This window comes from Saccopteryx leptura, chromosome 4 (assembly GCF_036850995.1).
Source record: "Saccopteryx leptura isolate mSacLep1 chromosome 4, mSacLep1_pri_phased_curated, whole genome shotgun sequence".
NCBI lineage: Eukaryota > Metazoa > Chordata > Mammalia > Chiroptera > Emballonuridae > Saccopteryx > Saccopteryx leptura.
In genome coordinates, this window is record NC_089506.1 from 147,593,531 (window position 1) to 147,665,619 (window position 72,089).

The 72,089-nt window shown below is 37.8% G+C and overlaps 1 protein-coding gene, 2 long non-coding RNA genes and 1 pseudogene across 3 annotated transcripts; 2 read left to right on the forward strand and 2 right to left on the reverse strand.

Annotated features, from left to right (window-relative positions):
- Positions 1 to 5,553: 5,553 nt before the first annotated feature.
- On the reverse strand, positions 5,554 to 19,348 carry ARRDC3 (arrestin domain containing 3). The gene is made up of 8 exons (XM_066381832.1): positions 18,857 to 19,348; positions 14,985 to 15,066; positions 11,803 to 11,950; positions 10,676 to 10,778; positions 10,082 to 10,338; positions 9,593 to 9,755; positions 9,170 to 9,324; positions 5,554 to 7,489 (listed from the first exon to the last, which is right to left on the reverse strand). The coding sequence occupies exons 1-8, from the start codon at positions 19,134 to 19,136 to the stop codon at positions 7,436 to 7,438; spliced, it is 1,242 nt and encodes a 413-aa protein (XP_066237929.1). The 5' UTR covers positions 19,137 to 19,348; the 3' UTR covers positions 5,554 to 7,435.
- A 136-nt stretch (positions 19,349 to 19,484) lies between these two features.
- On the forward strand, positions 19,485 to 37,136 carry LOC136403231 (uncharacterized). Its single transcript, XR_010751130.1, has 3 exons — positions 19,485 to 19,592; positions 25,533 to 25,639; positions 37,016 to 37,136. It is a non-coding gene; the product is annotated as an uncharacterized lncRNA (long non-coding RNA).
- A 919-nt stretch (positions 37,137 to 38,055) lies between these two features.
- On the forward strand, positions 38,056 to 40,821 carry LOC136403233 (uncharacterized). The gene is made up of 2 exons (XR_010751132.1): positions 38,056 to 38,105; positions 40,779 to 40,821. It is a non-coding gene; the product is annotated as an uncharacterized lncRNA (long non-coding RNA).
- An 11,183-nt stretch (positions 40,822 to 52,004) lies between these two features.
- LOC136404259 (SNW domain-containing protein 1 pseudogene) lies at positions 52,005 to 53,580 on the reverse strand (annotated as a pseudogene).
- Between the last annotated feature and the right edge of the window lie 18,509 nt (positions 53,581 to 72,089).

Below are 72,089 nucleotides of genomic sequence, written 5' to 3' on the forward strand. Positions count from 1 at the left end.
TGGTCTCCTGGGTTGCCATGGCAGTTCTGAAGACGCTGCCTCAAGGAAGAGTGTGTGGTAATGGAGGCCAATTTCGCCATCTCTGTTCTGGAGAGCATGATGCCATCCACCCCTATGTCCCATAATCGTAGTAACCAGGCTTCCTAAATTGTGCCCCCAACTCCATCAGCTCTGCCTGGGTATAGGGCCGGACCACAGAGTGTTCCATTACCTGGGCAGGAGGCTGTGGCTGCCCCTGAGGGACTCGTTGCTGCTGGGTTTTTACCTTCTCGGTGACCACTGGTCGGGCTCTCAGCGTGCGTATGGCAGCTTCAGCCTGAGCCCGCTGATTCAAAGCCAATCCACTGGCACAGATGCTGCTACTCCTTTGGTGACTGTTTAGGCTCCTGTGGCTGCTGGCTTTTGGCCAGAAGCTGAGACTCGAGCTCTTGAATCCACAGCTATTTCTCCAACAACTGCTGGTGCAAACGTTCAGCTTCCAGGGCAAACTGCAACTCGCGAACCTGTAATTCCTTCTCCAGTGCTCACTCCAATTCCAGCTTTTTCTGCTGTTCAACTTGCAATTCATACTGAAGCTTCTGACCTCAGGCAGCTTCTAGCACAGGACTCCTGGTATTCTCTTGAGTGAAAAACACGTAGCCCACGGCCCCTAAAAGGACAGCCATGGGGAGCCAGGGTAGCAACCAGTCCTCTACCCTACCCGTCAAGGGTGGCGGCCCTATACTGATCTCCGAATCCTGCTGCAAACTATGCCAGTTGTAAGGCCAGGAGCCGCCATTGTGGCTATTCACATTCAGGTTCTCATTGGATTCGAGTAGACAAAAAAGAAATGGCGGAGTCGGAGGATGGTGGGCCATTCTGTTTATTGGTGTCTCACCAAGACAGGCAAGCCACAAGAGAAGACAAGGGAAAAGCAGAAAACCTGCTTTCCCCATGAAGGGCAAGGGATCAGGGAGGCTGTAAAGCCAGTGGGCACGGGCACCATCACAGCAGCCTGGCCCATGCAGGTTCACATTGGATTCGGACAGATGGTAATGAAATCACGAAGACAAGAGCTGGTGGGCCATCATCTTTAATCCTAGCTTGCACCCGGCAGGCAAGTAAAAACACACACTGGCTCCAAAACCCTCTCATTCAGTGCTCACAAAGCTACCGACTTATCCAAGTTTCCTAGAATCAAAGGTTCTAGCTCACCAGCCTTATTCACCTGTTCCCCATCTCCTTCCTTCTCCCTGCACAAACTGGCTTCTCTTCCAACACTCCACCATCTTGGCTGCTTCTCCTGGCCTCCTCCATGTGGCCTTTCTCTGCTCTCCTCTCTAATGCTAATCTCAGGAACCAAGAAAGCAAGCTCCCGGTCTGCCCCACTTTATAGTGCAGAAATCCAAACCTTTAATCCAATATATAAATAGGAAAGTCTCTAATACAAAGTCACTTATCTGAGGCATAATGGGATTCTTCATGAGAGTGCACCACCCCATATCAAAAAGGGTGGAAAAGGCTTAGTCCTAAAACCAAGCCCCAGCTACAAGGATCCTGCCTGCCCACAGCCCACCCCCAACACACGTTAGTATCACCTGGGCGATGGGCTTCCATGTGGGCAGCGCCATCTTTAACAAAGTTAGCATAACATATTTTATCTGCCCAACAGAGGCCCCTGCAATGGTGATAGCAGGAACTGAGAGAGCAAGCTCCCAGTCTGCCCCACTTTATAGTATAGAAATCAAAACCTTTAATCCAATACACATACAAGAAACTCTCTGATACAAAGTCACTTATCTGAGCCATAATGGGATTCTTCATGAGAATACACCACCCCACATCATGCAATCAGTCAAGGGTGTGGGGAAAAGCTTAGTCTTAAAACTAAGCCTTAGGCCAGGGGTCGGGAAGCTTTTTGGCTGAGAGAGCCATGAATGCCACATATTTTAAAATGTAATTCCGTGAAAGCCAAACAATGACCCATGTACGTTATGCATTATCCAATAAAAATTTGGTGTCCCGGAGAACAGCTGTGATTGGCTCAAGCCACCGCAACCATGGATTGTAATACATGAGAATATTTTATATTTTTAACATTATTTATTTTTTAAAGATTTGTATGTGAGCCAGATGCAGCCATCAAAAGGGCCATATCTGGCTAGAGTACCATGCCAACGACCTGGCCTGCTTACAGCCTGTCCCCCACACCCAATATAAACTATAAGCGAGCAAACCATATATATTTACAAACTTATTTGACCAACAGTAGTCATAAGACACTAATAGAGGGGCCAGTGGAATAAAGGCATTTATTGGGCTCTTCCTGATGAAACTGCCCGAGGCACTCACTCTTAAAGGGTCACCAGCCAGAGGCGTTTGTCCACTGCTTCTCTGCACAGCATGGACTCCTCTGGCTGTTTTCTCACAAGGGTTTCCTAAAGTTGGCTCTTTAAATGGAAGGAAGAATAGTGAAGGGGAGGAAACGTTTCTCCTCTGCTTTAGCAATTCTGGAATTAGTAATTTGGGGAAGGATACATGTGTGATTTTGTTGCTGTAGGTTCTGGGTATGCTTTAGTTTGTCAGCATACTGTTTATTTGCATGGTGCATGTGCTGCATCTTAGTCTACTGTTATTTCCTTATTATTGTAAACATCTTGAATACTGCTCTTAGAAATTCAGAGCTGTCAAGATGTCTAGATTATAATTGTGCCTTGCACTAAAAGGTAGAAATGTTTATTTCCTTAAAAAACAACAAATAAAGCAGAAACTAACTTGTTCTTTTTTTTATCTCTATTTAATTAAGCCATTAATTCATTAGATAAAAATGACCTAACAAGTACAAATTCCTATATGCAGTAAGGATGAGATAGCTTTTCATTTATGCAAACATTCCTATCATCAGAAGTAGTAACTGTAATGCTTTTTCACTAGTTATCATTACTGTTAGATCTCTAAATTGGCAAAATCACAAAGTTAACATCATTTTATAAGGTTAAAAATTAGGGAAGTATCTTTTAATCTTCCACCTTTTTCTGTTCACTGGGAAGATTGTTTTGTGTTAACAGTGAACAGACCTTTAAATTCTACAAAGTAATGTTCTCACTGTTTTAACTTTATTAATATCCCCAAGACCTACCAGGGCCAGGGGTAATAATTTTGTTTGGATTGGAAAATGATGTTAAGAGGTTATGTAAGTCTGGAATTTAGAAGTAGCAAAAATCCATTTCCAGTAGAATTAGCTATATGATGTACCATAATTTAACATAAATGTCATAAGCATTTGTTTTCTTGAATCACATTAGGTTATATATTAACATATAAATACTATAAACTATTATAAAGCAACTTTATTGCTTCTTGGTTCTAAATAACACCTTAACATCACTTGTCTAAGTTGGTCTCTGTAAAGCTGGTTTGAAAAAAATAGTCTTTTCCTTATGTTTAACTTTGTGCCAACAAAGACAGTGATACTGTTTTTATTTTCAGTTGGGCATGTTTTTGGATCTTAAGTTAGTCTGAGTTTCTCTCACTGTTACAATCAAAAGTCCTAATAAATATACCAAGCTTGGTCATAAAGGCAAGGGGAGTTTGTAAGTATAGATTTTTTAATGCAAAAGCAGAGCCAGATAATTGTCACTCTTAAACTTAATACATGTACTTACATCAGTCTAAAAGTATTCTAATGTAAATTCAGAAGCAATGTGGTTCATTTCCAATGTTATAATTAACTTAAGAGCATTATTTACCTGAAGAAGTCTTATAACTTTGTACCTTCAGGGATGAAAAGAACATTGGAGAGCTAATTTTCCACTTTGTAGCTGAAGAAATCAAATGCACTTATTCAAGGAAACGTCTAGTCACAGAAGACAGAAACTAGGTCTCTCCTTGTGATGCTATAATTCCTCCTCCCATTTCTTATATTAGGATGTTGTGTATTTTTTTACTTAATTTTATTCTTGCTCTCTCATTCCTCCCTAAATCTACTCTGTTGCTATTTTTGTTTCTTTTTAGATTTTATTCATTTTTAGAGAGAGGAGACAGAGAGAAAGGGGGGGAGGAGCAGGAAGCATTAGCTCCCATATGTGCCTTGACCAGGCAAGCCCAGGGATTCAAACTGGCGACCTCAATATTCCAGGTCCATGCTTTATCCATCGCGCCACCAGAGGTCAGGCTGTGGTGATTGTTAGCTTTTAATTAACAAGAATAAAAGTATACTTCTATGAAATTTGATTATAAACATATTTGTCTAAATGTCTTTGTAACACATTTTTATGTGTATATACATTTGAGAATATGGGGGAGGCACAACTTGATCTCATCCCCATATATGTATAAACACTAGAAGATGAATTCTCAGTGTGACTGGTACTTCTAATGCTACAAATCACTGTAAAATTCAAGACATAAAATTTAGTTTTAAAAGTTAGAAAACTCATGTTTTGAGAAGATTAGAATAATATAGCTTTTAAATTTATATGCTTTTGAAATACTAGACTTGGACATATAACAAATGATATCTAAGGGAAACTACCTGGTTAAATCCGGTTCCTATTAAGACAAGTTTTGTAAGAAAGTATCCATAACTTAATGAAATTAAATAAAACAATAATAATTAGTATTAAAAATTCCTTTAAGCCTTCAGTAATGTTTTTTTAGTAGTCTAGAAACAATTCTTACCCAGATGGCTTATGAGTTTAATTGTAGTTTTAATAGTGTTAGCATGTATGATGCTAATATGATCACGATTCAAATAAATCTCCAAACAGTTTTACAAAAAAGAAAAAAACAAAACAGTTTTATTTTCCACAAGGAAGAGCAATAGGAAATATCAAATCATTTCCCACAGTTTTCTTAAAACAGAGCCTACAAAGACATATTCAGCACCAAATAAAAAAGGGGGAAAAAGAGAGAAATTACAAACAGCCATAGAGTATAATCTATAAAGCAAACATTTAATATTGCACTTTGTTTTGCTAACATTTTGGATTTTACTTTTCCTAATTGAAAAACGAGGAATCTATCTTGAATACTGGAATACAATTGTGAACCTCACATCTTATAACAGAAATTGACCAATATTTAGGAAAGAGTTAAGTAATGCCTCTAAATTAGAAAGTAAAGAAATACTTTAATGGGGAAAATAAAACTTTACTTCATAAAGTTTTATATATTTAGATCGTTATCACATTTTCTTTTGTTACCCAGTACCAATTACCAGAATATTGGTCATTCTTGCTTTCGTGTATTATTTATGAGAACATGGTGATAAGTATTTCAAGGCTATGCTATCAACAATTGTTCCCTAGAAGTTAGACATGAGAAAAGGAAAAAGGGATTTTCTGACAACCCCCCCCCCCAAACAGAAATAAAACCACCAAATGCCCTTTATGCCAAATATCCATTAGCTTTTTTGAGGGGGACATTCACAAAATGACTTAACAACAATAAAAAAATATTTCACCCCATTTCCTTATTATTTAGTATTAGTTTGCTACGGGAGCCCAAACCCTTTAACCGAATCACTTAAAACGCGATTCATTTTTACACTGGGCTTTCTTCACCCTGTCAGCATTTTCAAACATGAATTGTCTTCCATGTTTTCTTAAAGGCCACTTATGGAAAAGCCTATTTTTTTTTTTTGTATGAAGCTTTAAGACAGTATTTAACCAGTGCAAGCACCAGACCAGAGTTACTATTATTTTCAGTCACTTTATTAGCTGTGGGGATAACAGCAGGACTGATGTAACACCCATTTCACACATATGTTGCAACATCAGAAATGCTGATTTTCATTAAAAAGAGCTGAATTCCTTCTAAAGTAAGACAATCAGTTCACTTGGTATCTTAGAAAATGCCATTTTAAATGTCATGATAAATGCTGGTATATCTGTTATGAGCTAACTGTAAATTATCTTTAATATAAACTGTAATTCACTGATGTAATCATTTTTCCTATCTTATCTACATATACTCAAAGTAAGCGATTTCTCATGGTTAGCAAAATGTTCTTTATGTAATGGAAAAAAATACTTCCATTAAAAAGAGTCCCCACAAAAATATAAGACATTCATTATTCCAGCACACATTCTAGTACTTATAATTTTGAAGTTATATACTTTTAGAATAAATTTGGGTTTCAAGCTCTGTCAAGCTTGAGCAGGACAAAAAGTATATAAATTGAGCTCTCTAACCATAATCTGAACATATAGACATACAGGTAGGTATTCCTGCTCATTAAAATACTCTACACCAGCAAAAATGATTTTCAACATATGTGTTCAGAGGTAATTAAGTAACTCTGTATAAAAATAAAAGCATTTTCTTCTCCTCTTTAGTGACTGGAAAACTTCCATACTTTTAAAATAATAAAAAATAACTAATTTTTAAGAGCAACAGCCCTTAACTCTTTGCTGGTGCCTGCCAACACTGCCTTTCTTTACTTCATTCTTAGCTCTTCTAGTTTCTTCTTATATGTAATGATAAGGGAATGTGGGTGGGTTATCACTTTTGTGTATGTCCCTTTTCCAAATTTCCCTCTCCAAAAAGCCAACCAAACAAACAAAAAAGTAACAGTGCAACAAAACACAAAATAGCATTCCAACAGTTTGGCAAGTGATGCGTTCACCTGAGATTAAGTGATTTTAGGCAGTCAGTAACAAAATGCTGCTTTGCTGCAATAGTAGAAAGGCAACAAATTCTTAAAAGAAACCAGGAAGGTATACAATCTTGAGAGTCTCTTAGCTTCCTCCTCTTATTCCTTTTCCCACATATCTGTTGCGTATCTACTACAGTAGGCTGCAAACCATACAGCAAGAAGGATTGGCTTGAAGGCATTTGATGTTTGTAAATAAATCCACAATAGGATCCAAGCTGAAGAGGTGATACATGGTCAGCCTAGTAGGACAGTTCTGAGCGTGTGCATACGCAGGTAAAGTCCAGGCTATATTAAATAAAAAAAAAATGTCAGTGCGTTTTTTTCATGTAAAAGTTTTTTTTTTTCCAAAGCTTTCTTTTGTTTCTTGTTGTGTTGACCACAAACAAGTTTTAAGAGTATCAAGAGTCTCGCATAAATGGAAAAAAAAAAAGCTGTAGTGACATTGAATCGCACAATGTAAGCATTGAGCATGTGCAAATTCTCAAATCAAAAGAAGGAACTCATCCCTCTTTATAATGTGGTGTCTTGACACGTATGACCATACGCAAAGATGACTGCTCGTGGTATGTACCAGTATTAAAGGAGAAAGCTTAGATCTTCAAGCATGTTGGAGCAGTCCCAAAATGTTGCTGCAGGCTTCCAAAGCATGATCACTGGTTGATTCACGTATTTGCCATTTTTCTGGGCAAAAGAATTCCACTTCCTCTGAAAACATGTCTCCAAGATACTTCTCTGTTCTCAGCTGGGAAGAGATAACAGTTTGGAATCCACATCAACTTGATTTAACCATGTACTCCTTCAACGAGAGGGGCAGGATGGTCTATCATCTGACTGATCAGGATTTGGATCAATCTAGAAAAAAAGAGAAAATAATTCAAGTTTATTTAATACAATCTAGTAAGAATGCAGCAAATGACTAAGATTTTGAGTATTAGTTGAGAAATCTAATTACAAAGAACATACACAGCTAGTATGCAGAAGGGAATTAATAATAGTTATAAAATATCTGATATGCCATTACTAAACTATCAATAAAATTTATAAAGGTATGCTTAACAGTTCTCTTTCATAAAAGCTAATGCTTAAATTTTATCAGTGAATAGAGTTTTACTCAGTGCTTAGTAGTACTTAAAGCTCAAATACACAATGGAAAACATCTTTACAGCAATGATATTCTTTTGTAAAGTATCCCTTTCACCCTTTAAAAAAAAGTCAACTCATCTCTTCTGTAGGCTTTGGGAAGAATGCAGTTGGTAAAAAATGTTCTTGGTGCTGTGTGAGGTAGTACCCTCATGGACATAAAACCTCAGGACGGGCCCAGGAGTAGCGTGTATCAGGAAATAGCAACGCTGAACCCACCAGAGATAGATTTCCTACCTCCTCTATCTCTGGAGTAACTTTCATATACATATAAGAAAAAAAAATTCTGAACCAAATGGTGTGTTAAAATATTTAATAAAATACCGTATTTTTCACTCCATAAGACACATGAGCATTTTCCTCTCCACTTTTGGGGAAAAAAAGAGCTTTTTATGGAGCGAAAAATACGGTACTTTTCAAGATTTAGCTTAACAACCACTTTTCTAAAATAAACCTGTCCTGATTCCCAAGGCCCAATAAGCCACTCCTCAAATGAACTTTGCATTCCTCTCTGTTATATAATATTCTGCTTTTAAGTTTGTTTTTCTCATCATACTGTGAGCTCCTCCCAAGCAAGGGCCATGTTTAGTCAGTAAGAGCTTAGCTGTCATCAATATGAGAAGAATACAAATAATCTAACAGTGTAGAAATACTGAGGTGTTATTTTCCCTCATGGCTGAGAATGATAAAATTATAAGAATTAAATTGGAAAAGGATAATGTGTAAGATAAATTCTATCTGTTAATCAATGCTTGCAAAATGCCAGTTAGTTCTGTTTGTTTTTGTGTGTGACAGAGATAGAGAGAGGGATAGACAACTGGAAGGAAGGGAGATGAGAAGCATCAATTTTCCGTTGCACACCTTAGTTTCTCATTGATTGCTTTCTCATATGTGCCTTGACCAGGGAGGGGGAGATGTGGGGGCGGGGCCTACAGCAGACGGAGTGACCCCTTGCTCAAACCAGATGAGCCTACACTCAAGCTGGTGACATTGGGGTCTTGAACCTGGGTCCTCCACGTCCCAGTCCAACACTCTATTCACTGCTCCACCGCCTGGTCAGGCTGATTCTTTAAATTATAAATTATAATATAAATTTAAAATATAAATTATAAATTTATTCATAATTTAAAATATAAATTATTCCTTTAATGGCATTTTGAAAAGCATAAGCTGAGATCATTATCTTTATTTCTTCAATAATAGAACCGAACAGTCCTACTTCTGGGTCAAACTTAATAAATATTGACAATCCTAATCTAACCTTTAATCTGTGGTTTTAAATTATGTTTTTCTATTTATTATCATGGTAATAAAAAACTGTTTTTTAAAAGTCTGCAATACTGTTTCCCCAAGACGGCCAGCCCATTTTATACTTGAGGAACTGGTGCTCACCTCTGAATAAAGAGGTGGAGGCAAGAACCGAAACTCTTGGATATAGGCAAACAGTGGTCCTTGAAGTGCTCTCTCAAAGTCGTCACAAGCACTCACTGGAGCAAGATTGTTCCGTCTTTGTTCCTCCGTTACCACTTCTGCATAGCTGGGTGGTGCTAAAGGAAAAAGATACACGCAATTCGAACAGCATGTTCTTATGCATGTCAAAATACACAGAATAGTAGGTATTAAAAAGAAATATCAAGGTCAGATAATAATTATTTGTCTTGTATTCAAAACTAGGGGGATGGATGTATGTTTTAAATCTAACCTTAGGGGCACAACTATTATTTTCAAGTATAGGCAAAAGTATATCTAATCATAAACTATCAGAAGCAAAATTATATTCTTGAAAATAATAAGATATACATTATTACAAATTACCTTCAGGTCGTTCAGGCAGAGACAAACCAAGCCAGTTCATATTCATGCTGCACTGACTGCTTACACTTGAAGTTCTGCTACCAAATGGATGTAGGGGAATGGTACCGATGACAAGAGGCAAATTAAGAAATAAATCCATAGCTCCAGGAATATCCACATATACCTAAACAGTAAAAGGAGATGCTAGGTTTAGAATGCCAAGTATTATTTCCTTTTTAAAAACTAATAACCCAATTTTAATGTTATCTGAGGTCCTCATTTACTTTCTTTACTTATATAGATATGATACAAGAAAAATTCTTCCTTATGTATATATAAGTATATATACATATAAGGTAAAACTAATAATTACAATGCAAACTGTACAAAGATTTATTTTTGTATCTAGAATAAATGGAATATAAAATTGAATCCTGGATGTAAAACAGAACAATATCCTTCTGATTAAAACTTAGGGGGGAAAAAAAAACACCTTGAATTTATACATACCATTAGTGAATATTCCACACGGATTATACTACAGTCGAGGATAGATGGAGAAACAGGTGGAATTTTCAGTAACTTGCCATTCCATGTCTCTGTCTTTCCAGAAGATAAGGACTCCCCACGCAAGTTAGCCACAAGCTGTTTTACTTCCTTCATTTTCCCTTTGGCATAGAAGGCCTGTGTTTGGTAAATGGCTGCCTTTGGCACCACCATTCGGGAAGAGCAGTTCTCAATCTCAGCAAATATCTGAATTGATTCACCTAGAGAGGAAAAAAAGTATCTACTGTTAAGAAAATGAAACAAACAAAATCCCCTAAACAAATGTAGATTCTTAGGTGAGCCTTGAAAAAGTTCAGCAGACTACCCGGATGAAAAGTGGTACTGAGTGTGGCAAGAATGAACTATGCATTTATAGCAGCTCTTTAAAAAAGAAGACTAGATTCAAATATATGAAAGAAAACTGGATAAGCACAATTTGTTATTTTATCAAAGAATGCTGTATCATCATATTTACACTTAGTAGAAATACTGTAAATTTAAACACAAAAGCTAAATGAAGAAAGGTAAATTTTTTGTGGGAACCCACTTCATACGTACCTGGGGTATAGCCCTTCCTTTCGATTTTGGCACTTAAGGATATTGGGCCTGAGGTACAGAACCAGCAACAGAGAGTCTTTTCTTTTGTGCCTGCTTGGGGTGACTGTAAGAAATAAATTTAGACAAAAGATCAATGGATGAGTTGGGACAGTAATAAAATATTTTAAAATACAATCCTAAATTTTTGGAGAATTTAAAATTAAAAGCAGTGCTGTTTATTTTATGTTGGTACCCAAATATACTTTTTTTAAACTAACCAATGGCTCTGAATTATATTATTTTTGTTTTTATGTTTCCATTCAATGAAAGAAAAAAGTATACAGACTTTAACACCATATTTCTTAAACATAGTTTTAGTCCATGCTATTTATATATACAGTAATTGAAAACCAACCAAAAAACAAATGAAAAAACTCTTTCCACATTCCATTTAAAATGACTTAAATAAAAATGCAGCTTGGAAAGCAACTTGGTTATAATCTCAAATGTTAACATTTCTCTTTGAGATAATACAATCAAATATATATATATATACGCACATACACATATATACTGTATATATATATATATATATAAAATCTACTCATTTTAAAAATTCTTATTTGCTTAAAGATGTTATTATTTGCTTAAGCCAATTAATGTTTTTCAAGTCAAATTTGAACCTTGTAAAAAGATACAATTAAAAAAGGATTCCTTTAAAATGGAATTAAGCTTTTTTGATCAAAGTGATAATTTCCCCATTGTTTGACATCCCTACATTGGATTAATGCAATGCAATACAAATTTTACATTATGATATTTCAAGTATATTGTCTAATAATTAATAATTCTGTTCCTCTTCTACCAAAATTAGCCAGGAAACAGATTAATTTTTTTGTTACTGCTGTATCTTCTGAGTAAGAGGTATTTCGTACCATGAATGGTCTTACTTTTAAAATTTATTTAATGTTATTATAGCATAAGAGAACATGATCATATTCTTCATTAGTGTGCCCTTTTTTAAAATTAATATTTATGTAATTTTAAATAAAACCACTATTTTAAAATTATAAAATTACAGTGTAGGTGATTATTCTTTAGTATTGATATGCCAAAATCAAAGAATAAAGAATTCAGTCAATTCTTACCAGTAATGAAGGAGTGTTGATATCTATATGCTCAAAAACTGTAAATTCCTTCTTTAATTTTACTGGTAGAAGCCAAGGCCTGTGTAATTCGGCTTTCACCCAATAGCGCACACTGCCATGTCGGCCTTCAAATGAGGTAGCAAGTGGTCTGTGCAGAACATAAAGGTCAATATATTAATCTTATACCTCTTTCTAATAATTATACAGTAGTGTTAACATATTGCACTGTTTGTCAGCGAGGTATCAAACATATGTTTTAAAAATTTCCAAAGGGACAAGTCACTGGGGAATAAATTTGTTTCAAAGTAACAATTGAGAGTAGGTAAATATCATAAAAATTTTGCTTTGAAAAGCCAGAAGAATATAATCCCTTTAAACAAAGAAGAAGCTACCGTTTCTTTTCTTTTGATTTTGAGAGTTTGTTTGTTAAAGCTGGAGACAGTGAAACAAGAAAGGGTTTAAAATAGCAGAGGCAGCAGCAGAAAGCCCAGGCAGGGGTGCTCTGGCTCTCCAGGAATGTCCCAGGGAAGAAATGCATCTAGGCCGGGCTGCTCTGGCTCACTGAGAAAAGTCACAGCGACCAAAATGAGGCAAGGCTGGGCTGCTACTGGCTCACTGCAAAGAGAAGGGGGCTCTGGAGACAGGTTCAGGGGTTACCCTGGGAGAAGCTGCCGCTGCCCACTGCTCCCCTGGTGCAAGTCTCACGAGGACCCTTCGAGCTCAGGAGACGCACTCCTGAGAGAGAAAAAAGGCCTGAGCGTGCTCGCAGAAGGGAGGGAGCGCCAAAAGGTGGTCCTTTTAATGTTGGTGGCAAAATTATGAAAATTTGGAAATGAACAATTCTTGAAAAGGTCAAGAATTTATTTAAAAAATAAAGAACGGTTTAACTATTTCTATTGAGAAATTATAGACACTGGTTAAACATTCAGACCAAATTCCCTACAGTGCTCTAGTATTCAGAAGGTCTAGAAAAGGCCTTGAATAGTCATAGTATTAAAAATTTCACATTTCATAAAGTCCACTGAAATACTAAAAAACTTTTATATTTCCCAGTTTACTCATGTTCTCGGTTTTGGCTATATTTTCTAACTTTACTCTATAAGCTTAAAATGAAAAAGTAACATTTCTACTGGTCTGAATCAAGGAAATCTGTACTGTTTTTCAACTTTGCCAGATTTTACTACTTGTAAAAGATTTTATTTTAGTGAGTCTGGCTTCTTTTTCATAACTTCATTAGAAAAATGCCCAATATTCAGTTATTTACAAGGTAGAGTGCTAGCTTAGACTAGTAGAAGTAGCAGCAGTAGTTTTACAATTTTTTTTTTGCATTTTAGACTCCTGCATTAACTTGTTTAGCACAGAGAAATTAATGCAGTATTTTGCTAATCTTCTAGAGTTTATTGTAAATGACTGCTTTACAGATAACATTTAAAATTGTGTATTAAATTACCTCTAGTCTTTGAAGATATTCAGGCCCAGTGTTAGCTTTATGGTATGCACAGACTTAAAATGTTTCTCTAAGAAAGTATATTAGGCATTGTATTTAAAAGGATGGTCTTAAATAATAAGGTAAATAGAATACTGGAAAATTCCATTTAGAAACTCTAACCACAGAAAACAACCCAGTTATACAATTAAGAAAACATAGAATTAAGTATGTTTGGCACTTGATAAGTCCTTCTGTAATTTAAATTTATCCTTCAGAACAATGAGCATTAAGTGCCACCTTACATGTCATAATACCTGTTAGAGGTTTTATTTATTTACTTATTTAATCAGTGAGAGGAGGGGAGGCAGCGACAGACTCCCACATGCACCTGGACTAGGATCCACCCCGCAAACCCAATAGGGGGCAATGCTCTGCCCATCTGGGGCGTTGCTTGCTGCTCAGCAACTGAGCTCTTCCTAGTGCCTGAGGCGGAGGCCATGGAACCATCCTTAGAGCCTGGGGCTAACTCACTCCAACTGAGCCATGGCTGTAGGAAGGGAAAAGTGGGAGAGTGAGAGAGAGAGGAAGGGGGTTGGTGGGGAGAGAGACAGTGAGAGAGAGAAGCAAGAGGGAGGAGGGGTAGAGAAACAGACGGGTGCTTCTCCTGTGTGCCCTGACCAGAAATCAAATCCGGGACATCTGCAGGCCCGGCAGATGCTCTACCACTGAAACAACTGGGTAGGGCGTAAAGGCATTATTTTAAAAGAATTATAATCTCTTCTAACAATCTTTTACTGAATTAAGAACATACCACTTTCCTTCTTCCTTTCCTACTAGAGTCCAAGCCTATGATGAATGTTTCCTTTTAAGTCCAGGTCATAATATCTCATATGACCACAATAGCCCTTTGCACAGAAACTACTGAATTCATACCAAAAAAACAGCCCTCCTGAAGTTAGGACATTCCTAATTATGTTTATGTTCTTAGCTCACTGCTGCTGTTGGTTAACATTAAAGATGAAATAGAACAATGAAGTTTTATAAATTACCGATGAGAGACTTGATATGTTTTAGATAAACTAACCATACAGAGCTTAACTATTTGACTAGCTCCTTTCAGTTCATTCACATCAAATAAAATATTATTCAGGTTTTAAAAAACCTCAAAAATCTTGAGATAGAACACTAACAATTAAGTTTTGCTTTCTATAACTTTGCCACACATTAAAATCTAGCCTTTTATTAGTACATTGTTTTCCTTTAGCAAGATTCAGTAATGAAAAGGTTTTTTTTTAAAACTAAAAATATTTAAACTTAGAGTAACTTTTTTGGGGGTATTTTTCTAAAGTTAGAAGCAGGAGGCAGTCAGACTCCCACATACACCCAACCAGGATCCAACCTGCATGCCCACCAGGGGGTGTTGCTCTGTTGCAGCCAGAGCCATTCTAGTGCCTAAGGTGGAGGCCACAGAGCCATCCTCAGCGCCCGGGCCAACTCTGCTCCAATGGAGCCTTGGCTGCAGGAGGGAAAGAGAGAGAGAGAGAGAGAGAGAGAGAGAGAGCAAGCAAGGAGAAGGGGAAGGATGGAGAAGCAGATGGGCGCTTCTCCTGTGTGCCCTGACTGGGAATTGAACCCGGGACTTCCACACACTGGGCCGACGCTCTACCACTGAGCCAAGTGGCCAGGGCCATAATAATTTTAATTTTAAAAGAATGGATGTCTACGAAAAGTGCCTGCTACTTCTCATACTTACGTCTGTGGAAGCTCAAAGCTGAATGCATATTCATGCCTTCCTGAATGAATAGTGTTGAAGCCTTCTTCGGAATTATCATCATCTAAAACACAGAGAAAGGAAAAACATTAAACTTACACATTCTTCATGGTGGTATAACTTTAAAGATGCTCATATCAATAATAAGGCTACAAGTTTCAGAGTCTAAGAGATCGCTTCTCTGAGTAAAATCCTGATTCTCCAGTTGCCTCATCTGTAAACGGGGTATAGTGTTTATACCCCATAGGTGTCCTTTAGTGCAAAAGGACCTGAGCTGTAAGGCCTCTGGTATTTAACACAGTAACAATCTCAACTAGATTCAGATCTCAAATCTCACACTAACGTGCTATGTGTCCAATTATTTCCTTAAATTTATCATATTAAGGCTACATATATACACACACACATACACGTCTCACATATATATGTAATAATAAAAACTTCATGAAAATGTAACGATATAAATGTGCATGTTAAAATTATAAAACTATTAGACGACTGTCAAATAGATGTTGAGTAAAAAAAAAAGGAAGTGATTTTAACGTCAGTTTCATAACTAAAAATAGAAATTCTTCATTGAACCTAAAATGATGACAATATTTAGTCTATCCTATTAACAGCTAAAAATTTGCACGTATATAGAAAAACATACCTCGATTTAAAAGGTGTCTGCTAACCGGGCAACAACTGTCTCACATCCTTGAAAAAACGCAGTCTAACAACACTGGCTCAAATTGCTTGAAAAAAGGGATGACCTTTCATTTTAGAACCAATTTCTTTTGGTCCAATAGCTTATTTTAAAAATGTCTCAAAAATATGTTAAGTAAAAAATCGTTTGTGGTGGGAAGATGATTCTGGATTTAAAAAAAATTTTTGTGTGTTCTGACTAGGTAACAATTAAATGTTATTTGTTTATCTTTCTTGGTGTAGAAATCTTTTATTAGCAGACCTTCATCAGGAAAACTGACGATAATGCTATCATTTAACTTCCCATCAGCAAAGTATTGAACACATACACACGTGCAGCAGCCCCTTATCAAGAATAAGAAAGCGCCATTAGGTGTATACTTTTATCCAAAAACCACGATGATTCGCTTTCAAATCAGTACTATTTGCCTTGTCCCTGTGGAAATCCGCTGAACGGATTTCTGCACCAAAACCCGGCTCAGGTGAGTTGGGGGCCATTTAATCCAGCTCCCCTCAAACTGGCGCAAGTTTGCATCCCGGTTCCCTTCTTCACTTCTGCTCCTTTATGTGCCAGCTCAGCACTCTCATTGAAGCGAGCGGCGGCGGCGCGGCGCCCTGGTAAACAAGTGCCGGGCTGTCAATCAAGAACTAGACCCGAGCAGGAGAGGACCGGCCTAAACCGGCGCGAGCAGATTCCAGCCGGCCCGCCCGCCCGCGCGCCCCGCTATACATACGGCATACGTCGCAGCGCGCCAGCGCAGCCTAGCCTGCTGGGCCGGGGGCGGGGCGGCCGTGCGCGGCGCTTCCGCTCTGCGCGCCGCAGCCGGGGACCGGTTCGAGCTGGCTCGGGCCACCCTGACACCTTTCCAGTTGCGGCCAGGGAACCCGGGGCGGTGTAGGGCTGAGGGAGGAGGGCAAGCGCCCCGAGAGCCAGCGGAGGGGGTGCTCGTGGACGCCGCCCCCAGCGCTTGATGGTGCAGTCACCCGTCCTTCCCTGGGGCCGCCTCTGCACCCGCGCCCTCGGGGCGAACAGGGCTAGCCGGCCGGCCGGCCGCCCGCAGGTCAGGGCGCGCACTGCGTGCTCGCAGACCCGACCCAGGAGCTGGGCTCCCGCGGCCCGTCCAGCTCAGTTCTCCGAGCAGGGCTGTCAGCTCAAGGCGCGCCCAGGGCACTTGGGCACCTGCAAGGCCCGCAGGGCCTCTCCCATCTGCTCTTGACACCTGAAGTCACTATAAGGCTCAAAACAGGCTGAGGTGAGGGGTGACAACGCGACCCTGCAGAAGCCCCAAGAAGGACGCAAGCCGGGGCGGGACGACGGCCCCGGAGAAACCTTCCCCGGCACACGCCGGTTCCAAGCCTCGCCCCACCCGACCGGACCCTCTCCCCACCCGCGGCGCCCAATCCAATCAGAGCCTGGCATCGCCTTAGCAACAGGCTAACAAACTCGGCTCCGCCTATCGCCGGTCGCTGGGGCGGGGTCTGTTACCAGGCTAGTTTGAGAGGTCCCAGTTTTAAGTCATTGAAACTATTTAGGCTAAGAGCTCGTCCAAGCTTTGCAGGGGTTTTTCGTGGGATTACAGAGCACATAGTTTATTTCTCTATGAAGCCATGGAGCAACTAATAAAATTGCGTTTGTCCCCATAAGTCGTTATTCTACTTTTACCCCACTGCAAGTCTCTAGTCTATAAAAACCTTAGTTTCTTCTCACCATTTTATAAAAAGCTGCAATATCCAGAAAGGTTCAAACTCATGTTCCTGCTTTTCAATAAATACGACGCCTGTCATTAGGCATCAGCACTTCTAATCAGTTACTGCTTGGAGATATTTAGAAATTATTTCAGGATGCAAATTACCTATGTGTTACTTAAAACCTAAAGGATTGACTTCATCTTAATGTTTTTTAAAATAGTGCATTAATGCTGTAACTGAAAACATCCTTCATTTCTATACTTTGCCTTAGTTCCATTAGCACTTCCTCAGACATGGGGATATTTTAATATTAAAAATGAAGGTAAAATGTGTTCTATTCTTTGAAAAAATAGTCCATATTTGAACTAAATACAGCATAAAAAAGGAGAAGTAGAAAATTACATAACCAGTTTTAACACTATATTCTTCTTGGTCTAGGAATTAAGTCATCACCACCACCTGACGCCTGCAACCAATCTGCTGAGGGCTGAACAAGCGCCCCTCCTCACCACCCCCCCAGAACTGGTCCGAAACAGGATTGAACCGCTTCTAACAAAGGGTGGAAACTTAGAAAAACAAGCTTAGAGTCTTCTATATTTCCACAATGTAACGATTTAAACAATAGACTGGAAATCTCAGGACCCCTTCAAAGTGTGACAACCCTTTATTTCCCTTTTCAAACCAAAAATCAAATCCAATGTGCTGAATACTTTTCAATTTCATTTGACTGGCATGGGTTTCATTGAATGCACGTTTCAAAGTTAGGCATTGACGCTCGCAAAGGAAAATTACTGACCCTAACTGGCTTCTAAAACTGATTTGAGACCTATCACAATGATAGATAATAATGTCCTTTAAAATAGTGAATGCTTGATAGAAATTTCTAAAGGAACTGAAAAGAACAGGGAAAAAACACGTGGGGTGTTGATACCATATGTCAAAATAAGCCGCTGAAACCCTTTATCGAAGAACAACGATCAATTCCTTATAGTCTTTTGCGTGTCAATATTAAAAACGAAACACATCTTATTAACCTGCTTAAAGATGTTATTCCATTTCTTGATTGAGGCTCAGCTTTTTAAGATATAAGGCTGCAGAGTTCAAGGGGAAAAAAAATCTAACGTTGGACTGCAGCTTTTAGCAGTTCAGTTTAAAACATACTAGTGAAAAATGACTGAATCGGGTTTAAGCAGAATTTATAAGTAAGGTGCGAATGGATGGCAAGTGCGTACGGCACAGACCAAGCCGGGTACAGAGGCAGTTGAATAAGTGCAGTTTGCAGTCACTTTGCAGATGCCTGCATGCATTTCGATTTAACACAAGATGAATGTCAAGGAGAATCCAAATCTTCAACTTTGTTAATCTTTTGTCAAACTGTATTGTGTTATGCTAGCACTAGAAATATATTAAGAAAAAAAGAAAAGTTACGTTTAGCAAAGAAAATGGTTTAGTAATTTATGAATAATATAAAAACTTACCTCTTTCGTGTCCAATTAAAATGTCTTTATGGTTGAAATATTCTACTTCTTCAGTGTAATTCTGTGTGTAGGCAGTATTAGAGCCGGCGTTTCTAGATTCGGTCCAGCGTACTTTTGCATGTCCTCTTGCATGAATTTTAAGAGATTTTACTCTGATTTCCCCAGTAACTTCTAAATTCACCCTTCCTGAGACTGTATCCCCACTAGAATAGACAGGGACATTGCTGTCATTAAGACAGTCAAAGCTTATTGTCAAACTCTTCACCTTTCCCAGCACCATGTTTATAACAAAATCTATAAAAATATAATGTAAGACAAAAAAATCAAGATCACATATAAAACGTGATCTTCACTTAACACTGATCGATGTCTTTGCCGTGCAAAAAGCTTGCAGGCAAGATCAGTGATACTTTACAAATAGTTCATTGAGATTTCTTAAAAAGTCAGGGCAGCAGAGAGGCTGCTCCTCGCGATCCTGCTAGTCTCAGTGGCCTCCTTACAAAGACAGGCGGCTGGAGCCTGCCAGCTCACTTTAAGAGCAGCTTTGTGAAAAACAACCCCAGTGCGCATGCGCACGCCGCGGCTCTGTCCGCCCTCTCTGCGCGCACCCCCCCTCCCCGGCGCCGGGCGCGCTCCCTCCTCGCTCACACGTACAGTAGGTGTACGGCTTGGGGAAAAAGACACTGAGGCTGCCGGGAGGCTGAACCTGACTTCTCTTCATTGTAGGCTCCTATTGGTAGGCAGGCTACCGTAAACCCCGAGGTGCAATCTGGAGCCCTTTGCGTTCACACTCTATTTAAAGATAATGGCGGAGCGGGGTACTGGGCACAAGACTTGGGTGGGGAGCTGTTTGCAAAGCCAAGTAAGGATACGCTGCTAAGTGGCCAGCCCGAAGCGTGCTTTACGGGCACTGCTGGGTTTTGTCCACTGCCTTGCTGGGGAGAGCAAAAAGTGATGTGTGAAGAGATGGGGGAAGGGAAATAACCGGTTGGACAAGCAGCTGGTTGCTGAGCATAATCTAAAGAATTTCATAAGACGTAATAAAACTAGACAAGAAATTGTGTTCTCAGACAAGAGCATTCTTGGCTTGAATTTTGTTTTTTGAAAAACCGTGCTTTGAGGGCAGGGTGGAAATGAACTCAGGCCAAAGGAACATTAAAAGAGAATACTGTAAAGAACAAGGAAGAGAAGCAAGCCTAATATCAGTAGGTTTTGCTTTCTCAACTGCTTTCTCTTCTATTTCTTAAGAGCAACGAAAAACAACCAAGTTGTTTGCATGATGACACTAGGAGGAATAAAGGCTTGCCCACTTCCTCGAAGGAAGAAAAAAGTCCTTTTTTTTGAAGACACCACCTACAGCTAGATTTGCAGGGTATGACATGATTATAACTCCTGTGTCCAAAGGATTAAGAATAGAGTTAGGCCTAAAAAAGTACCACCCTATAAAAGGCAGCATGACGTTAGTGTTTTAGCTGACAAATGTTTACAACAAAATCGGAAAATCTTTGTTAGAAATTAGTGAAGCGTATAACATGGTTTTTAAAAAGCATGACTTGGTATATGAATGGGGCTTAATTCTGTAAAGCTTTAATTTTAATTTTCAGTGTTGGACTTCAGCATACTCATACATTTTAAAGGCAGGTACATTTGTCTTGTGAAAGTTTTGGTAACATGGCAATGCTTTCATAAAATCACATTGAGATTTGAAGCATAACAGCATAAATTTATCAAGCTGAGTTTTTTTGCAACGAATAGACCTGTTTATAAGAAAAAAATGAATCTGGGTATATATATATATCTGGAGACACACACACACACACACACACACACACACACACACACACACACACACACTGAAGAGTTTTGGCTGTCCTTCTCTAAAACATTTTAAATTCTTTTGTGCCATAGATTTGAATACGTTGAACCTTTGAGTCACTCGTATAAACTAAACTCATTGAATTTGCTGGTTTTCTCTTTTGAAAGAAATGAAATTTTATTTAGTTTGATTTTAGTTGACAAGGTAGTATTATGGACTCAACAGCATTATATAAGGTTATAAATATGAAAAATATTTGAGCAGTTAATTGGCAGGCCATTTATTTAGATGGTTATACACAGAACTATGAATTTATGTATTTGAGTGGAGAAAATAGTCTTTTATTTTTTCTTTCCCTCTTGGTTGACACCTGGTGGAAATTCTAGTACGAATTCTTGGGATCTTGTTCTAGCTTTGGTAAAAGATACAACTGGGTTTTTTCGCCACCCAGTGGATAAAGTGGTGAATTTGCAAAAATGTCTGCTGCTCAGCATCAAGCATCAAATGACATTGGGGAAGAAATGAATTTAAAAGTGTAATACACAATGAGGTCTTTGTTACTAAATTTGCTTTAAAATATTAAGGGTTCGTAAAGAATGGCTGAATTCTTTAGAATTTTTTGTAATGTTTCTCCAGTTGAAATACAACTTATTTCTAGAAAGAATGCTGTTTAATTAAACTAGAATTGCAGAGATTTACTTGTAGTTTGGAAAATTGTTTTAGCACCCTAATGACATTTCTGTCACTATCTTACATTCTTTCTTTTTGAAGCTTTAAGGATATAATAAAGCAGTTTTTATTATTTATTTTACTATTTATTATTATTTTTAAACTGTGTCTTCCTAAACACTTTAGTAACTGACAAGTTGTCAATAATTTTTTAATGCCTATCATTTTCACTTAAGATACTTCTCACCCTAATTATTACCTTTCTGCTCTTTGGAGTTGGTTATGAGACTCAACTTTTTTAAGTGCCTAAACTTGAGTTACTTTATTTTGTTTTCCTTCTATTTATTCAAATTATGAAGACACCAGGAACAAGCAAACAACTCTGGTGCCTCTAAATCCTTTTAAAGTCTGTATCTTTACTTCTGAAAGAAAAAAACATGACTAAATATTGAGTATTTTCTGTTGTGTTTTATAACCTTCCCTTTAAAGAGTCCTTGTCTAAGTTATCCTTTAAAAAGCTCAGAATGCTGTACTGGAGCTGTTCGTTATCTCGGGCTTCTGGACTTGCTTCACTGGGCCCTTACTTTCTGCATTAAATTGAAACCATTCATCTTTACCACCAAGGATTTTTCCTACTGCACCTCAGCCACATCGCATATGCCACCTCCTGCTCATCTGATCACTATACTACTGTCTAGTACATCTTCGGTCCCCTTTGTTAGCTCGTCTCACTGTTGCCAGTGTGCAGTTCCATGCTGCTCTTTATGCTGAGACAACATCCCACTGCTGTGTCATATCCCCTCCCTTCTTCTAACCCTTCAACAGATTCGGTTGGCACAACCTAATAAAATTACAACGAACAGATGAACTAGTTCTACTCCCATTTTTATAGCTTGTTCAAAGCTTAAATAGAAATCTCTTTTTTTGGTATCTGATTTTTGGTTTTTAATTCAATGGTTGTTCCACTGCCAAGTCTGGAGTTTTTCATCTATTATATAAAAATAATCAATTGTTATAAAAAGGAAGTGTTCTCAACTGAAGGTTTTGGTATATGATTAAGTCAGAACCTGCTTCTTACAGAAAAATGTGAAACCTATGCTTAATTCTTCTTTTAACTAATACCTAACAGATTTGAATGCTGTAGAAGTAAGGGAGGCTTTTTTTTGTTTTGTTTGTTTTAAGTCTTAATTCTGTATTTTAGGATTTTGTAACTCTGACAACTCTTTTTCTCTTTTTTTATTAGAGAGAGAAAGAGAGAGAGAGGGACAAATAGGGACAGATAGGAAGGGAGAGAAATGAGAGGCATCAATTCTTGCAGCTCTTTAGTTGTTCGATTGCTTTCTCATATGTGCCTTGACCGGGGGGCTACAGCAGAGCAAGTGACCCCTTGCTCAAGCCAGAGACCTTGGGCTCAAGCCAGTAACCTTGGGCTTTAAGCTGGTAACCTTTGGGTCATGTCTGTGATCCCATACTCAAGCCAGTGACCTCGGGGTTTCAAACCTGGGTCCTCCGTGTCCCAGTTCGATGTTCTATCGCTGCACCACTGCCTGGTCAGGCTGACAACTCTTTAGCATCTTCAGAATGGTATGGAGATTGGAAGTAACGTTTGCTATAGTATGAGCAAAATGATCAAGACTTATTTTTTATATTTGATAGTTGATTATATGATGTTTGTTGCATTCTTTATAGTCAATAGACATTTTTTTTAATTTTTTATTTATTTATTCATTTTAGAGAGGAGAGGGAGAGACAGAGAGAGAGGAGAGACAGAGAGAGAAGGGGGGAGGAGCTGGAAGCATCAACTCCCATATGTGCCTTGACCAGGCAAGCCCAGGGTTTTGAACCGGCGACCTCAGCATTTCCAGGTCGACACTTTATCCACTGCGCCACCACAGGTCAGGCTCAATAGACATTTAAAATGTGTTGTGGATTTCATGAGAAAATTTAGTACTGAATTTGGTTTCTGTTTTTCCTCATTATAAAAGAGTAATATGTCATGTGAACTCCATTTAATATTTTGGTTTTGATTTCTTGATTTTAAGTAAAACCATCTGCCTGACCAGGCAGTGGCACAGTGGATAGAGCATCAACCTAGGATGCTGAGGACCCAGGTTTGAAACCCTGAGGTTGCCTGCTTGAGCGCAGGCTCATCTGACTTGAGCGTGGGGTCGCTGGCTTGAGCATGGGATCATAGACATGACCCCATGATTGCTGGCTTGAAGCCCAAGGTCGCTGGCTTGAGTAAAGGTTCACTGGCTTGGCACATATGAGAAAGCAATCGATGAACAACTAAGGTGCTGCAACGAAGAATTGATGCTTTTCATTTCTTTCCCTTCCCATCTGTCTGTCCCTATCTTTTGTCCTCTCTGTCTCTCTCACTAAAAAAAAAAAAAAAAGAAGAGCACTTTCAGTTAAGCTATGGCAATGCTTTTATCATAGAGAATTCTTTGACTACAGATTTGATTATTGCCTTCCAGGGATAGTTCCCTTGATTGGATTAGTAACACTTAGGGCCTGATAACTTGGATGAATTGATAAAATTTATTTAGGTACAAGTGGCATTGGTCCTGCAGGAGGAATCAGAAACACTAAATTTTTTCTCTGAACTATTTTATGACTTTTGACGAGGCACAGCTTTATAAGAAGGGTAAAAGCATTCTAAGTATAATGACTATTATCTTCTTGATGGATATTGAGTTTTAGTGGCAAAGTATAATTGAAAGGAACCAGATATCAGTTTTTTATATCAAATTCATATTTGGCTAACTGGAATTTTATATTTCATATCTTGGAGAATGTTGTTTAATCTACTCATCTACATTTTCTTTGTTGATGAAGAGAAAATTACTATAAGTGATTTAAGAAACCCCAAACTTGTTATTTACTGCCACTACCTTGTCAATACTGTTTAATGGAAGCACTTTTCAAGGGTCTTCCCCATAAGGGTAAGGTTAGTTTTATTTACTATTAATTATTGTCCTTATCATATCACAAACATTGTAAGAGAATGATTACATCTCACTCATCTGTGTTCTGCTGTCTTTCCTGTTTGGGGGAATTTTACTAGCTACCACATTGAAGTCATTATGATGAAGTCTTTGTTGGGGAAAAGCTGTAAGGAAGAAGGATAATTTAAGTTGAAAAGTTTGCTGAGGAATCACTGCCACCAACATTTTAAGAGTTTCAAATGACCTTTTGTTTTAGGGTCAGAAAACAGGTTAGGTGATAGCTAAACTTTAAAATCAAACATTTAATTGATGATCTAGTAAATACACATTTGGATAATGAGCTATTGGTTTTATAGTTTTTTAGCATAATCATTTTTTTAGTTTATGTATAAACTATTTACTTAAATCAATACATTTTAGTGGAAACATGAAACAACTGAATTTTCTGCTCCAAATTGGTATAACATTTTGCGGTTGTGTATGAATTTCAAATTATTTTGCTGCAGAGAATCTAATAGACAGAAATTTAATGCTCTAATATTTTAGACTATGAAACCTATGAGGGGTTTTATGGTTGTGGATGCACACATAAATAGAGCAAAATAGCCAAACTAAGAGACACAACTAAATCATGAATAATTTACAAATTAAAATAATATTGTCTATCTTGGTATTTAGAAAGTTGAAGTAATGCTTTGGTAAAGCCAAAATAGTTTTATAGGGTTTGGGTTAAAAACAAAATTTGGAAGTAGAGTAGATACCATTTTATATAATAATTCTATTTTCTTAAATCATATGTTTTATACTCTTAGAAATAAGAGAAGCTTTATTTCTACCAGTGGGCCACTTGAATAGGGAGAAATCTTTTAACTTAAAATTTTCATTTTTTAATTATTTTTGCTATTATTTGAAACTGTTTTAGTGGTACTCAGTAGAAGCACTTAGAAAAGTGACTGTGTAGGAAGAAACTGAGATGAGCCCTGTCCCCTCTTGGTCTTTCTGCAAACGAAGAAGAAGGAGAGAAGAACCTTTCAGAAAGTCACTTGATAGACAAGTGGCAAATGGGAGATTGTTGCCGGGTAAAGACTGATTGTAAAATAGAAGCATGATCCTAAAGAGAGTAATGTGGGAAAGAACAAAAGACCATACCATTTTTCTGTTTCTAGCACTATCCTGTCTCATCTTCACAAACCTCAATGTGTTCTAATCACAATGTTTTGTTTTGTTTTTTCTGTCTCTGCAGTGATATTTCCGCCAAATGAAGTGAAATGTTGGCCATTGGCTCATGGTGGCTGGTAGTTGGAGGATAAAGCTGGTTAAGTGAACTGTGTAAAAATCATAAAATCAAAGGTAAGAAAGAACCTCAGATTAGTGAGGGTAAAAGGTAAGAGATATATCCCCTGTAGGATGTAGAGACAGAAAGATGAGAGTTATGGTGGCCAAAAGGTCCAGAGAGTCCTCAGTGGTCAGGTTCACATTCAGAGAGTGGACATGTCTAGAAATGACAGGAAGCCAATAAAATTTTTGGTGAATTTGGAAGTCTGGCTGAAGAAGGGAAGAGGGGGTCAGGGTTGGTAGGATGACAGTAGAGTTTTCTTATAGGTGTATAGGACATGCATAAATTAGCCGGGAAGTCCAGAAACCAACAAGTTGTACACTGAGTTGGGGGTGGTGAGTGAGAAAGATTATCTTTGTAATACCCAAAATACTAATGTAGTTCAATATGATTATTACTTTGTAATCATTATTATTATTATTATTTTGCTTATTATCTTTTTGGTCCTCTTAATAGCCTTCTGAGGTAAATGCTATTACTGTATACTTATTTTTTTTAAAAAGACTTTATTAATTTTAGAGAGGAGAGAGAGAGAGAGAGAGAGAGAAAGAGAAAGAGAAGGGGGGAGGAGCAGGGAGCATCAACTCCCATATGTGCCTTGACCCGGCAAACACAGGGATTCAAACCAGTGACCTCAGTGTTCCAGGTCAATGCTTTATCCACTGCGCCACCACAGGTCAGGCTGTATACTCATTTTATAAACAAGGAAACAATCTTATAATGATAAAGTAACATGACTAATCTTAATCTTATGCAGCTAGTAACAGCTGGTGCTAGCCTGTGCTCTTAATCACTAGACCATCTGGAAGCACATCAGTAGGCTAACTTATCAATACCTCCTCCAAGAAGGCTTCTGTAATCATCCTCCCCTTTCCTAATTTGGATTATGTGTTTCTCTTCTGTGTTCATAGAACCTTTTAAAACCCCTTTTCCTTAACAGTCTTTTATGTAGTTTTTACATTTACTGTCTCTTTCTTAATACTACAAGCCTCTCAAGGGCACTCTTCAGGTTTTATCTAGTGTTCAAATATTAATCATTTTTATATCTCCAGCACTTAGCATAGTGCTTGACACATAATACACACTCAATAAATATTTACTGATATGTGATAAATTGATAATGGAATGTTATTTTTGTTAAAGCATTTATGTACTATAAGGTTGTAGCATCTTATGGGAAGTTTTTCCAGATAACCCTGTGAAATCACATGAGACTGATGAATTGAACATAAGATTTAAGATCAGACCATAATTCTATAAATGTTTGCTGGTGGTCAGATGGTCACCATCACGATGTATTATTGTCCAATCCCAGTCAAAGTAAGTGAGAATTATTGGCCTGTGCTAAAATAATGTATTGTGGTTAGAAAATAATAATCACATTAAAACTACATATATCCCTTTCCAGAATTTTTCACTTATATTACATTTGGTATATTATTAACAACTAATGAACAAAGAGTATTCTAGCCTGCTTTTGATTGTTTAGGAAAAATGCAATTGAGTGCCATAGCAGAGAGAAAAATACCTGACTATAAGAATTTGGGGAAGTTAGCCTGACTGGGCAGTGGCGCAGTGGATAGAGCGTTGGACTGGGATGCAGAGGACCCAGGTTCGAGACCCTGAAGTCGCCAGCTTGAGCGCAGGTTCACCCGGTTTGAGCAAAAAAGCTCACCAGCTTGGACCCAAGGTTGCTGGCTCGAGCAAGGGGTTACTCGGTCTCCTGAAGGCCAGCGGTCAAGGCACATATGAGAAAGCAGTCAATGAACTAAGGTCTTGCAACGAAAAACTGATGATTGAAAAATTGATGCTTCTCATCTCTCTCTGTTCCTGTCTGTCTCTGTCTGTCCCTCTCTCTGACTCTCTCTCTGTCCCTGTAAAAAAAAAAAAGAAAAAGAATTTGGGGAAGTTAAATGCAACTTGAAATATTATCTGTATTTTTTATATAATTTCAGAGCTGACATTTAATAAAGTATTCTTTTTTTTTTTTTTTTTTGTATTTTTCTGAAGCTGGAAACGGGGATAGAAGTCAGACAGACTCCCGCATGCGCCCGACTGGGATCCACCCAGCCCGCCCATCAGGGGGCGACGCTCTGCCCACCAGGGGGCGATGCTCTGCCCCTCTGGGGCATCGCTCTGTTGCGGCCAGAGCCACTCTAGCGCCTGGGGCAGAGGCCAAGGAGCCATCCCCAGCGCCCGGGCCATCTTTGCTCCAATGGAGCCTCGCTGCGGGAGGGGAAGAGAGAGACAGAGAGGAAGGAGAGGCAGAGGGGTGGAGAAGCAGATGGGCGCTTCTCCTGTGTGCCCTGGCCTGGAATCGAACCCGGGACTTCTGCACGCCAGGCCGACGCTCTACCACTGAGCCAACCGGCCAGGGCTAATAAAGTATTCTAAACAGCTCCACAAGTAGGCAACAGGAAGGTTTATTTCAAAGGCTTGATTATATAATATTTTATTTGCTATATACATTAAGATTATGTATTGATGCTGTCTTTCTTTGAAATTACAATCACTAATAACATTTTCTGAAAACGTATCTTCATTCATAGGTTTGAAAAATGCAACAATAGGGTATGTGAAACCCTGGTGACTAAAAATATATATTAAAAATGATTTATTATACATTTAAAAATCTATTTTTATTTTATAAACAATGAAATAAGAGAAAAATAATTCAATATTTTTATGTATTTATGAATGGAAATGGGAGGTAACATTTTAAATATCTGCAAGATAGCAGAAAGCATGAGTAGTGGTGAGTGCTGTGGATTAAATTAGATGCCAAGTTTGTATTTATGATTCTTTTGGTGTATTTTGTTTGAAAATGGAATTAGAAAATGGAATTTATGGGTCTGTATTTGAAAAAAAATTTAGTTGGTTTTAATAATTTTTTATTGATGCCCATTTGGTGCTCATGGAACGTTCTGTCTCAAAAATGTTGACAGCACAGCCAGTACTACACACACAAGAGAAACTCAGGCTCTATGCCAAACAGGAAAGCACTCAACATGTACTGCAACATTACATTTTCTACACTGCTTGTGTACATTTGTGCCACATACAGCACATTTCCTTTGCTTTCCTTCACAGGTCCTTTTCAGTACATGTCCAATCGGATCAAATCTAACACCTTCAGGTACACGAATTCTCCTTGCCATACTTGAACTGGGTCTTCCGGTGACTTTAGGATTGGATGAGTCTTTCTTCATATATGTTCTTGCTTTTTATTTTATTTTATTTATTTATTTTTAGAGAGGAGAGAGAGACAGAGAGGGAGAAAGAGGAGAGAGAGACAGAGAGAGAGAAGGGGGAGGAGCTGGAAGCATCAACTCCCATATGTGCCTTGACCAGGCAAGCCCAGGGTTTCGAACTGGCGACCTCAGCATTTTCAGGTCGACGCTTTATCCACTGTGCCACCACATATATGTTCTTGCAATGTTGCGTCTGAAGTCTAATAATGAGATGCTTTCATTCGAAGTATTATAGAGAGCATGGGCGTTAAAAACAGCAATATCAATGGCATTTGTAAAAAGAGGAAAATACCACTTCTTCCCTCTAAATTTGATGCGATACTTTTGGACATTCTGGTCCAGCTTGTCAACACCACCCATATATTTGTTATATTGTTCTACAATGTGTGGTCTATCCACTCAACATTCTTTCTTTTCACTTTTTCTAAATAATTTGATGTAACTTTGACACACTTATTGTCATTCCAAATCAATGCAAAAATGTCATTATTTTTGTTATAACAGTAATCGTATGCTCCACATTTTTTTTTCATAATGCTATCAGATTTCAAGGGACACTTATTCATTCTATTATACCATGATGTTCCTGTCGCCTCTATATTACATTCTTTCAACCGCAATAATAATTCAAAGATGGTAAAGAAGTCGAAAAACACTTCATATTCTGATGGATACTGCAGAAAAGAAGTCATCTTCATTATTACAGAGGCTCCAACACCAGTGACAACTTGTTATCCTTCACATTTGCCTTCATAAATATTCATATGAAAACAATACCCAGATTCAGAGTAGCACATGGCCCATTGTTTGAAACCAAACCTGATTGGCTTTCCTCTTATAAATTGTTTCAAGAAGTGGTATTCATAATATCTTACCATTTGCTCATCGACTGAAAACTTTTGAGCAAATATTACAAACTTTTTAAAATTTAAATTCAATTTTTCAATTAGAGGCTGAATTTTAAAACGTTTATCTTTCTTTTCCATGGTAACTATGGAACTATTGTCATTGAAATGCAAGTTTCTTTTTATTTCTAAAAACCTGGGCTTTGGCATACAGTTTCTAACACAGGTAAGATTCAGATCTTCATCCTCACACCAGTATAATTGTTCCTGTGGTAAGGAATGGTATCCAGATAACAAAAATATTCCAGTAAACTTTCTAAGGCAATTTGTTGAAAGGTCAAAATCATGTCTGTTGTTTTGTCTCGCATACATTATGCTTTGGGTTACTGTGTAGCTTAGCAAATCTTCATTAAAAAATTCTTCAAATATGTCAACAGGTGATTTGTTTTTCAAATGTTGAGTCATTTTTTATTTCAGGGCAGATACATTATCGTTGGGTAATGTGCTGCCGCAAAACTTTTTGTCCCGTTTTTTCCAGTCACTCTTCGGCAACTCTTTACGCTTTGTTTTTTTTTGTTTTTTTGTAGATGATGGGATGTTTTCTAAGGCACTAGAAGATAGTTCTAATTGACCAGGAACATCCTGAGGAAGAGTGTCTTCTCACATATTTTCATCAAGTTCTTCACAATCTGATACTGCATCCACATTATGGGGAGGCAGTTCAACTATATTGATGGTTTCTTGTTCTAATTGGTCAAAAAGTTCATCATTTCACAGTAGTTCTTCTATATCTCTATCACTAAGAAATTCTCTAGCAGCCATACTGCCCCGAAAACTGCGGAAGCAAAAAAGACCTATGAACTACTGAAGTACCTAAATATTGTCAATTTTAAACATAGAACATTCCATGGGCCCCAAATGGGGAACTGCATATTTTATAGTTTATTTTTTATAATAGGTATCATATGGACTTACATATTATTGTGCTATCAACTAAAGGGAGGTGTTAACAGTCTCACACACAAACCTGCCAAAAAAACAAAAAAATTATAACCAAAAGTTCCATGGAAAACAATGTAAACATTAGAACGCCATTTTATCCCAAAAGTTATAATTTTTATGTCAAACACTTTTACCAGTTAAGCAATATTGAAAGAAAAAATACTTTTGAAAACTAGAAGGTCTGTGTGTTTAAAAGAATGCACATCTATTCACTATAACTGTACCATGAGAAAAAAAATAAAATATTAAAATTTCCATGTGTTAACTGTGGCAGTTAATTAAGTTTGTATAATTTTAACTCTTTGAATAAATTTAACTCTTGAAAAGATTAATTAATTTTCCCTTAATAATGAAAAGAAAAACTTTAGGCATGTGTTTAGTATATTATCTTATATATATTTCTAAACAAAGGATATCTATGCTAAAATTATACAAGTAAAAAAGGTAAAACAGGATATTTAAATTTAGAGAAAGAGTGTAGTCAGTGAGTAGAAATGTATAATCATGTAATTTAAAATTTTCACTTTGGAAGCTGGAATTTTTAGCTTAAAATTTATGAAAGAAAAACTATAAGATAGGTAGAAAATACCTACATATTTTCTTCAGATTATGAGACTTAAAAGAGCTTTAAAGGTACTATATATAATATTCAGTCTGACATTGTAAGGCCTATTAATTACTTAAATTTTTATTTTATTTTTTTATACTAGGGATTTCTTCTCCAAAACAATGTTCCATTATTAATAAACAACTATTTAAATAATAGAAAACATTGTTTTCTACAAAATGTATATTTAGCCCTCATTGTTTTGTAATATGTTTATTTTCTTCTAAATACCCTATATTTACTATAACAATGTATATGTACAGTTTACTGTGGGGACTTATAGGTGTTTACTCACAAAGACAGGGAGGAAAGAAATATTCCTGGCTTGGGCATTCTAATGGTTTCTGGCATTATCCAGAGCAGGGGTAGTCAGCCTTTTTATACCTACCGCCCACTTTTGTATCTCTGTTAGTAGTAAAATTTTCTAACTGCCCACTGACTCCACAGTAATGGTGATTTATAAAGTAGGCAAGTAACGTTACTTTATAAAATTTATAAAGCAGAGTTACAGCAAGTTAAAACATATAATAATTACTTACCAAGTACTTTATGTCGGATTTTCACTAAGTTTGGCAGACTAAATCTTTATAAAACAACTTACTGTAGTTAAATCTATCTTTTTATTTATACTTTAGTTGCTCCACTACTGCCCACCATGAAAGGTGGAGCACCCAACAGTGGGCGATAGGGACCAGGTTGACTACCACTGTTCCAGAGGATAACTTTCAGTAAGATTTTTTTTAAAGGAAGTAAAATTAAAAATAACTATCATGGTGAAATGTTATATATATATTAAAATGAAACAATCTTCAACTCTACCTTCTTGATAAATAGGAAATATAAAACAAAATCACAAGATTAGATTTGTGAAGGAGACAATGTTAAGGAGAACTCTAGAGGGAAAAATATATTTGACTATTTAGATAATTTTTAAAACATACAATAATGAAGATGGTGGGTTGACCTCTTTACATGCTTTAAATGATTGATCTTAACAATAATGCAATTATCCTCCTTTTACAGATGGGCAAACTGAGGCTTAGAAAGCTTGAATAACTTGCTCAAGGTCAACCCTAAGTCCCAGAGTTACCTTGACAGAATTTACAGTTTAAGAGGGAACATAACCCTGTGCGCTGTTGGTGGGAATGTAATGGTGCAGCTGCTATGGAAAATGGTGGCTCCTCAAAAAAAAGTAAAAATAGAATTACCATATGATCTAGCAATTCTACTTCTGGGTGTACACCCAAACGAACTGAAAGCAGGACTCAAGACTTGTTTGTATATGTATCCATGTTCATACCAGCATTATTCACAGTAGCCAAAAGGTGGAAGCAACTCCAGTGTCCACTGATGATAAAGAGATGAACAAAGCGTGGTCTATACATGTAATGGAAAGGATGAAAATTCTTTATTTCCCCTTTCTTTTTTCAAAAAATATTTATTGAATGTATTGGGGTGACATTGGTTAATAAAATTATACAGGTTTCAGGTGCACAATTCTAAAAAAAAAAAAAAAAAAAAAAGAGGGAACATAAACAAATAGTTTCAATAGAGATATGTATGCAAGAGATAAATGTCACCAACAGGACATTTAGTGTTAGAGAGCAGCCAGCAAAGGTAGTAAGTCCTGGTACAGTGCTCTGGCTGAGCCTTTCCAGAAGAGTTGAGATCCACTAGAGAAAAGAGAGAAATTGGGGGAATGCTAAATGACCAATTGTTGGGCAGATAAAATATATTATGCTTATGCTCACTTTGTTAAAGATGGCGCTGCCCACCTGGAAGCCTGTCGCCCAGGTGATATTAATGTGTGTTGGGGGTGGGCTGTGGGCAGACAGGATCCTTGTAGCCTGGGGCTTGGTTTTAGGACTAAGCCTTTCCCACCCTTTTTGATGTGGGGTGGTGCAATCCCATCATGCCTCAGATAAGTGACTTTGTATCAGAGACTTTCTTGATGTGTATTGGATTAAAGGTTTTGATTTCTACACTATAAAATGGGAGCAGAATGGGAGCTTGCACTCTTGGTTCCTGAGATTAGCATTAGAGCCGAGAGCAGAGAGGAGAGCAGAGAAAGGCCACGTGGAGGAGGCCAGGAGAAGCAGCCAAGATGGCGGAGTGTTGAGTGAGAAGCCAGTTTGTGCAGAGTTTGTGCAGGGAGAAGGAAGGAGATGAGAAACAGAGGTGAATAAGTCTGGTGAGCTAGAAACCTTTGATTCTAGGAAGCTCGAATAAGTCAGTAGCTTTGTGAGCACTAAATGAGTGGGTTTGGAGCCCAGTGTGTGTTTTTACTTGCCCTCCAGGTGCAAGCTAGGATTAAAGATGATGGCCCACCAGTTTTTGGCTCCATTGTTTCTTTACCAACTTTCTGAATCCAATGCGAACCTGCATGTGAATGGCCGTGATGGCGGCTCCTGGCCCTACTCCAGGGGTCCCCAAACTTTCTACACAGAGGGCCAGTTCACTGTCCCTCAGACCATTGGAGAGCCGGACTATAAAAAAAAACTATGAACAAATCCCTATGCACACTGCACATATCTTATTTTAAAGTAAAAAAACAAAACAGGAACAAATACAATATTTAAAATAAAGAACAAGTAAATTTAAATCCACAAACTGACCAGTATTTCAATGGGAACTATGCTCCTCTCACTGACCACCAATGAAAGAGGTGCCCCTTCTGGAAGTGCGGTGGGGGCCGGATAAATGGCCTCAGGGGGCTGTATGTGGCCCGTGGGCCATAGTTTGGGGACCCCTGCCCTACACCAATCTAGAGCGGTAAACAGTGGCCAGATTATCAGAACCTTATAGCTAGCCAAAACATGTAGTTGATTGCCCTACTTGGGATACTTGAGAGTGAAAAGGAGGCTAATAATAAACAGAGATGAACAAAAACTGTCCTAGGAAAACTGGAATGTATGGCAATGTGAAGAGTTTGGACTTTATTCTAGGAGCAATCAAGAACACTGAAGGTTTTTTAAGGGGAATAACATAATATCTATGCTTTAGAGTAACTCAGATTGATGTATAGAAGATGGGTTGGAGACTTGCAGACTAAATAGGGGACTATTTCAATAATACAGGATAGTGACATGGTGGCTAGAGTTGTGTTGTATCAGGGAAGCTAGAGAGAAATGAGTTAAGTTCAAGAGATATTTAGAATGTAGAATCAATAGAACATGGTGTGTAATTAGATATGGGTATAGAGGGAGACATAATAATTAGACCTATATTTTAGTGGAGGGAATGGGAGTCAGGGATGACATTGGATTTCTAATGTAGGCAACTTGATGAGTAATAAATGGTGAAAATACTCACTGGGATGAGGAACATGGGGAAGGAGTGATGAATATATATTTGTTCAGTTTTAGACTTATTCATTTAAAAATATTTGAAACTATGAGAAATTTACAGAAAATCTGTAGACACAGTGTGCAGACCCTTTTTTTCCTGACCCATTTAACAGTTATTTGCCAGTATGATGCTGTACCACCTTGAATACTTTACTGTATATTTTCTACAAATAGGGACCTTTCCTACATAACTGTAATACAACCATGAAAATCAAGTCATTTACAGTGTTTTACTGCCATTTAATCCTTAAGTCCCAATCAGGTTTTGCCAGTTGTCTTTATATTGTCCCTTTTTTTTTGAGAGAGACAGAGACAGAGAGAGATGAGAAGTATCATCTCGTAGTTGTGGCATTTTATTTGTTCATTGATTGCTTTCTCATATGTGCCTTGACTGGGGCTCTAGCTGAGCTAGTTACCCCTTGCTCAAGCCAGTGACCTTGGGCTTCAAGCTAGTAACCTTTGGGCTCAAGCCAGCGACCATGGGGTCATGTACATATATGATCTCATGCTAAAGCTGGCAACCCTGCACTCAAGCATGATGAGCCTGCACCCAGGCCGGTGACCTCGAGTTTTAAACCTAAGTCCTCAGCGTCCCAAGTCAACACTCCACCCACTGCGCCACCACGTGGTCAGGCTTAATACTGTCCTTTAAAGCAGATTAATCCAATTCAGAATTATCTTGAGCCCAAGGTCACTAGCTTGAAGCCCAAGGTCGCTGGCTATCATTCGTCAGAAAAATGTCATGTGATTGTCATTCGTCTTTATATTCTTTCAGTGGGGAACAGCAATACAGTCTTCCTTGGTCTTTAATGACTTTGACATTTTGAAGATCAAAGACCTATTATGTTATGGAATGTACCTCTGGGTGTTTCCTAGCCAAGATTCGGGAAAAGAATTATGTCTTAACATCCTTTGGCATTTATTGTATGAAAAAGTTAAATTCTTTCAATATCTAGAATGGTACTAATTAGGTAACATTCTTGAGAGAGTTGAAAGACAGTCACTGTGTTCTGGGTTGTTAAAAATGTCTGAACATTTAACAGGAACACCTTGAGAGTAGTGCTGTTTTATTGTCACTGAATCATATCAGATGGATGCAATTTTCATTTGTCCTGTTACTGATGGTCACTTGATTAAAAATGTGTCTGTTAGGATTCTCAGATGTTTAGTATTTTTCTCTCCCTTGGTAATTAGTAAGTATTTTGTGGGGAAGTTCTTTGAGACTTTGCAAGTATCCCATTCTTCATCAAACTTTCAATTACTTTACTTATTTATTTGTAGTACTGTTGATTATAATGGGCCTTAATTCATTACTATCATTATTTATCTTGATGTTCAAATTGTTTGCAATTTAGCTACTGGAAGCCCCTTCCATATGGCTTATGGCTTATGTGTTTTCTTTTTTTTTTTTTTTTTCTTTTTTTAATTAATTAATTAATTTATTTATTTTTTCATTTTTCTGAAGCTGGAAACAGGGAGAGACAGTCAGACAGACTCCCGCATGCGCCTGACTGGGATCCACCCGGCACGCCCACCATGGGGCGATGCTCTGCCCACCAGGGGGCGATGTTCTGCCCATCCTGGGCGTCGCCATGTTGCGACCAGAGCCACTCTAGCGCCTGAGGCAGAGGCCACAGAGCCATCCCCAGCGCCCGGGCCATCTTTGCTCCAATGGAGCCTTGGCTGTGGGAGGGGAAGAGAGAGACAGAGAGGAAAGCGCGGCGGAGGGGTGGAGAAGCAAATGGGCGCTTCTCCTGTGTGCCCTGGCCGGGAATCGAACCCGGGTCCTCCACACGCTAGGCCGACGCTCTACCGCTGAGCCAACCGGCCAGGGCCTTATGTGTTTTCTTGACATGTCTCCATCACTTTTTGACTTCTTTTCTTTCTGGCACAAGATATTAACAAGATCATCTTACACTATCCCTGCCCTAGCCCTAGAATCTGCCATTTCAGCCCTGTTTAATGGAAAAGAACATCTAGAATACAAGATCTGGGTATTAGGTGTGCTCTTTGCTTTTGAAATTGTAGTGCTTCAAGCATTTCTCAGTGGTAAGAGCTAGAGTCTATAGTCTATCATCTATCTATCTCTCATTTGTCTCTCATCTAGCTATTTAATCATGAGTGCACATTGATGCCATCAGTTCTAATCTACCACCTCAGGGCTTTTTCTCATTATATCCCTTTCTATATATGAAAACCTCTTCTTTGACACTGAGAATCCTGGCTCCCATTGGCCTTATTATACATAGTTACTTATTTGATCAGTCCCCCTATATGTAATTAACCTCTCTTTTCCACTGCCATTCTCTCTTTTATGTATATGCGCTCTTCTCCTGAGGGGACTCTGCTACCCACATCAAACTATCTTGTCACCAGGGACGTGCTCTCTCCCTACTCAGGCTTGGCCCTTCCATGCTGGACTGACCTTTGTGAGATGCCATCTTCACCTGTATCAGGTAGGCTCTGACCCTCATGCTGCTTCCACTTTCCTCCCCCACCCCTCCCCTCGCCCCTTCTACAAGAGAATAGGTATACTAACATTTCAATTTAGTTGTGAAGAGGAAAGAAAGATAGGCCAGAAGCTAAAAGGAGAGTCATTCAGGAAAGAATTGTTTTTGATAAGGAACCAATCTAGAAAGTGAGGTTAAAGATATGAAAGAGCCAGAGGTAAATGATGAAGCTACTCCTCTCAGAAGGTGGAAAGAGATAGAATCTAGAGTGCAATCCTGAGGGTTAGTTTTAAGTTTGAAGAAGACCACATTCCACTTTAACAGTGAATGGGAGGGGAAGAATGTGTTCATTACAGGTTGGTTTGAAATTTTCCTGGCAGAAAATGGAGTGAATTTTCATTCCAAGGCCTTTACTTTTCTCTATGCAGACGTTGCTGAGAAGGAATGATTTAGTTGGAGATCTGAGGAAAGTGGAGAGTTCTGAAATCACTGTTGAGAATAAGAAAGTGAAATGAGCAAAAAACCCAGAAATATTTGTGAGTGATATGGAAGACCTGAGAATAGAAACTGAAAATCAGTTGAGACACCAATCTCAACAGTCACAGTGTTTTCTCCACCAGCCCTCAGTGCTAAGAGCAGAGAAGGCAGTTTTTATCAGGCAAACAGTTAAATAGAAAGACATGGCAAAGTTAGTTGAGGATATTGGCTAAAAAGAGATTGAAACGAAGGAATGAATGAATGTTGAAATGTTGAAGTGACAAGTTCTTTATTTTTAAATACAAATAAAATATTTTTATTTGTATAACAAAGATTAAAAATAATGTCATAATGTTAACATAGTTGATATCAAGACACAAATACGTGTGAAAAGCTCTAGATGAATACTCACTTTCTTTCATCCAACCTTTCTTATCCTTGATTATTTTAAGGAGCATCTCTGGTATACTTCTGACTGAATCTTAAGCATGATATATCCAGGTAAACATTTTCTGTGGTTCAGATCTGTCATGTACCCTGTGGATATGAAAATGAATAATGGGAGTTTAGTCTCTTGCTCATAAATTAAAGTGTAAAAAGGTATATTAAAAACTTTACAGTCTTATACAAATTCGTGGCTGGTTTTACTAGCAATGTATTATTTTGGAAAAGACATGAGTGAGTGTGTGTCTTCAGCTTACATAATAAAGTCAAATTGCAATGATATTTTATTCTTTTAGAATCTCCTACCATAATATCTACAGTTAAGAAATGACTTGGAAAAAATCACTTGATTGTGTTATGTTGTTGTTCTTTTCATTGCCCATTACTTAAAAAAATTTTATTGAATTTATTGGCATGAGATTGGTTAAAAAAATTATGTAGGTTTCAAGTGTACAGTTCTATAATGCATCATTTGTATATTATATTGTGTGTTCACCAGCCTAAGTCAAGTCTCCTTCTGTCACTCCTTTACTCTCTTCTACCTGACCCGACTCCCTCTTTCCTCTGGTAAGCACCAAACTGTTATCTGTATTTGTGAGTTTTTTTCCAAATCTCTTACCTTTTCGTTTGCTGTTTTTGTGATAATGTGTAACCACTTTCTCCTGACAAACAACAACAACAACAACAAAATGAAAACAAACAAAATAAACCTCTCCCTGCCTGATTTAGAAAGTCAACATTTTAGTATAAACAGTGTGGAGTAGACTCTATTTGGTGGATATTAACAAAAATAATGTTTTTATTTTTTTCCAATTACATTTCCCAATAGTGATTTATAGAATATCACAAGATAATTTCTTGTGCACATTCCACAACTTTCTCATCACTTTCAGCATTTAAAAAAACAAAGCAGAACCAAACTAATTTTACTCCAGTGTAAAAGTTCAATCTGAAATCTGATTCAAACATAATCCTCTCAATTTCCTCTACTAGCCTCTAAAGTAGGGGTCCCCAAACTATGGCCCGCGGGCCACATGTGGCCCCCTGAGGCCATTTATCTGGCCCTCACAGCACTTCTGGAAGGGGCACCTCTTTCATTGGTGGTCAGTGAGAGGAGCATAGTTCCCATTGAAATACTGGTCAGTTTGTTGATTTAAATGTACTTGTTCTTTATTTTAAATATTGTATTTGTTCCTGTTTTGTTTTTTTACTTTAAAATAAGATATGTGCAGTGTGCATAGGGATTTGTTCATAGTTTTTTTTATAGTCTGGCCCTCCAACGGTCTGAGGGACAGTGAACTGGCCCCCTGTGTAAAAAGTTTGGGGACCCCTGCTCTAAAGCCTTTGTTGGGGAGGAAAATATGAGCGATGGCAGGGGTTGTTTATAGGAGATGAGGAAGGACCCCTCCCCATAGGGTATTGTGCATGATTCTATTGCTGCTCTGGGGGTCACTGAGGATGTGGTGGTCTCCTCATGACTTTCTGCCATTTTTAGGGTTGTTTCGCTTCACCTTGGTCCAACATATCACTGCGGATACCCACACTAGGGGCACCCATGTCTTTCTTTAGTTCACCTTTGGCCCACATCCCATACCCCTTAAGTAGCAGGATTTGGGAATCCCCCCTCAGGTTTCCCAAAGCTTGGGCTTTCTCTTCTCTTTTCTATTCCTTTATATCAAATCAAACATGGGAGCCATCCTTTACACCCTCTGATAGATTAGGAAAACTGGAACGGGTTAGAGGTTTTCTTTACCCCCTTCTTAAATTGCCTATGACTAAGGTGACCAACGTTTTTACAATGAAAGGGAGGAAAAAAATAAATTGAAGAAAAACAATATCATGAATAAAAGAAACATTTTATTCATTGCAACAATAATGCACTATAATATGACAAATGCATAATAAAAACATTTGTAATATTTTATATTGTAATTATGCTACATGCCTATTAATTTTTAATAATGTAAGAAAAAAGTGCTCATTTAGATATTATCTCAATGAGTTCTTTTCTATTGAATGAATATCTTTTGAGAAAGGAATTTCTATTACTTATATCAAAGAAAGATACCATTGTTTTCTGCAATATTTGCAGTGGAGAATTTTGTATTGCAGTTGGGGGCAGAGCAGCGATAAAAAAACACTTGACCACCAACAAACATAACCAATCATTAGATGCATCAGCTTCCAGTTGTATTTTACGGCAAGTGCTGCAGCTAGAATATCAACATTCAATCTCGATTTCTTACTTGTCCATAAATCATTAGCAATTGGAAAAACTTTTTCAACTGCTGCATTAGTTCTAGAGCGGCACAATGTAAATTGAACAAGAATAAATAAATATTCACATGGAATATATTTATTTTTGAAATAGCTGAATATTTCCACCCATCTTTTATCAATTTTGATGTGTTCATTTTCCCATTATATTAATTTTTCAGAATTTAAATATACATTCAGTTTTCTAATTTATTCAAATAGGCCATTGTCATCTATTTTGATTTGTGTCATTTCTTTAAATAAAAACTCAAGACAAGATTCAATATCTGTCCAATATACTTGCAATGAAGTAAAAAAATGCTGTTGAAAACTGTTATTTCCCATGATGTTTGTTTCAGACCATTCTTCAATATATTGAAAACATGTAAAAATTCTGCACTTCTTTGATAAACTTTTCTGTTATGCCTAGATTTGATTACTCTAAGTCTGACAATTTTCTTTTTATAATTAAAGGAAGAAGTTTTTCTTCAAAACAAGATTTATATTGAAGGATAAAGTCATTCAAAATAAGACTAACACCTGACCTGTGGTAGCGCAGTGGATAAAGCGTCGACCTGGAATGCTGAGGTCGCTGGTTCAAAACCTGCACTTGTCTGGTCAAGGCACATATGGGAGTTGATACTTCCTGCTCCTCCCCCCTTTCTCTCTCTCTCTCTCTCCTCTCTAAAATGAATAAATAAATAAATTAATTAAAAAAACAAAAACAAAATAAGACTAACTTCTGTAGCTGAAATTTGTTTACTTTCAATCTTTTGAATCATCTTGTGAAAAATAGATGCTTGATTATGTACAAAATGCATTACTATCTCAGATATTTTATTATTGAAAAATGATTCCAGAATTTTAGGATATTTGTATAAACTTAAAAAATATGAATGGAGATGCTCAAATAATTGTAGAACATGCTCTATAGCAGGTGTTAGAGCAAGCTATCTAACTTTTGAATATCCTAAAAGCTTTTGTATTCAACATTTTGTTCTTCACAAAATTGTTTTAAAGTAGCAACATGAATGGTAAAATGACTAAAATGCAGATAAATTGTAGTTATTATTACTTCTACATCAATTGGCATGGCACATGACACTGTTGATTGTGTTTGACAAAATATGTGCATTACAACCTATTCCTAGTATTTTCTTTTGGAGTAACTATTGTAATTTTACATACACATTATTCACCCCTTTGCATCTTCACCCACCAGAATTTGTATTTGTATTATGAACTGTTAGTGCAACAACTTTGGATTTCAAATTGTTTTTATTTATTAGTCTGTATAGATGGTTTGACAAAATTTCAGGAGTTTCGCCCTCAGTGGAATTCTAAATTTAAAATTTTTACTTGAATGCCCTTGGTAACCTTAAAATAATCTTACTATTATTGGATTCAATTTAAATTCATTATGATTTGATGCATCAGATAAAATCATTACAAATGCTGCAGTTTCCAAGTCCTCTGTAAGTATTTTGTCACAGTAACTTTTAAATACTTATTTCAAAAAAGCCTCGCATTTTGTCCTGACACATGAATATTTTGTATTGTGAAACTTTTTCAATAATTTAGTTGTACAATCCATACTATGAAAACTTTGACTGTGAATTATATGAAATCCAAATGTTCTCTCCATTGCAACCAGCTGTTTTTCATCTTTAGAATAATTTGAAGTTTAAAAAAATTTGAACTTTACAACTGGAAGCTGATGCATCTAATGATTGCTTATGTTTGTTGGTGGTCAAGTGTTTTTTTTATCGCTGCTCTTCCCCCAATTGCAATAAAAAATTCTCCGCTGCAAATATTGCAGAAAACAATGGCATCTTTCTTTGATATAAGTAATAGAAATTCCTTTTTCAATTTATTGTTGAAATGGCATTTTCTCTTTTTTGACTTTTCCATATCTTAAATGAAACTTAAAATTACAAATAAAATATAGAGCTACATGAAGGATGCAAGCACATAAGGAACTGAAAACGTTACATCTTGGTAGGCGAATTTTGCAGAAGCTAAATTAACAAAACTATTAAACAAAACCACTAATTTGGAGTGATACTTGCATGTATTTATCATTTTCTAATTAAAAAACATCTGTTTTATGCAACTATTTAATCAAAATGCATTATTAATAGATATGGTTTGAGTTTAGATTTCCACTTTAAAACTCGAATTTTGGGAAAATACTTGTAAATAAAATTATATGTATTTGGAAATTATTAAATAGATAATGAATTAATAAAATGTGAATTGTACTTACCTGTCTAGGATTAAATATTCACTGAGAAAGAAATGATCATGAGTCTACAATGTTGTATGTGCTGTGTCACATTTCAGTAAGAAGTACACAAGCCATTTGCACGCTCGGTATATCAAACGCTCTCTCAAGGTCTGTGCATCTCATAATCGCGTCACACTATGATCCTTGATGAATCATCACATCAAATACAAATACGTCACATTATACTCAATGGATTGACTCTGCATCGATCGAATATGGACATTTACAGATTAGTCTTTCAATATCAAAAAGGAGGACATGTAGGAGGACAATTTTTGAGGGAGGATGGAACTTACAAAAGAAGGACTGTCCTCCCTAAAGGAGGATGATTGGTCACTCTACTATAATATGGTCTCTTTTTGTCCCACTTTCCTGGGCTTAGCCTGCATGTGCTCCTTCAAAATCTCCAGAGAAGGAACAGGCATGATTCTTGTTCAGATAGATTCCCACATTTCAAGGGACACAAACCAAGTCTTCCCCCGACTCCCTCAAAGGGCCCACTGCACTTTGAAGGCAGGCTTTTGATTGGTCTCTGGGTCCCTGACTCTGCTAGTATTCAGCTAGGTAGTGAACTGTGAAACTTTTCTACTTGCCTAAACTCACATTTCGTATTTCACTGAAACTCTGCATTCACTTGGCATCTAGTGGGCTGAGAGGAAATATTTTTCTGCCCACCCAGGGCTGAGGTGTTGGCTGGAAGTAGCAAAAGTGGTTCCCATGACTCTGAATAATCTTCAGGAGGCTTTTGGCCTAAATGGAGAGGTTTTTAAAAGCATAGAATTCTTATGCCTTTTTGTCATAATTTTTTAGTCAGAAGAATCAATTCCAAGACAACAGGAAAAATCTCGTTCACTGTTCTTTTATTATAGCTTTAAACTAGGTGATATCCTTCATTCTTATTTGACAGTGTAGCCTACAGTGAAAAGAAAAAAACAAACTTACAGGATACGACAAACTAGATTTTTTCAGTGCCTAAGATTTTAAGTTAGGGAAGTTTAAAGCAGCATTGGTTTTCCAAGGTCCTTCGAAGTTCTATTAATGAATAATGTTACGGTTGTTTTGTCTGACTTTCTGTTGGAATATGGCAGGTATAAGATGCCTATCAGAGTGAGGGAGAGGACTTAAGCCTATTATGAAATCATTGCTTCATTAAGAATATAGCTCAGTAGCAATGTTTAACATTTTATTAGAAAGGCTTTGAAAATAGGCAGGATTGGCATTGATTTAAAAACAAACAGACTTCCCTTTAAGACCTTTGAAATATATTTAAAACAATATGGTAGATGTTAAAATGTACTTGTTAATCTTACGCCTCATAGACCTGTTAATAGAGGTTTGAATGAAAAAGTATTTTAGGTTCTGGTTTAAATATGAAGATGATTTTACACATTCCCAATGGCTAACAGATATAATGATTATTATTCCCAGAGTGATACTGTCTTCAAACTTTCTCTGCTGAATTCATTCTGAGTGACATTTCTGCTATCCATATCCTTCTTGTTAAGAACTCAGTAATGGGCTGGGTTAATTAGAGACAGGTAATCTTATATGGTATTAATCATTCTTCTGTTAGAATAAATTAACCTTTTTAGCTTCTATTTTCTGGAATTTCTATCCCCTATGGACACTATTCTTGAGGCATTAGATAACCTCATAAAATTTTAAACTCATTTGAATTTGGAAATACCCATTACCGATGGAGTTGTTAAACTTAATAATCACAGAAATTTATTCTGATGCCATTGAAGATAAGCCTAAGATGACTCAGGCACCTTGCAGGCTTGCTTCTCTTTAGCTGTGTGATCTAGGGGAACTTCAGTTACCATTTCTGAAGCTTCATTTCCTATCTTATAGAATGGAAACATGTCCATCTCACATTGTGGAAATCAAATGGGATAACACCTATGGTGGACTCTGTAATTTATTGCTGAATTGTTCAGGACCATTAGTATTATTTTGAAATACAGCCAATTTGGAAGATTTTACTTCCAAATTCCAGATTTTTCCACTGCTGGTGATAACTATTCCCTAATATCATGGATTCTCATTCCCTGACTTTTCATGGCAGGGATAAAAATAATGGCAAAATGTTGTATGGGATAGTATTCTGATCATCTGGGGTCTCCCCCTAATATTTGGTACACTTGGTGACTCAGGGAGCAGATAAGTCAGTCAAAGAATAGAGCTCATCAGGCCAGCTACAACAGAAGTTCATGATGCTCTATGGTAAACACACTGAAAAACTTACATGAATTGAGGTAAACTTATTAACACTGTAATATAATTTCATCTCTTTTTGAAAGGCAAAATAATGCAGCATATTTCCATTTGGGAAATATTCATACATTTGGCTTTAATTAGAAAGGCAAGAAAATATTAATATATGAGAAGTAGATTCCATTTGGGCAGGGTTTGTTTATTCCTCTCATCTTGAGTTTAAGTAAAAAATCCTGAGTTTTGACTAATTCCTCAATGTTTCACCAAATTTGGGCAGAGCCTTTTGTCTATTTAGAGATAGATGTGGCTTAGTTCAGTTTTAGATAAGAGGGACGGTGGCTCTTGCATATCAGAACCCACCAAAATGAGGGGCTGGACATGGTCACAGGGTGGATGATGCTGTGTTTTGTGAGAAGAGGGGCACCACTAGTGAGTGGGTGAATGAGTCCTTCGTGAAACGGAGGAAGTCCCACCTGTTGGAGTCTCTCTTAGGCAAAGAATGTAGGATTTAGAGAAAAACACTTTAATAAACTATTTAAGAGTATTTACTAGATCCTCCCCCCTCAATAAAGGAGAATTACCTTCTATGTAGGGACCCTGTTTTGATGACTTCCCTAAATAATTGATAAGTAGGTTTGGAGGTAGAATTTAGGAGAGGGCCCAATTTTGCGGCATTTCTAAGGAGAAGGGAACGAGATTCTGGGAAATAGCAGGAGGACTGACAAGCCAGCTTGCTGGACCCTTTAGAGAGGGAGGAAAGGGAAGTAGCCACTTGGGTAAGGAATGACTTTGAAAACCAAAAATGTCTAATGAAGGATTTTTTACATTAAGTTTTTGAATAGATGATAGAGATACATATTTCAGCAGAGATATAAAAACATGGACTATAAAGTCTTCTTAACATCCTGGGTCCTCAGTACTCACCCTTTCCCCCATCAAGTAACCACTGTTACTGTTTTCTTGTGTACCCTTTTAAATTTCTTTATGAACATATAAGGAAAATGAGTATTGATTTTTATTTCACTCTGTTTTGTTCATGCCAAATTTAATATATTACATTCATTATTCTGTACCTTAATTTTTTTCATTATACTATATACTTTGGACATCTTTCTTAACACTAAATAGAGAGCTTTCAAATTCTTTTTCTTTGTCCTGCTGTGTTCCACTTAATTGCTCTACCATAATTAATTAAACCTATTGTGGACATCGGGTTGTTTGCATTTATAGTGTTGTAATGAGTAAACTTATATAGAGCTTGTTTTGCATTAGTGCGTACAAAAATAAATTCATAGTAGTGGTATCGTTGGATGAAATATGTGCAGTTATAAGTTTGGTAGACATTGATACATTTTCTTCCTTAGAAGTTGTACCAATTTATACTCTCAAAAGAGAGGGAGAAAAGGGGGAAAGAAAAAGGGGGAGAGAGAGGGTGGAAAGAAGTGGAGGGAGAGAAAGAAAGGGGGAGAGAGAAGCTTGCACAAATGTACCAGCACACACAGACACCTAGACACCCACACCCACAGCCACCACAATTCATTGTTTATCTTATGTATTCTCTCTTCTGGTTCATCTGTCATTTGCAGAGACGCTTTTTCCCATGAATGCTTCTCGAGTGTTATACCCGTATGAGATGCTGCTAGTGTGAGGGGTGCTTCTGGAGCCACACCACTGTTGTTGAATCCTGCCTCTGTCCGTTTTCAGTTGTGAGACCTTGGGCATGTGATCTTAACTCTCTGTGTTCCGATTTCCTCACTGGTATAACTTAGGTAAGAAAGATACCTACCTCATCAGGTTGTTGTGAGGAATAAATGGAGAATATAATTAACATTTCTAAGGCACTTAAGAAGAAACATGAGTGCCAATAGTTGGTACTTCACTGTCCTGCCTGGGACACAAGTGGTACTGTTGTCCAGCATCTCCACAACTGTTGGTTACTTTGTAGCTGTCTTGGTTTTCAGATCATCTGTTACAATATTTCAATGCTTTTGTTAAAGTATCCCTTATTTTACTTAAATAATGGCCCAAAAGCACAAGAATAGTGAGGCTGGCAATTTGCATATGCTGAAGAGAAGTTGTAAAACGCTTCCTTTAAGTGAATGTTCTTCACTTGATAAGAAAAAATATTTTTTTGTTTTGTTTTAGAGAGAGAGAAGAAGAGAGAGATGAGAAGCATCCATTCATAGTTTTGGTACTTTAGTTATTCACTGATTACTTCTCTTACGTGCTTTGCCCCAGGAGGCTCCAGCCAAGCTAGTGACACCTTGCTCAAGCCAGCAACCATGGGATCATGTCAATGATCTCATCATGCTCAATCCCGCAATCAAGCTCGTGAGCCTGCACTCAAGCCGGGCGATTTCAGGAATTTGGACCTGGGATCTCAGTATCCCAGGTTGATGCTCTATCCACTGCGCCACCATTGGTCTGGTGGCAAAAAAAAAAAAAAAGATGTTGCTAAGATCTATGGTAACAATGAATCTTCAATCCATCATATTGTAAAGAAGGAAAAAGAAACTTGCGTTAGTTTTGCTATTGCACTTTGAACTGCAAAAGTCATGGCCACAGAGTATAAGTGTGTAGGTAAGATGAAAAGGGCATTACATTTGTGGGAAGACATGAACAGAAAATGTGTTCCAATCGACAGCAACGTGTTGTGCAGAAAACTCTGAGCCTCTACAAAGACTGCAGCAAGGGATCCCTGAAGTGAGTGATACCGAGTCAATCACTGCGGGTAAGGGATAGTTACACAAATTCCAGAATAGGTTGGGACTGAAAAATATGTGTAAAAATTACTGGAGAGGCTGTATCTGCTGGTGAAGAAGCTGCCGCCACACTTCCAGCAGAGTTCAAGTTGATTAGAGTTCTGTACGATCTGAGGTTTCAGGCGTCCACTGGGGCTCTGGGAACGTACCCCCATGGTTAGGGGGGGGACTGTTGTAATGCTTTTATTCTCCACAATTACACAGGTTGAAGTAACCATTTAGTACTTGAGTCATATTGTTTTCATATGCATATATGGTCAAATGGGTTACATGAATGTAAAAACATAACTGAGATTAGCATCACATAAACACAATTAGTTTGCTTCCTTTCCTGGGGCCAAGTCCACTAGAGGGAGGCTTAAGTGATAGCCCCCACTAGTGGATGATGTTGAAATACTGTTCTTTTTCATTGCTGAATTGTAGCTTTGCTTATATAGCATTTTCAAGTTCTGTGTAACATTTTGGTGTGTTAGACATTAAAACGTTTTGTTTTACAAATCGTTAAAAAAAAAACCTTCCTGGGTGAAGGCAGGGGGAATAGGCTTATTTTTAAGGCCTCTTCTTGGTCTTTCCTCTATAATGTCTCTCTCCTTTTTCTGTCTGCATCATAGTCTCGGGACTTACAACCTTCTAGGTTAGTGCAAGTCATTTTGGAAGTCCTCTCCTCTAGGGTCTTCCTTCCCCCTCCACTCTTCAGTTCTAATTAGCCCTCTACCTAAAGATGTACAGAGGTTACCGGCTGTCAGCCACACTGAAATGTCTCTGCTTTGTTTTGGAGATGCTCTTTTCTCATTAACCTCAGTTTGGACTCGCCATGTCTATGCCAGTTACTCACAAAAGCTGGCTTGTGACCAAGTTTTCACTGGCCCGCAGTCAAATGGTAAAAATATGGATAATGTGGTTAGAGTTATATAAAACTAAAATTATTTTTATTTAAAATTTTGAGATTATTTTTGTTTTTGTGATAAAATGTTTTTCTTCATAAAATGGTGGTGATAGTTGAGGACAGAATTTTTGAATGATCTTCCTTGGGGAAAGTATAAGTTGATAACTCTAATGTTTGCTTTTTTTTTATCACACACACGTGTGCGGACATACACACATACACACACATTCTCTGTGTGTCAGAAAAACTTAATGATCTCAGCTGTTTTAACATAATTCATAATCAACAATTTTGTTTATTCCCAACTCCCTCTTTCCTCATAGTCATTCCTGCTGTCTTGAATGCCCGGCTACTTCAGTACAAATTCTACACTTCCTATAATGCCCAGATCAAATCTTCAGTCCTTCGTCAGTTTCTGTATTTACCACTTTATGCCTCCACACCCATCCTCTTTTGCCTTAATGAGAATATACTTTTAAAGATTCATTTATTGACTTTAGAGAGAGAAGAGAGAGAGAGAGAGAGAAAGGTAGTGGGGAAGGAGCAGGTATGTGCCTTGATTGGACAAGCCCAGGGTTTCAAACTGGCAACCTTAGTGTTTAGGTTGATGCTTTATCCATTGCACCACCCCAAGTCAGGAACATTTATGAGAATATTTATCAAAACCTCTGGCATTGGTTGCAATACGACTTTGTTTTTCAAATATGGCTTTGTTTCTCCAACCAGTTTTAATGCCTATAAAAGAAAGAACTTGTGAATTTTATTTAACACTTTGGGTAGTATGAACGGTCATGTATGTCCTGACCATCCAGAGGACAATCATACAAACATTTTCATATTAAAAATGTATAAGGCAACATTAAAAAAAGGCAAATGTATGTTCTTCTTGTTTCCTTAAATTGGTTATCAAACAAACATGATTTTAAATTAATAAAACTGTAACTGGAACTAATTTCATTTTTTGAAAAAAACAAAAAACAAAACTCACTCCTGGGGCCAGCAAGCATAAAAAAACCTCACTACTCAAAGGGTTAATACAAGATTTTCTGCCTTTACCAAATCTTTTTAAATTAAAAAAAAAATTCCCATTCATATGAGAGAGGAAGGGAGAAATAGAGAGAAGGAGAGACAGAGACAGAGAAGAATCAACTCATTGTTTCACTTGGTTGGACATTTTCTTGTGTACTCATTGATTGCTTCTCATATGTGCCCTTACTGGGGTTGAACCTGTGACCTCTGGTGTGTCAGTTTGATGCTTTGTCCACTGAGCTACCTGGCCAGGCCATGCCTTTACCAAATCTTGAAGTTTTCGTAATGGCATAAAAATTTGTATAAAATGTGTGTGTGTTTTTTTAAAAATTTTTATTAAAGTAGTCCTGGATCAGTGTTATATATGGGTAGAGTGATTAACTATTTATGAAAATTATAGTGACCCCTCACCATATATTTCCAAAGCTTTCTGCATTTCAGATCTTCTGGTGGTAGGTGTAGCCATGTGACTGGTTTGGGGCAGTGAGATGCGTGTGAAAGTGAAGTGCTACTTCCAGATGGAAGCTTTTGAGTAAGTGTAGGTTTACTGCCTCTTACCCTGTGTATTAAAGACCAGCAATATTCTAGTTGATAATTGATGCCTAGCTTGGGTCCTGTAGGAATATAATATGAAAGAGAGTCCTAAACATCCTGTAATAGACTTGTATTAATAGTATGAGCAAGAAATAAACCTTTTTCTTAAACCACTGAGATTTTGGAGGTTTTAGAAAACAGCAGTAATAACTTAATCTATTGATTCTGATACAAACTTCAATTTTAAAAAATTTAATTTTCTTCATCGACAATTTCTAATTTAACTCATTTAAAATGTTAAATGTTTATAATTTCAATACATTCTATTCCTTATTTTTAAAAACTTGAAACTTGAATCATTTTAATGAGATCAACAACAAAGACTCAAAATTTCATAGTATCATCCAGCTACAGATAGAACAGATTTTAAAATATACAAAAGAACACTGAAAAAGTGGCAGAGTTTTATAAAATACATGTGAAGGTTAAACTCCTTTGAGAAGAAGCAGATATATAGTCCTCAAGAATAGAATTTCCATGTCACATTAATACATTTATAATATTTTCACTTCCTACTACAATTCTTAATTATCCTGAAAAAAGCTGATTTGAATCAGTTTCTACCAAGTTACTTTGGTTTTAATATAACTAAATTTTGAGAGCTGGGAGTAATTTTATTTAATATTTTATCTTTACTCATGTGCCAACATTTAATGAACAAATTCTTCAGTTTATGTGATAAAGGTCTGGGAGTGAAAAATATTTTTTCTACTGGGTAGATTAAAATATGAACAGCAAAGCAAGTGTCTGGTAGAATCACATAAAGGAGTCTAGACCTGTAGGAAATAATTTCCTGTGACTCTTCAAGTTGAGTGTTCATCTAAGCATAAAAGTCAGTAAGCAATTAACTAACTTCCAACTCTCAGTTAACGATTGAATGCTGTTTTCTCTGCCTGGCATAAAGATTTTTGGGAGTATAGCGCCATCTGCTGGTCAAATACCAACTTTTCAGATTCCCTTTTGTGACTTTTTTCAAGAAATACGGATTACTTTACACTTTCTAATAAATACCATTAAGAAAGTAAAAGTATATCAAATGTTAATGTAAAGAATTTGTACACAAAGAACAAAAACATGTTTGTTTAGTATGCTACCTATAGTTATATGACAGTTTCAATTTTGAGTGATTTTTTTATATTGTACTTGATTTATTTTTGAGAGCCTTACTGTGCATGTGTGTGTTTAATAACAAAAATTACTTTTAAAATGGAAAAAGGGGAAGGTGAAGGGAGCTGGAAATAACCCTGTTAATTGTCTGTGTCATGCTTAGCGTTGTGCTAGACGCTTTCAGTAGATAGTCTCATTTATTCCCTGTAACCACCTTTCATATTAGAATATGTTGTCTCTCAGTTTTACTACTCAAGAAAATAAGTCTAACAGGTTAAGGGAATAAATGCTAATGTTTTGGGAGAAAGCCAAGTTTACTTTAATAAAATGACTGCAATTGCTTATTTATTTATTATCGTGTAACTATTTTTATTTGAAACAAATTGGTACACCAAGCTAGTGCTTATTTTCCTCACTCCAAATGAAAACAAGAGCATAGTAGGAGCAAACATCATTTGGCAGGACAGTTCCAATACGTGAACATCCTTCTTCTCACTGTGGCTACGGTAACTTGACTCATAAGCAGTCATTCTTACACAAAATATTAACCTCAAAGTACTATCATCAAGTAAAAAAAAAGTGGTCTTAATTTCATGTGCAGGGCAGTATGTTCTACAAATGCCAAAAAGTGGGAGAAGCACAAACACAACCCACTTTTTAAAAACTAAGTTCAAAGTAGGATTTTCCACCACCCCCTTCTTCCCACAATAGAAAATGATGCTGGGACCAAGATCTGGGTTTTATCCTGGCATCCACCATTTACAGAGTGTGACTCCACAGGCCTTGAATGGTTAGGGTGATGGATAGTAGTAGTCCAGTCACTCTGTAGAGCAGTGTACCCACTTCTTCCTCCTCTTCTTGCCTTCCTGTTCATGTTCCTTGGGGAGCTTCTATCTGGGGATCATTTAGAGCTCCTCTGCTGTTTATCTTCTTCCAATAACGTGTCCAAACCAAAAGCATCTTCCCCAAACTGCCTTCTCGACCTCTTTGCCTACGGTTTGAACCAGTAAACTTATCGGGAACAGATCTCTTGGACTTTATTCTGGCTGTTAGGTTATCACCAGGCACGTCTTGTCCAGGTGAATATCACTGGATCTGTAGATATTCTGGGCTATACTTTACCACCTCTCTAGGCTTGATTATGAACATTGTAAATTTCATTTACTCCACCTGCAAAACCACTTTCCATACCCTTGGTTTGGTGGAACAGCCTTTGGTCATACTGAACTTTATTGGAAGTCTGAGGATTGGGCACAGCAAGCACAGTGACCTCACTATCTTAATTTTCATTTCTCTGCAGTTTCGACCTTTTATCAGGAGCTGCCCTGGAGAGATCCTGGTCATGCTGTCTCTTTCTACCTGTTGTGCTCAATTTCCCCCGTCTCACATTTCTCCCTATCCTCTTTTTCCACATGGCTTTTGATCTCAGCTCTTCTCCCGCTGGCTTTTTGGGCCATTTTACTAAGCTTCTCTTCATTTTTCTCCTTTTCTTTTTGAGCCATCGTTCTCTCTACTTGAGCATGCATTTCTACAGCTTCTGATCAGCAATGTAGAGGGCTTCAGCCAGTTTGGCTAAATTTTTGTTGATGTATACTGTCTGCAGTCCCCTTCCATCAGCAGCCAGATGTTTGTCTAATGGAATTGTATAGCCCTTTGCATTTTTCTAGTTTGAAATACAAGGAATCTTCCACTCTTGTTCCTTCACAGTAATCTTTCGGCTATCGAAGAATGCATGACAGGTGCAGGAGGAAAAGGTGGTCCCTAGGGGGATTTTCTTGTTAATCTTGACCCTTGGAGGCTCCATTGAATCTTTCTGTATTTATGCCATCCAGATAACCCTCTATTTTGCTCCAGAGTTGAAAGCCACTCCTTGTTGAAATGGTATGTATTGGGTATACTGAATAGAAACCAGTTTATCAGTGGTTCAAACTGGCATGGCCACAGCAACCTTCTATGATACAGATTTTTCTAAGGCCACCATGTCTTTTCTGTTATCTCTAGTAGCTAACTCATCAGGTCTTTGTAGGTCTGGGTGATCTATGTTCAATGACTTCCTTAGGAACCAGGTCAGTGCATGCTATACATGACCTTGTTGAACACTTGTGTCCTATTTAATTCTTCAGCATCTGCCTGGATAGCCAGTGCACTTTACACTTTTTTTCTTTTTTCCATAGCCAGTGGATATTGGGCCACATAGATCTCTGGAAAAGCCTCTTCCTCTCCAAAATCCTTTAATATCCAAGGTATCCAGCATTTCTGGTACCTGTGTGGGGGAGGGTCTTTTCAGGAAGAGACCAGTGAGGTCCGTCACAATCTCTGGGATCTTGCCTTTTCTTCAGCTTTGAGCTGGCCCTGAGCCAGCTGAGCAGGTACAGGTGAGCTGGCAAGTGCCATCTTCTGCTTTACAATCGCTTACTTATTAAGCTATGCCAGAAAACGTGAACTGACAGATTTTGTTCATTTTTTTCTTTTGTAGTGACTAATTTTATCATTGCTAATTAGAGGAGGAGGTGAGTATTTGATTTAATTCTATTTTTAGGGTGATGAAAGGCACAGGGTTATTTGTGTTCTTTCCTACTATACTTTTGTACATTGCCCAGTCCTTAGTAACCAAAGGAAGCATTAAGTGTGTAGTAGGCATTCAGCAGGTTTTCACAGAGAGGGAGAGAGAAAGGGAAAGTGGAAGGGAGAGATAGACAGACAGACAGACAGACAAGATAGATAGGTAGAGGTAGACAAGGAAAGTAGGCAGGAAGGGAGAAGAGGTGATACACTGCTTGGCATTTAAAAAGATCAAAAGGCTTTGGTAACAGTGTAGTAAGAAATTTCACCTGTGGCACTGGGGTGTTGTGGAAGAGGGTTGGTGGAAAGCTAACTTCTATTGGAATTTGCTGTAGTTCATGCACTATTAAGCACACTATATCTGTGATTTTATTAGCCCTAAAACTATCTAAGTGAGCCACTTATTACTGTTTTCATTTTTACAGAGGAGAAAATTGTGCTCAGCGTGATTAAATAATTTATCCAAGATCAAACAGCTTACAAGTGACACAGTCAAGATTTAAATATATATCTGACTTATAAGACATTTTTAATGGCTTGTTCATTCATTTAGCTACTGTTTCTTCAGTGATGATGTGTCATTCTTCTTAGATCTCATTTCTTCTCGTATCTTACAATATCACATTGAAAGTAAATGATCCCCAAAGTATTCCTTCAATCAAACCCTGTTTTCTAAACTCAAGACTCATATACCCAAGTGTCTAATTGACATTCCCACTTGGTCTATACACACTCCAACCTAATATGCACAAACCAAATTCTTGATTTTAGCTCCAAAATTGTCTTTTTCTGGCTCTCTATTTTCTCTGCAAATTATATAACTGTCCACATAATTAATGAAACCAGGAAACTGGGAGTCACTCTTACCCCCCCCTTTAACGCTCAGATCCTTGCCTCATGTTTTATAAGACTTTATAAGATTTGTCTCCTGCTTTCCTTTCTGTTGTTATTTCGGTCTTGCTTCCTATCTGCTAGTCATGCAGGCTTTCTGGCAGTTTCAGAACAGATCAAGCTCTTTCTTGCAAAAGATTTTGCACTTACTGTCATCTTCCTGGAATGCTTCCTCTGTCTTTTCTCTCAGGTGTCATCTTAAATGAAACCTCCTCAGAGAAATTTCGTCCCGATACACAATAATTTGAAAAAATAAAAAATTTCTAAGTAGGTCCCTTATTATTTTCTTTATCATAGCCTTTACTCGTATTCTTTCTAGTACTTAGAACACTCTAGAATTATTTTATTTCTTTGTTTATTTGTTAAATATTTGTCTCCATACACTATAAGTTTTATTAGTCATCCAATTTGCCTATCTGTTTTTTGTGGGTTTTTTTGCTATGACCTAGCACTGGGCTTGATACCTTGACATTTGATAAATATTAGCTGAATCAACAAATAAATAATTTCAGCAGAACCAGTTGAAGACTATCTGTGCATTTGGAATGCTTGCTTGGAGGGGCATAACTATATATCCCTTTGTAAACAGGAATATTTTTGTGTGTACTCTTTTATTTTCCCACACAACTCTCCAAGGATTAGAGACTCATAAATCTAATCCCTTATCCCAGACATTTCTTTTAGTCTTAAGCTATTACTATGAGTATTCTGGGTACAGTGCAGGAAACTTAAACACACTTTGTTCAAAGCCAAACTGTTATTTTCTCCCCAAACTTCTTTTTCTCTGGTATAGTTTATCAAGATCAACGTCCACACAATCTGCGCAATCCACCAGGGTAGCAGTCTGAGTCCTCACTGCCTGCTGCTCCGCTCATTCCGATCTCATCAGTGAAGTCCAGCCACGTCAGCCCAGATATGTCCCTCCGTCTGATTCCTTAGCTCATCCTTGTTCTTGTACTTTAGCTCATGTTCACTCTGTGTCAGAGAACTTTTCTCTCTTTATTGTCTGCTGGATAAATTCTAAGCACCTTTCCATAGCATGCCATGCCATCTTATGCTTTAAGAATTAACTCAAATATTATGTGTGAAGCTTGTTAGTCATTCTCTTTTCTGGGATCCCACACCACATTGTACACACATTTAATCGAGCACTTATCATGGTGAGTTATTGTGATTTGTCCACTAAATTTTGGATATTTAGATGACAAGGACTGACTATCCATCATCTAGCAAGGTGTTTTTGTATAGTTATAATTGGGGTTCAGTGACTATTTTCAGAATCAATGATGATCAGAGAGGTCAGATGGGTAACCCAGGGTTTATACTTGGAAGGTTTGCACTTAGGTTCTCTGATTCTTTTGCCTGCTGTAGTGTTGGCAAAAGGTGGTACACAGAGGAGGAGATTTATACCTTTCTATAATCTACATTTCTTCTCTCTATCCCAGCAATTTTCAATCAGTGTGCAGCAGAATTTTGAAAGCATTCAATACCTATGTTCAGGGGGCACTGACCTCTTTTCCCTTAGACTGTCAATTAAAAAAGGTCCAGCCCTGGCTGGTTGGCTCAGTGGTAGAGCGTCAGCCTGGCGTGCGGAAGTCCCGGGTTTGATTCCCGGCCAGGGCACACAGGAGAGGCGCCCATCTGCTTCTCCACCCCTCCCCCTCTCCTTCCTCTCTGTCTTTCTCTTCCCCTCCCACAGCCGAGGCTCCATTGGAGCAAAAAGATGGCCCCGGCGCTGGGGATGGCTCCTTGGCCTCTGCCCCAAGCGCTAGAGTGGCTCTGGTCACGACAGAGCAACGCCCCGGATGGGCAGAGCATTGCCCCCTGGTGGGCGTGCCGGGTGGATCCCGATAGGGCACATGCGGGAGTCTGTCTGACTGCCTCCCCGTTTCCAGCTTCAGAAAAATACAAAAAAAGGTCTCTTATTGGTGGCTCATTGGACAGAGCATCAGCCTGGTGTGTGGATGTCCTGAGTTTGATTTCTGGTCAGGACATCCAGGAAAAATGACCATCTGCTTCTCCACCTCCACCTCCCTTTCTCTCTCTCTCTCTTGCTCTTCCTCTAAAATGAATAAATAAATAAAAATCTTTAAAAAAATAAATTTAAAAAGTCATTTTGGAGCAAAAAGAGTAGGTAATTACTATATTATTACTATTTTTTTAAATCAATCAGAATTATACCTAATTTTGTGTCATATTAGCAAGAAATATAATTTTGGTGTTCTGCACAATTTTAGTTATTGGTTTATATGTGCCATAAAATGAAAAAGGTTGACTATAGCTGCTCTATCCTATAAGCCAGTCCCAAATAAATTTATAATCTAAAGAAAAATAATTTTTCTATTATGCAAACATAAATCAGGATGAGCCCCATCTTCCAACTAGTTTACTTAAGTCCCTTCCGTAAAATGACATTCCATACTTACTCAGATTGCATTATTTAGACTTATAGTTAATTTGTTTATTACTTTTTAAAAATCTTAATTTATTGGTATGGCGTTGGTAAATAAAATTATACAGGTTTCAAGTGCACGATTGTACAATAATACATCATCTGTATATTGCGTTGTGTGTTCACCACCCCAACTTAAGTCTTCCTCCTTCACCATCTATCTATCTCCACTCTACCCTCCTCTACCTCCCCCGTTTTCCCTCCTGCAATTCCCACAATGTTGTCTGTCTATAACTGTTTTTCCTTTGCCTAATCCCTTCACTTTTTTCTCCCAGCCCTCCAGCCCCCATCCCCTCTGACAGCTGTCAATCTGTTCTCTGTATCCATGAGTCTATTTCTATTTTATTTGTTGGTTTATTTTATTAATTGGATTCCACATATAAGTGAAATCATGGGGTACTTGTATTTCTCTGATCGACTTATTTCACTTAGCATGATCAACTCTAGGTCCATCCATGCTATAGCAAAAGGTAAGATTTTTTTTTTTACAGCTGTGTAGTATTCTATTGTGGAAATGTGCTACAGCTTTTTTATCCACTCATCTTCTGATAGGCACTTGGGCTACTTCTAAATCTTGGCTGTTGTAAATGACACTGCAATGAACACAGGGATGCATATATTCTTTCGAATTAGTGTTTTGAATTTCTTTGGATATATGCCCAGAAGTGGAATCACTGAGTCATAAGGCAGTCCCCTTTTTAATTTTTTGAGCTAACTCCATATTGCTTTCCACAGTGATTACATAAGTCTGCATTCCCATCAATTGTGCACAAGGGTTCTCTCTTTTCTACATCCTTTTCAACACTTATTTGTTGATTTAGTGGTGATAGCCATTCTGACAGGTGTGAGGTGCTATCTCCTTGTGGTTTTAATTTGCATTTCTCTGATGATTAATGATTTTGAGCATTGTTTAATATGTTTATTGACCATCTGTATGTCTTCTTTGGAGAAGTGTCTATTCAGGTCCTTTGTTCATTTCTCAATTGAATTGTTTGTTTTTTTAGTGTTGAGTTTTGTACATTCCTTGTAAATTTTGGATATTAATTCTTTATCAGATGTATTGGTGAATATGTTCTCTCATTCAGTGGGTTGTCTTTTCATTTTGTTGATGGTTTCCTTTGCTGTGCAAAAATGTTTTAGTTTGATATAGTTCCATTTGTTTATTTTTTATTTTGTTTCCTTTGCCCGAGTTGCTATATCAGAAAAAATATTGCTATAAGAAATGTCGCTTGACCTGTGGTGGTGCAGTGGATAAAGCGTCGACCTGGAAATGCTGAGGTCACCGGTTTGAAACCCTGGGCTTGCCTGATCAAGGTACATATGGGAATTGATGCTTCCAGCTCCTCCCCTCTTCTCTCTCTCTGTCTCTCTCTCTCCTCTCTGTCCCTCTCTGTCTCTCTCTCCTCTCTAAAAATGAATAAATAAAAAAAAAAAAAAAGAAATGTCTGAGATTTTGCTGCCTATGTTTTCTTCTAGAATTTTTATGGTATAGAGTCTAATATTTAAGTCTTTAATTCATTTTGAATTTATTCTGACTTATAGTTAATTTAAATATGCAGGTTAGCATAATATGTTTAAAACTGATAAAAAAGTGTCTTTGATATAGTAATTCATGCATTTTGGGGGGCAATCATCAGATATAAGATTACTCTGACTTAAAAGAACATGTCATTGAGATGAACTCTGTCAACTTTTAAACATCTGAGATAATTTGTATCACTTGCACTTCATATACATGCTCACTTGATTTAATAACTCATTATTAAATCCAGCATAGATTAGTAAAATAAAATGGAAATAACTATTTCAAAGCACTAGGGAGTTTTCTGTTAGATTGGTTATTAAATATTATCATAGGATATTCTTGCAAATTGAATGTTATATCCCATGAGATTTTATAAATGTTTGGTGAATATATTCATAGCCTGAAACAGGGTTGGCAAACTATGACCAGTGGGCCAAATGCAGCCTAACATCTGTTTTTCTATGGTGCAAAACTAAGAATAATTTGACTTTTAAGTGGTTGAAAAAAATCAAAAGAAGAATGACATTTCACAACACATGAAAATTACTTAAAATTCAAATTTCAGTGACCATAAATAAAGTTTTATTAAGTCACAGCCATGCTCATTTGCTTATGGATCGTGTATTGCTGCTTTTGTGCTACAACTGCGCAGTTGAGCAGCGGCTACAGAGATTGTAATGGCCCACAAAGCCTGAACTGTTTACCCTCTGGACTTGGACAGATAATGTGTGCCTACCCCAGTCTAAAATTGTAGTATTACAGCAGAGACTGTCCATATTCTCTCATGTCCCACCCCTGTAGTGGAAAGGTGTAGCCAGTATCTGAGGTCTTTCTGTGGTCTGAGCACCCTTGCCTGTCAGAAAGATTCATGAATCAACATCTTTGGGGAACAACCCTTTACCAGTGACAGTGGAGAACACCCCAGCTCCCTTGTTCCATGTTTCGGTGTATCCTACACCAACTGTCAGAGTCTTCCTTGGGTATCAAGTCTGGTTGCCCACAGTATTAACTGCTTTGATAAAACCCCCTTCACTGACTTCCCACTCCACCAACCACAGGTTGTCCTGAGATCCTCTCCCAAATCAACTACTTGTACTAAAACCTTTGTCACAAAGTATGCTTCTGGGGGAAACCCAAATGAAGGCAAATGTAAATTATTCATGTATATATGTTATTTAGGATGTCATTTTGATGTTTAATCTACCCAGGTGTGATAAAAAATTTATAACCTAACATTTGGGCTATTTTTTTTTTACTACTAAAGAAAAAACAGATTTTATAAATTGATAGTTTTATTCTGTATGACATTTATTGGTGAGATTTATCCTGAAAAATGCAGTTTGATGATATTCTCAGATTTTTGGACATAATGTCTATTCCAGGAGAGTGATTCTTGAAGTACTGAATTAATCTTTCATATTGTAAAATCTTTCTTTTATCTCTTGTAAAATTTATACTTTCTTTGGTAGTAATAAAACCTGTCTGCTACCTCTTCAGAAAACTGCTTCAAATTTTATTTTGCATCAGTAATGAATAGAAGCAACCTCAGTATAAGAGATAGCCAAGATAATTTTTTCTATATGATAAATTAGCTATAGGTACAGAATGTTTAAGAAGAAATACTTCATAACTTTGTGGAAAATGTTCATATATTTTCTTTGCATATTTTTTTTGTTTTTTTTTTCCCCTAGTGGTTAGTAAAAATCAGTAAATAGTGTCAGACCTAAACCTCTGCCATTTATCCTTTTTTCATGATTCTATAGGTGTCTATACTTTGAATAGATCTATATAATATTACTACTTAAATAACATCACATTTTTTTTTAATATGCATAACGAACATAATACTTGATACCTCTAAACTATGACAGGGATAGAACTGCTATTTTAAAATTTAATTGAAAGAAACTTGAGGAATAAAATATTTGGTTTGTTTTGACCACTTGAATGTTGTATTCTTTATCAAACAGACTACCTTATATTACTTTAAGATTTCCCAGTTTTTCCTGTGTGTGAGTGTGTGTATAAGAATACAGTATATGGTTTAAAGATTTTTGGAGACAAATGATTCTATGGTAGAAGTTGAATTATTATGTTTAAAATACTACTATTTGTGTAAAAAGGACAGTCATATATTTGTATATGCCAAGGACGCCTTCAGAACCACGCACAGGAACCTAGTTGCAGTGCTTTTCTTCAAAGAGGGGGGAGGGAAACGGAAATTAGAGGCGAGAGGGAAGTGTACTTGTCACCATTACACTCTTCTGTACTGTTTGTGATTATTTTAAACCATTTATATGATTAACTTAAAAGGAAGTTAAAAATAAGAGATAGAATGAAGAAAGTAAGAAAACTATGGGCATCAGAGGCACCCAGGTTTAGCTATTCAGTAAGCCACTTACTAACAGTATAATTATATTCACACTATTTAATCTCTCTGTTATCTATAAAATGTAGAGTATAATATTTATTTTATATGATCATAATAAAAATACAATTATAATACATGTATAAAAGCACTTGGTATACTTCCTAGCACATAGTAAACCTCTAATAAATAGTTATGTGACTATATGCAATTATTAATATTTAAACTTGATGTTGTATTAATTTAAAGTTGTACACCTGAAATTCATATAAGGTTATTAACCAAGTTACCGCAATACATTTAATAAAAAAATAATCTTTTGCCTTGACTTCTACAGAGGGTAGGTTCTTTATTTATCCACTGAGTCAATGCATGTATTTGGGGCATTCTGCTATTGACAGGCAAATAATTGGCCTTGGAAGTCACATTGCATCACTTCTGTTATACTCTGATGGTCAAAGCAGTCACAAGATTCAAGAGGGGCAGGATGTAGACTCTACCTCTCAGTGGAAGGAGTACAAAGAATTTGCAGTGGTATTCAGTCTACCACAGTGTGCCTTCTAGTTGCAGATTATTTACATCCCTCCCACTTGCAAAATACACACCCCCCCCTTTCAAGGTCCTACTAAATGTCATACTACTACAGCATCAGCTCAAAATCCAGGAGTTCTTTTTTTTAAATTTTTTATTAAGTGAGAGATTCGAGGAGGCAGAAACAGACTCCCACATGCGCCCCAACTGGGATCCACCCAACAAGCCCCCTACCCAGCAATACTCTGTCCTTCTGGGGCTGCTGTTCCATTGCTCAGCAACCGAGCTATTTTATTTTATTATTATTATTATTATTATTTTTTTTTGTATTTTTCCAAAGTTGGAAACGGGGAGAGACAGTCAGACAGACTCCCACATGTGCCGGACCGGGATCCACCCAGCACGCCCACCAGGGGGCAACGCTCTGCCCACCAGGGGGCGATGCTCTGCCCCTCCAGGGCGTTGCTCTGCCGCGACCAGAGCCACTCTAGCGCCTGGGGCAGAGGCCAAGTAGCCATCCCCAGCGCCCGGGCCATCCTTGCTCCAATGGAGCCTCACTGCGGGAGGGGAAGAGAGAGACAGAGAGGAAGGAGAGGGGGAGGGGTGGAGAAGCAGATGGGCTTTTCTCCTGTGTGCCCTGGCCGGGAATCAAACCTGGGACCCCTTGCACGCCAGGCCGACACTCTACCACTGAGCCAACCGGCCAGGGCCAACCGAGCTATTTTAGCATCTGAGGCAAGGCTATGGAGTCCTTCTCAGCATACAGGGCTAACTTGCTCAAACCATTTCGAGCCATGGCTGCAGAAGGGAAAGAAAGAGAGAGAGAGAGAGAGAGAGAGAGAGAGAAGGGGGAGGGGGAGGAAGGAGAAGCAGATGGGCACTCCTGTGTGCCCTGACCGGGAAGCGAACCTGAGACTTATACATGCCAGGCCGATGCTCAACCACTGAACTAACCAGTCAGGGCCAAAATCCAGAAGGGTTTTTATTATTTTTTATTTTTTATTTTTATCTAAATCAGGTTCAGATGTGGCTGAGGCTCCTCATCTCTGGTGCTTGGGCACAGCTCCTTGAATTTAAATCCATTTGTCCTGAGGACCTTAAAGACATTAAAGAGATTGGTTGTCTGTCTCTCTTTTTCATTGTCAGTCCTTTATACCTTCACTTTTACCTATACCCTGGTAGGACAGAGATAAGACCACCACAGTAAATATTCCCATTAAAAAGGACAACAGAAGGCTTACAGCACTTAGTGATTTATGGTAAGTAGAAAAGATGTCTGTGTCCTAATTCTCAGAACTGGCGAGTATGTTAATTTACATGGCAAAAAGGACTTTGCAGATGTGATTAAGGGTAAATACTTGAGATAGATTATTCTGGATTGCCAGGTGGGCCCAATCTAGTTAACCTCAGTTCTTAAAAGTGGGAGAGGAAGGCAGAACAGTGAGTCAGAGAGAGGCTGCTGCTGGCTTTGAAGATGGAGAAAGAGGTTATGGGCCAAGGAATGTGGTCCCCTCTAGTACCTGGAGACGGCCCCCACTCATGTTCAGCAAGAAAACAGGGAGCTCATTCTTATAATCACAATGTACTGAATTCTGCTAACCCAGAATAAGGAAACTGATTCTCTCTTAGAGCCTCCAGAAAGCCCTAGCCAAACAGTTTTATTTTGGTGAAGCTTGTACAAGATTTCTGATTTAGGAAACTGTAAGATCATAAACTTGTGTTGTTTTATTCCACCAAATTTGTGCTATTTTTTCATGGCAGTGATAGAAAAGTGTATAGCAGTACTGACCAATAGCAATTCTGAAATCTAGCTGTCCACAGGTTGCCAGGCCCTGGTTTAGTCTGTGTTCGGGTCCACTCTGCAGGATTTTCGGTTCTGCCCTCTGTGTCATCCTTCCTTTTCCATGTTCATGTGGCTGCCGGGCAGACTAAACTTGCTTTCTATCCTACAGAATATTGGAAGCACTATGGGCTCTTATTCCTTTAGTCTGAGCCAATGCTACTTTTGTTAGTACAATTTTCTTAAAAATTCTGTGGGCTTTCTGTAAATTTTGTGGGATTTGCTCCATTAGATAAAAACCACACCAACAAATCTCTTCAATACAGGGTATCTCTGACTTGGCTGACATCAAAACCGGTATTAGTCATAAAAACCTGTTTGTCCAGTGGAGAGGGTCAATTTTTCTGAAGTATTAACAGAAAGTTTGTACAGCCACATCCTCGAAATAATCTTTACCTTGAATCTTCTTACTTTGAGGAGCTCTTGCCATTTGGAGTCTGGGAATGACTTTGGTACTTTGTATCGCTTTTCCCTCTGAATTAAATCATAGCAAATATTCTTGAATATATTCCTGTCTGTTCTTGACAGCTGTTTGTGAATACACTGTAAAGCAATTGTTCTCAACTTTTAACACATATCAATCATTGAGATCCTTAAATATACTGGTGCCTGGGTCTCGTATGCAGAAGTTATAAATAATTTGTCTGGATTTTAGCCTGTATGTTAAGAGTTTTAAAAGCTTCACAGATGTTTCTGATATGCATCCAACATTAAGAATAACAGCCTTTAAGTAACAGTTTACTATTATTTGTAATCAAAGGGAGTTTTAAAGCATATGTATTTTGTCTTGAACATCTAAACTTTTTTTCTATAGGAATTTCCTAAAGGACCAAATGAGTGATAAAGAGGTACTTTTAGGTCTTCATGTTTTAGTAAATTATTAAATTCAGAATAAGAAGCCCATATAGCTTGTTAATTTTATAAAATTATTGTGATGGAAATCATAAATTTTATAGCCATACTAAGAATAGGGTAACTAAATCCTTTCAGTGAACTCTATGGAAATATTGTTTTTATGTCATGATTTTTGAATCAGGCTTTTCTGTTAGAGACTGTGGGAACCATTACTAGTTCTTTAGTAAACTCTTTAGTTTACAGTAGAAAATTACATTTTATAAGAATAAAGTGAAATAATGTGAATGGTCTGTGGTTCCCCTACTGCCTGCGAATTAATGCGTCCCACTTCCCTGTGTTGCTGTGTGGAGCTTTGAATGCAGGATATTCTGGTTCATTACATGTCCTCTTTGTGAACGATGTCTTTTTAAAACTGATCTTGGTTTGCATTAGAAGAAATGCCTTTCTTGTTTGGCAGCTGGATATAAATTTACTTTTTGTAAATAAATATGATCTAATGTTTTATTGATTTTTTTGAATAACATGATAATTGGGTCAGCACTGCTAGCTATAAAGGCCTGGAAGAAAGCCCAAATGACAAGAAGCAATGGCTCTGGTGAGGAGGAAATTATTGGCAAACTCATGTAATTTACTTCATTAAACATACAATTAAAAGTGGGTGTAGATCTGGCTGATACTTTAAATGCTTCAGTATCTTGCATTTGGTTATATAGAAATGTTATAAAACGAAAAAGGCAGCTGATGGTAGTTCTATGTTTAACATGTAGTTTCACAACCAAAGCTTCTGTCCTTATGTAGGAACCAAAGCTGGATTTGAAGTGGAATACCAGGGGGCATATTGTGATGGGAAATGTTCTTGGTGCTGAAAGCCTGCAGGCAGTGGAGAGAACCAGAAACTAGTCATGTATGAAAAAAACTTCATGAGACCCTGTCAAATTTCAAAAAATCCTAAAAATTTACTTGACATTATATAGCAGGAATTGTGAAATTAAAGGAAACTTTTGAAATCTATTCGTAATACAACGAAAATCTGCCATGCATGCTAGAAGAAAGACTGAATTGCTCCTCTAGTCTCTTTAGAAGATATGACCTAATTGTCATTTGAAGAGGTGTCAAAGAATATGCAAGTAAAAAATGTATTTATAGAAAACTGTTAAAAAACTATGTCAGATGTGTCAACTTTTAAAAATGAATATTTTGTTATTCTTTTCTCATTCTAAATAAATACTCTTTGTGACAGTTAAAAAAAGATTTACCATATTTTTCACTCCATAAGACGCACTTTTCCCCCAAAAAATGTGGAGGGGAAAATGCCCGTGTGTCTTATGGAGTGAAAATTACGGTATTTTATTAAATATTTTAACACACCATTTGGTTCAGAATATATATACTTTTTATTTTCCTCCTTAAAACTCTAGGTGTGTCTTATTGTCAGGTGCATCTTATGGAGCAAAAAAATATGGTAATTTCTCATGCCACATTAACATGGATCTGTCCCTGCCATTCTCATTGATGTAATTCACAACCTTTTCCTCATCCCCTTCCAGATCATAACTTACTTCTCAGACCATCTCATTCCTTCACTCCTGTCTTTTTAAAAAATTTTAATGGGGTGACAATAATCAATCAGGGTACATAGGTTCAGAGAAAACATCTCCAGATTATTTTGACATTTGATTATGTTGCATACCCATCACCCAAAGTCATATATAGTCTTCCGTCACCTTCTATCTGGTTTTGTTTGTGCCCCTCCTCTACCCCCCCTCCCTTTCCCTCCCCCCCCCCCCAGTAACCACCACACTCTTGTTCATGTCCCTGAGCATCATTTTTATGCCCCACCTATGTATGGAATCATATATTTCTTAGTTTTTCTGATTTACTTATTTCACTCAATATAATGTTATCAAGGTCCATCCATGTAAATGATCTGATGCCATCATTTCTTATGGCTGAGTAGTATTCCATAGTGTATATGTACCACACCTTCTTTATCCAATCATCTATTGAAGGGCTTTTTGGTTGTTTCAATGTTTTGGCTACTGTGAACAATGCTGCAATGAACATGGGGCTGCATGTGTCTTTACGTACCAGAGTTTTTGAGTTTTGAGGAATATTCCCAGTAGAGGGATTGCTGGGTCATATGGTAGTTCTATTTCTAGTTTTTTGAGGAACCACCATACTTTCTTCCATAATGGTTGTACTACTTTACATTCCCACCAACAGTGGATAAGGGTTCCTTTTTCTCCACAGCCTCCCCAACACTTGTTATTATCTGTCTTATTGATAATAGCTAATCTAACAGGTGTAAGGTGGTATCTCATTGTGGTTTTGATTTGCATTTCTTTAATAGCTAGTGAAGATGAGCATCTTTTTCATATATCTGTTGGCCATTTGTATTTCTTCCCAGGAAAAGTGTCTCTTCCCATTTTTTTATTGGATTGTTTGCTTGTTTGTTGTTGAGTTTTATGAGTTCTTTGTATATTTTGGATATTAGGCCCTTATCTGTGCTATTGTTTGAAAATATCATCTCCCATTTAGCTGGCTGTCTGTCTTGTTGTCAGTTTCTTTTGCTGTGCAAAAGCTTCTTAGTCTGATGTAGTCCCATTCATTTATCTTTGCCTTCACTTCCCTTACCTTTGGAGTCAAATTCATAAAATGCTCTTTGTAACCAAGCTCCATGAGTTTAGTATCTATGTTTTCTTCTATGTAATTTATTGTTTCAGGTCTTATATTTAGGTCTTTGATCCATTTTGAATTAATTTTAGTACAAGGGGCAAACTGTAGTCGAGTTTCATTCTTTTGCATGTGGCTTTCCAGTTTTCCCAGCACCATTTGTTGAAGAGACTTTCTTTTCTCCATTGTGTGTTGTTGGCCCCTTTATTGAAAATTATTTGACCATATACATGTGATTTTATTTCTGGGTTTTCTATTCTGTTCCATTGGTCTGAGTGTTCCATGGTCTGCCAATGCCATGCTGTTTTGATTATTGTGGCTCTATAATATAATTTGAAGTTAGGTATTGTAATGCCCCCAGCTTTTTTCTTTTTCCTTAGGATTTCTCTGGCTATTCAGGGGTTTTTATAGTTCCATATAAACCTGATGATTTTTTGTTCCGTTTCTTTAAAATATGACATTGGTATTTCAATGGGAATTGCATTAAATTTGTATATTGCTTTGGGTAATATAGTCATTTTGACTATATTTATTTTTCCTATCTAAGAACAAGGAATATTTTTCCATTTCATTATATATTTTTTGATTTCTTTCAACAATGCTTTGTAGTTTTCATTATAGGTCCTTTACCTTCTTTGTTATGTTTATTCCTAGGTATTTTATTATTTTTTTGTTGCAACCATGAAGGGGATTGTTTTTTTGAGCTCATTTTCTGATGCTTTATTGTTGGCATATAGGAAAGCAATGAACTTTTGTATATTAATTTTGTATCCTCTGACTTTACTGTATTGGTTTATTGTTTCTAGTAGTCTTTTTGTGGAGTCTTTGGGGTTTTCAATGTACAGGATTATATCATCTGCAAAAACTGAAACTTTTACTTCTTCTTTCCCAATATGGATGCCTTTTATTTCTTTCTCTTGTCAGATTGCTCTGGCTAGAACTTTTATCACTACGTTGAACAAGAGTGGAGAGAGTGGACAACCTTGTCTTGTTCCTGATTTTAGGGGAAAAGTCCTCAGTTTTGCACCATTTAATATGATGTTAGCTGATGGTTTATCATAGATAGCCTTTATTATGTTGAGATATTTTCCTTCTATACCCATTTTGTTAAATGTTTTAAACATAAAAAGGTGTGGAAGACAAGATGGCGATGGTGTAGGCGGATGTACCAACTTCCACCTCCCAGAACCAAAGTGGATTACAAACTAATTTTAAGAACCATCATCTGGAAAAACCAACTTTGGACTAAACTAAGAGGACTCTTCAACCAAGTAACACTGAAGAAGCCACACTGAGACTGGTAGGAAAAGTGGAAACACGGAGAGGGCTGCCCAGCTCCCCGGAGCCAATGGCAGCTGGGAGAGACTCGCGTGGTGGGCAGTAAGTTTAGCAGAGGAGGGAGGGTCCTGAGTCCCAGGAACAAAGCCCCAGCCTGCAGCCCCATCACCTAGAAGAGGCATATGGACAGTATTTAGCTGGAAACAAGACAGGATACTGTTTGTGAGAAAGAGACTGATTTCTCAGACCCAGGATTCTTCTTTAAGGGACCTCACAGAAAACCTCTCTCACAACCACTTACCCGAGGCTCCAGGGGATAGGGAGAGAAGAGAGGACCGGAGAAGCAGGAAGAGAGTGTAATCTAGGAGGCACAGGGAGAAACATTTTGAGAGACAGCTACCCTAACCTCTTGGAAGAATCCCTCCCCAAATCTGAAGTGAATATTTCCCCTGGAAACAGAAATACCAGCAAAAGGAAGCAGGACACCAGCCAAACAAGCTCTCCTGCAGCACTCAGAGCAGAGTCGCTTAGAAGGAGAGAGCTTTCGGGACTACAGTAGTGAGTCTTAGGGTTTGAGCTGCAGTGACCCCACCCACACGGCTGAGAGATCACCTGAGGGCGGGCAGTGGCAGGATGTGGAAGTGCAGTTCTGTCAGCAAGGGCGAAAGCTGGCTGGCCACCACTGAGGCCCAGGTGTGAGCTCAGTCTTATCCGGCTTTGAAGAGGGGACGTGCAAAAGTGGTCAAGCCCAGCTGCAAAACGCCTGCAATCCAGCCTGCCGGTGAAGGGCAGGAGCCTGGGAAGGGGCAGAGATCCGCCCTTGAGCAAGGGCGCAGGAGCACAGCCTTGCCCCACCCATGGAACTGAGGCTTGTGGCATGACTTGGGAGCTGGCTCCGTCCATGGTGGTGGAGCCAAAAGCCCAGAACAGGCGAAGTCCTGCTACTGAGCATGGGCACACAGTCCCACCTGGCCTGTGGAGCCAAGGCTTGCAGCCATCCCATGAGCAGGCTCCTCCTGCAGGGGCAGGGTGAAAGCCCAGAATCAGGCAGAGACCCGCAGCTGAGCAAAGGTGCTCACCCCTGCACTCAGGGCAAAGCATAATGCCACCTGCAGGGGCAAGGTGAAGGCCAAGGCCACCAAGGCTTGTACACCCAAGCACAGGATCATAGCCACTCCCGTGAAGGAGAGGCAGAAACCACAGCCACAGCTGCAGTGGGCAGGCATTGGCAATGCCTATATCCAAAAGCCCTAGGCAGCAACAGAAGAGAGTGTGGCAGGCTTGCAGACAGACCATACCTAGGGAACAGAGGCCACACCCAGTGGACTCCAGTGACCAAAACTTTCTTTTACACAGACAAAATAAGAAAGCAGAGAAATGCAACACAAATAAATCAAGAGAAATCCCCAGAAAAGGACTTGAATGAGTCAGATATAACCAAATTACCAGATGCAGAGTTTAAAATAACAATTGTTAGGATGCTCAAAGATATTAGAACAACAATAGATGGTCATTATGAACACCTAAATAAAGAGATAGCAAATATAAAAAAAGACATTGAAATAATAAAAAAGAATCAGTCAGAAATGACAAATACAATATCAGAAATGAAGAACACAATGTAAGGAATTAAAAGCAGGATGGATGAAGCTGAGAATCAAATCAGTGAGTTAGAGGACAAGATAAATAAAGGCACAGAAGCAGAGCAGAAAAAAGAAAAGAGACTCAAAAAGTCTGAGGAAACTCTAAGAGAGCTCTGTGACAACATGAAGAGAAACAACATCCACATCATAGGGGTTCCTGAAGAAGAAGAGAAAGAACAAGGGATAGAGACTTTGTTCAAGCATATCATAGCTGAAAACTTCCTGCAATTAAGGCAGAAAAACATCTCACAAGTTCAAGAAGCACAGAGAAATCCATTAAAGAGAAACTAAAAGAAATCAACACCAAGACACATCATAATTAAAATACCAAAGCTAAGTGATAAAGGGAAAATATTAAAAGCTACTAGAGAAAAAAAGACTATCACCTACAAAGGAGCCCCCATAAGGATGATTTCCGACTTCTCAACAGAAACACTTGAGGCCAGAAGGGAATGGCAAGTAATGCAGAACAAGAGCCTACAACCAAGACTACTTTATCCAACAAGGCTATCGTTTAAAATTGAAGGAGAAATAAAGAGCTTTCCAGACTACAAAAAACCCTCAAGGAATTCACTACAACCAAACCAAGGCTGCAAGAAATGCTAAGAGGCCTGTTGTAAACAGATCAAAGGATAAAAAGAATATAGCAAAAGAGGAATACGGTTTTAAAGAATAAAATGGCAATAAAAAACTACATATCAATAATAATGTTAAATGTAAGTGGATTAAATGATTCAATCAAAAGACATAGGGTAGCTGCGTGGATAAGAAAACAGGACCAATACATATGCTGTCTACAAGAAACACACCTTTAAACAAAAGATGCACATAGACTGAAGATAAAAGGATGGAAAAAATATTTCACGCAAATGGAAATGAAAAAAAAGCTGGGGTAACAATACTTATATCAGACAAAATGGACTTTATTTTATTTATTTATTTATTTTTATTTTTGTATTTTTTCCGAAGCTGGAAACGGGGAGAGACAGTCAGACAGACTCCCGCATGCGCCCGACCGGGATCCACCTGGCACGCCCACAAGGGGCGATGCTCTGCCCACCAGGGGGCGATGCTCTGCCCCTCCAGGGCATTGCTCTGCCACAACCAGAGCCACTCTAGCGCCTGGGGCAGAGGCCAAGGAGCCATCCCCAGTGCCCGGGCCATCTTTGCTCCAATGGAGCCTTGGCTGCGGGAGGGGAAGAGAGAGACAGAGAGGAAGGAAGGGGGGCGGGGTGGAGAAGAAAATGGGCGCTTCTCCTATGTTCCTGGCCGGGAATCGAACCCAGGTCCCCCGCACGCCAGGCCGATGCTCTACCACTGAGCCAACCGGCCAGGGCAACAAAATGGACTTTAAAACAAAGCCTATAGTAAGAGATAAAGAAGGTCATGACATAATGATAAAGGGAGCAATCCAACAGGAAGATATAACCATTATAAATATCTACACATTTAATATAGGAGCACCTAAATATATAAAGCAGACTTAGATGGATTTAAACAGCGAGATAAAGAGCAATACTATAATAGTAGAGGATTTCAATAACCCACAAACATCACTAGATAGATCCTCAAGAAAGAAAATTAACAAAGAAATAACAGACTTAAAGGACATACTAGATCAACTCGATTTAATATATATCTTCAGAACCTTTCACCCTAAAGCAGCAGAATATACATTCTTTTCAAGTGCTCATGGTATATTCTCTAGGATAGATCACATGTTAGGGCACAAAAGCGGTCTCAACAAATTTAAGAAGAGTAAAATCATATCGAGTACTTTCTCTGATCACAATGGCATGAAACTAGAAATCAACCACAACAGAAATGTTAAAAAATAGTCAATCACTTGGAAACTAAATATCATGTTATTAAATAACAAATGGGCTAATAATAAAAAAGAAGAAATTAAAAAATTCCTAGAAACAAATGATAATGAGCATACATCAACTCAAAATTTATGGGACACAGCAAAAGCAGTACTGATAGGGAAATTCATAGCATTACAGGCATACCTTAAGAAGCTAGAAAAAGCTCAAATGAAAAACTTGACCCTGCATCTAAAAGAACTAGAAAAAGAATAGCAAGTAAAGCCCACTGCTAGTAGAAGGAAGAAAATAATAAAGATCAGAGCAGAAATAAATGACATAGAGGCTAAAGAAACAATACAGAGGATCAATGAAACCAGGAGCTGTTTTTTTAAAAAGGTAAACAAGATCGATGAACCTTTAACCAGGCTCACCAAGAAAAAAAGAGAAAGGACTCAAATAAATAAAATTAGAAATGAG

Coding starts and splice junctions, on each gene's coding strand:
- ARRDC3 (XM_066381832.1), bottom strand. CDS start 19,136: ATGGTGCTGGGAAAGGTGAAGAGTTTGACAATAAGCTTTGACTGTCTT. Junction 15,067..18,856: donor TTTAATTGGACACGAAAGAG/GTAAGTTTTTAT, acceptor TCTGTGTTTTAG/ATGATGATAATTCCGAAGAA. Junction 11,951..14,984: donor AGCTTTGAGCTTCCACAGAC/GTAAGTATGAGA, acceptor TGTTCTGCACAG/ACCACTTGCTACCTCATTTG.